The sequence below is a fragment of the Sminthopsis crassicaudata genome, chromosome 1 (assembly GCF_048593235.1).
Source record: "Sminthopsis crassicaudata isolate SCR6 chromosome 1, ASM4859323v1, whole genome shotgun sequence".
NCBI classification, from domain to species: Eukaryota; Metazoa; Chordata; class Mammalia; order Dasyuromorphia; family Dasyuridae; genus Sminthopsis; species Sminthopsis crassicaudata.
In genome coordinates, this window is record NC_133617.1 from 191,561,763 (window position 1) to 191,616,542 (window position 54,780).

Sequence of the window (54,780 nt, forward strand, 5' to 3'; positions counted from 1 at the left end):
TCTCAGTTTCAAGGAGCTTATAATCTTTCAGGGAACACAAGAACTATACACATGAAGCTTGGACAGTAATTATTAGACAATATATAAGGAAGGCAGAGTAAGATCATGTTATAAAAACTTCCTGGAAAATTAAAGATAAAGGAAAGATGACTGTGGAATGTAGTTATCCTGGGAAGGTTTCATGGGGTACATTTTCATGTAGAACCTTGATGAAAGTGTGTGATTTGGCTTAATAGAGAGAAAGGAGGATCTTAATTAGAAAAGCATAGCATTAATGAAGGTACATACACAGAAATGAGCAGGGTATTCTTGGGTTACTGGAAAGATATCAGCTTGATTACAGTGTGAGGCTCAGGTCAAGAAAATAGAGGTAGAATAGTTCAGATGTTATCCAACAAGCAATAGGGATCCATCAAGTCTGAGCTGACATGATTAACATGGTGTTTTATAAAAACTATTTTTGGTAGCCATATATTGAGTGGATCAAAATGGGGCAAAATTAGCCAAGAGCTAAATTATTTTTGCAGTAATATAGGTTAGAAATATTTGTGGATCTAGATTATGATCAATGCCAAATGTGAGAGAAGTAGAAGATTTAGACAATGGTTGGTTATAGGCATTTGAGTCAAAGAAAAAGACATTGTTGCAAACACAGAAGAGCAGGGAAATGTTGGCACCATGGATACAATTAGTTGAATTAAGAGGTGAAACCTATGTGGCAAGTTCAGTTTTAAACAAATTAAGTTGGAGGTAATAACATATCACTTGAATAGAGATAAAAATTGATGTTTACATCACATTTTAAATTTCTACTTTCTTTACAATAATCTTATAAGATAGGTAGGTAGGTAGGTAAAGGGAGTACCTTCTCCTTTTCCTACTTTATTCCAGATTTGTGGCTCTATTAATGGAGGGAACTCCTAGATTAAAAATCTGTATGTTCTAAAATGTTTATAGCAGCTCACTTTGTGGTGGCAAAGAACTAAAATTTTTTGTTTGTTTGTTTGTTTTTTTAATTTTATAATTATAACTCTTTTTTTGACAGTACATATGCATGGGTAATTTTTTACAACATTATCCCTTGCACTTACTTCTGTTCAGATTTTTTCCCTTCCTCCCCCAACCCCCTTCCCCAGATGGCAGGCAGTCTTATACGTGTTAAATATATTACAATATATTCTAGATACAATATATGTGTGTAGAACCGAATTTCTTGTTGCACAGGAAGAATTGGATTCAGAAGGTAAAAATAACAGTTTACACTCATTTCCCAGTGTTCCTTTTTTGGATGTGCTGATTCTGTCCATCATTAATCAATTGGAATTGGATTAGCTCTTCTCTATGTTGAAGATATCCACTTCCATCAGCATACATCCTCGTACAGTATCATTGTTGAAGTGTATAATGATCTTCTGGTTCTGCTCATTTCACTCAGCATCAGTTGATGTAAGTCTCTCCAAGCCTCTCTGTATTCATCCTATTGGGTCATTTCTTACAGAACAATAATATTCCATAACATTCATATACCATAATTTACCCAACCATTCTCCAATTGATGGACATCCATTCATCTTCCAGCTTCTAGCCACTATGAAAAGGGCTGCCACAAACATTTTGGCACATACAGGTCCCTTTCCCTTCTTTAGTATTTCCTTGGGATATAAGCCCAGTAGTAGTATGGCTGGGTCAAAGGGTATGTACATTTTGATAACTTTTTGGGCATAATTCCAGATTGCTCTCCAGAATGGTTGGATTCTTTCACAACTCCACCAACAATGCAACAGTGTCCCAGTTTTCCCACAGCCCCTCCAACATTCATCGCAAAGAAATAAAAGTTGCAGGGATGCCCATCAATTGGAAAATGGATGAACAAGTTGTGGTTATATGATTGTGATGGAATACTACTGTGCTATAAAAAATGATGAGCTCAATAATTTTAGAAAAACATTTAGAAAAAAGACTTTTATGAAATAATGAAAAGTGAAAATGGTAGGACCAAGAGAACATTGTATACAGTAATAGCAATGTTGTTTTTTAAGAAAAACTTATAAATACCCAAATTAATTATAAAGGACAAGTGAAGAATTCAGAGAAAGAACTGATAAATAGAAGCATATAAAGAATAATTTGCACACACACACTCATACATATTTACATACATATGTCTAATGTTAACTATCTCTAGGGCAGGAGAGGGGAAAATGATAAGTAATACTATGCTTATGATCATGGAAAATGAAAAATTTAAACAAATGTAAAAATTTAAAGAGATTAAAAATTTTAAAGATAAAATGAAATAATACTTAATTTTAGAAAGAATGGGGAGCTATTAGAGTTTATTGAGTGGGGATTGGGATAATAAGATCACATCTATGTTTTTAGGAAACTCATTTTAACAACTACATGGAGGATAGAATAGAGACAGCCTTGATACATGAAGTTCAATTAAGAGATTATTTGCAATAGTTTAAATTAGACTTGGCAGTGGCTCTATGAGGAGAGAGTAAAGACTTGCTGTGAGATGAAGTTCAAAGGTAGAAAAAAAAAAGATTTTTCAACTGATTATGTGTATAGAGTGAGGGAAAGTGAGAACTTATCAAAACTGAAAACCTGTGAGACTGAAAGGATGGTGTTACTTGTAACAGAAATAGAGAAACTTAAAAGAGAAATGTGCTTTAGGAAAATGAAATGTAATCATAGCCCCTCTATATCTATTCATTATGTGCTACTTGCTTTTTGCCTTCAAAAAATGAAGATGTATATGGTGGGGAATTGACTCGGTGGCCAGTGCTCTAGAGAAGAGAGCCTGTCAGAGTTGGTGGATGCCTGATACATCAAAAGTTACCATACTCTGATAATATACTGACTAGATGCATTTCCAGATGGAGACTGGACCCCAGGAAGCTAAGTGCCATTGTATTCTTGCTATATTTAGACAAAATAAAATTTGTTCTATGATTCACAAGTGACTCATTTCTTTCCAACATAAGGACACTGTACTTTGCTCTGATTACATCTGAAGTATTGTATTAAAATTCTGGGTACCATATTTTAGGAAAGATATAATAAAGGAGAATATCCTAAAGTAGGAAATCAAAAGTTAATTAGAATAATGGACAAGTTTGTTCTTGGAGGACAAAATGAGGCAGGACAGAAACTAATAGAGTTTTGTCAAGATAACTCACTGTTTATAGAAAATCCTCTTTTTCAACAGCCCAAAAAGTAATTTTATACATGGACATCCCCAAATGGTCAATATAGAAATCAGAATAATTATATACTTTGCAGCCAAAGATGGATAAGCTCTATAAAGTTCATTAGAACAAAACTTGGAGTTGACTATGAATCAGATCATGAGCTTCTTCTTCTTCTTCTTCTTCTTCTTCTTCTTCTTATTATTATTATTATTATTATTATTATTATTATTATTATCATTATTATTATTATTATTTTTGCAAAATTCAGACTTAAATTGAAGAAGGGAAAATCATCACATCACATAACCCTACTAACATCTCTTATGAATATGAAATGAAAATAATGGTTAGAGTTAAGGGATTAGATCTAGTAAATAGATCACCTGAAAAACTACGGACAGAGCTTTGTGATATTGTACAGAAAGCAATAATAAAAACCATACCAAACAAAAAGATCATTGAAAAACTGCTTGTTCATATCCTTTGACCATTTATCAATTGGGGAATGACCTGTGTACTTATACATTTGACAAAGTTATATATTTGAGATAGGAGAACTTTATCTAAGAAACTGTCTATAAAATTTTTCTCCCAATTTTCTGTTTTATTTGGCTATGTTGATTTTATTTGTACAAAAAAATCCCCTTTTGAGTAAAATATCCATTTTACACTTCACAAATGTTCTGTCTCTTAATTATTCATAAATTGTTCTCCTATCAATAAGTCTGATATATAGTATGTTGCATGTTTTTCTATTTTTTCTTCTATCTCCCTAAATATCTTGGTCATGTATCCATTTTGACTATATCTTGGGAAATGGTGTAATATATTGGTCTATATCCAATTTCTGCCAGACTGCCTTACTACTTTCCCAACAATTTTTTAAACCAAATAATGAATTTCTATCCTCAAAGCTTAAATCTTTACATTTCAAACACAAGATTACTATAAGCATTTGCTACTGTGTATTATATGTTTACTCTCTTCTGCTGATCTTTCTATTTTTAGTTGGTACTATGTAGTTTTGATAATTGTGGCCTTATAGTATAGTTTAAGACCTGATATTGTTAAGCCTCCTTTCTTTACATTTTTTATTAATTTCTTTGATATTCTTTATCTTTTATTTTTCCAAATAAATTTTGCTAATTTTTTTTACTAGCAAGTAAAATAATTTTGGGGTAATTTGTATTCAATAAATAGATTAGGTAACATTGAAATTTTTCTAATGAGTTCCATCTTTTTATTATTGATCAAAGTATTCTAAGCTTCAAGTTCAATATTTGACCTTCCAATGAATAATATCAATTAATAATTTCTGTTAATTCTGTATCAGTATTGACTGATTTGACTTCCTTATAATCCAAAAGACTCTCAAAAGTTTTCTCTGGGACCATAATTCTCTGGTGTTCATCTTTCCTTATAGTCCAACTCTTACAGTCATATATAGCTACTGGAAAAACCATATCTTTGACTTTTGTCAGCAAGCTGATGCCTCTACTTTTTAGTATGCTATCCAGATTTGCCAAATTTTTCCTTCCAAGGGGAAAATATCTTTTGATTTCACATTTATACTTAGCATCTACAGTGATCTCTGAACCCGAGAATATAAAATCTGACATTGCTTCCATTTTTCCTCCTATTTTCCAGGAGCCAAGTTTTCAAGAACTTAATTTTTTGATGTTAAATTTCAAGCCAGCTTTTATATTCTCCTCTCTCACCTTCATCAAAAGGCTTCTTAATTCCTCTTCACTTCCTGCCATTAGAATGGTATCATATGCATATTTGAGATTCTTGATATTTCTTCTATCAATTTTAATTTCTGGCTTTTGATTGATTCAACCCAATATTTCACAAGATGTACTTTTTATATAAGTTAAATAAATACAGTGACAATATGCAGCCTTTTCATACTACTTTTTCAATTTTAAGCCAATCGGTTGTCCCATGTTCAGTTCTATTTGTTGCTTCTTGGCCTGCATGTAGGTTCCTTAGGAGGAAAATAAGCTAGTTTGGTAGATTTGCTACAAAACCTTTGAGTTTTGGTGTAGTCAATCTTGCAGAAGTCTATGTTGCTCTGGAACTCCTTTGCTTTCTCAATAATCCTGTGAATGTTGGCAATTTGGTATTTAGTTCCTCTGCCTCTTTGAAAATCAGCTTGGTTTTCTGATAATTGTTGGTTCATATCACTAAAACCTAACTTGGAAGGCATATGAAATTAATACAATTTGTTCAGTAATTTGGACATTCCTTGGCATTGCCCTTCTTTAAGAGTGGGATGCAAACTGTACTTAAGCAATTCAGCAGCTATTTTGTTGTTTTCCAATTTTATTACATATTAAATGCAGAACTTTAACAGTATCATCTTTTAGGGTTTTAAATAACTCACTGAAATTCTACCTCTTAAATTAATTTTATTGTTAGTAGTGCTTCCTAAGACCCAAGAATTTCATTCTCCAGGATATCTGGTTCTAGGTCCAGACCATTGTGTTAGTTATCAGTGATATTAAGATTTTTCTTTTATAATTCTTTTGGGTGTTCTTGCTATCTCTTCTGAATCTCTTCTTCTTCTTTTGAATTCCTACCATTTTTGTCTTTTATGATGCCCAATTTTATGTGAAAGCTTTCCTTAATATATCTAATTTTCTTGAAGACATCTCATCTTTTTTATACTATTGTTTTCTCTATTTCTTTGCCTTGTCATTTAAGAAAACCTTCTTATCTCTCCTTGATATTTTCTAGAATTCTGTATTCAGTTGGTTTTATATTTCCCTTTCTCCTTTTCCTTTTACTTTCTTTTCTTTCTAAGCTATTTTGAAATCCTCAACAGACAACCATTTTACTTTTTTGATCTTCTTTTTCTTTGGAATGTTTTTTATTCTTTCCTCCTGTACAATATCGCAAACTTCTCTCTATAGTTCTTCAGGTATTTTATTTACCAGATCTAATGCCTGAAATCTAAACATCATTTTCATTTCATATTCATGAGGGATGTTAGTAGGAGATATCTACGTGGTCTAATGATTTTTCCTCCTTTCTTCAGTTTAAGTCTGAATTTTGCAAAAAAAAAAAAAGTTACCATTTTCTCAAAGCAAAAGCAAAAATAGACCTAATTAAAAGATAAAATCAGGGAAACTATAGTGTGTTAAATGAAGTAATATTTTTAAAATTTACAGCAAAATTTTTTTACAAAGTCCTCAAATATATACTGAATTTAGAAGTGTCAAATTAAAAAAAAAGAATCATTCCATAATTGATAAATGGACAAGGATATAAATCCACAGTTTTCAGAAGAATAAACCAAAGCTATTTGTAGTCATATAAAAATGCTCTAAGTTACTATTGATTAGAAAAGTACAAATTAGAATGACTCTGAAGTACTACCTCAAACCATAAGAAATGAGAAATGCTGGAGAGGATGAGGGAAAAATAGGTACACTAATAAACTGCTGATAGAGTAGTGAAGTGGTCCAATCCTTCTAGAGAACAATTTGGAACTATGCCCAAATGGCTATAAAACTGTCCATACCCTATGACCCAGTAACATCACAACTGTACTGCATCTGTTTTCCAAAGAGATCAAAGAAAAAAAAAAGGAAAAGAACCCATATGTACAATTTATGTCAGCCCCTTTTGTGGTGGCAAAGAATTAGAAATCAAGAAGATGCTACTAATTAGGAAATGGCTGATGGTATATGCCTGCAATGGAGTATTATTGGGTTTTAAGAAATGAAAAGGGGGGTGGTTTCAGAAAAACATGGCTAGAACTGAATGAACTGATAAAGAATGAAATGAGAAGAACCAGATCATGGTTCACAGTAATAGCAATGTTGTAATGATCAACTATAATCAAGACTTGGCTACTTTGATCAATACAATGATCCAAGACATTTTCAAAAAACTCATAATGAAAAAATGCTGTTTACCTCCAGAGAGAGAACTAATGAACTCTGAGTGCAAATTGAAATACAATTTTCTTACTTTCTTTATTTTTCTTTCTGTTTTTGGAAATTTGGCTAATGTGGGAATATGCTTTACATGATTTCACATGCATAATTGATATCATATTGCTTTCCTTCTTAGTCGGTTGAGAGGGAGTAAGAGAGGGAGAAAATTTGGAACTCAAAATTTAAAAAGAAAAGAATGTTGAAAATAAATAATCAAGTAAAAGTTAAAATAAATCTGTCCTTTAGTCATAGCTGAAAAAGTCCCTGGTCTATTTCTTTTACCATTTTAAAGAAATGATCTGACCTTTAATATTCAAGTGAATTTTGAATTTATTATGGTATGAGGTGTAAAATATTTGTCTAAACCTAATTTCTACCAGACTCCTTTTCAGTATTCCCAGAAATTCTTTTCAAATAACGAGTTCTTCCCCATAGTACCTATTTTAATGGTGTGATGAATTGCTTCTTACGTTGAGACCTAAGAGGGAGAACATTAATTTTTGGATATTCTATTCTCATGTTAGTCACTGTATTGTCTTGTAGGTTGGTACTTTCCACCATTATCTTTCATTCAACTCAATGAATATTATTTATAAAAATTTTGGAAAGGTTTCTTATTCTCATTGGTAAACAATCACTCAAAGGAACAAGCAAAATGAATAATGGTAATTCACTTCTAACCTTAGGATAGAAGCTCAAAATTAAGAGAAGTAACAGACAATGATTTGTCAAGGCTTTGTAAGGGAGAAACTTGCCATGTTCTTTGATTTCCTATAGCCCACTCAAGAGTTAAACAAATTCAACAAGCTCTTGTTAAAGACCTATTGACTGTAGGGCTCTGTATTATGACCCATGAATACAAAAGTGAAAAAGCCAGTCCTTAGTCTTAAAGGCTTTGTAATCTAGTGTGTGTATGTGTGTGTGTGTGTGTGTGTGTGTGTGTGTGTGCACAGCAGTTATTTATTTAGTTGCCATAATATAAAATAAAATATAAAATGCACCAAAGAGTTTTAGGCAAAGTACAATAAGTAATTTGAGGTAAAGGAATATTGGTTGGGCTAGATGACTCTCGCAAGGACTTTTCCAATTTTAAGGTTCTATTTATGGATGTTTCTTTGGAAATATGGTAACTGAGCTGAACCTTGAAGAAAGTGAAGAATTCCAACAGGTGGAAATGGTTTATAAATCTATTCAAACATGCAGTTGACTGTAAGCAAAGGAGGAAAGTAACACTTAAAAGAAAGCTAAAAAAAAAAGGATGAGGGAGATAAAGGTACATGGTAGAGGAACCCTAAAGTACAGCCTGGAAAGGGATCAGATATGACTATATGGCTATGGTGGGCACCCTCCTTAAATGGAAATTCTGAGAGGACCTATCCAATCAGAGAGAGAGGCTGCAAGGGCACAGAATACTTCCAATGTGAAAATTCCAGAATTAGAATCAGGCTTTATAATGAAGAGTTATGGCAAGGTAGAAGATGTTCCGAATTTAGTTTCCAGAGAAATTGGAGATATCAACAGCAGAGAGCTGATAAATAAGGCCATAGATGTAGATTAAATAGCTAAGGAAGATAGTATAAACATGTGTGTGTGAATATACATATACATACATAAATATATATAAATACAATACATATATGCATATATGTATGCATATGAAAGGAGCATGTAGGACAGAACTTTAGAAGATATTATCATTTATGAAGTTGACAAACATGGAGGGGAATCATTAAAGTACAGTATTGTGAAAGCTAGAGGAATCTCTCTTACTGCACAAATAAAAGTGATTCTTTTTGTTCTTTCTAGAGAGAAACATCTACTTATCTTCTCATTGGAAATTAAAGTATTATTAACAAATCTCTATAAATTTATAGATCTTCCATTTAAAAATTTTTATTTATTTATTTATTTTTTTGCTGAGGCAATTTGGGTTAAGTGACTTGCTCGGATCACACAGCTGGGAAGTATTAAGTGTCTGAGATAAGATTTGAACTCAGGTCCTCCTGACTTCATGGCTGGTGCTCTATCCACGGTGCCACTTAGATGCCCCTCTTTAAAAAGATTAGGGATAAGAATAAAAGACAACTGAAAAAAATGACTGAGACCTGTCCCCTACCTCTACTTTTCCAGCTACCCACAGTTCTCTCTAAAACTGTCCAGTTTACAGCTGAAAGTAATTCTTCTACAAAAACATGCTACTGCATTTCTTTCCCGTTAGGCTGTCTATATCAGGTAAGAAGTTCAAACTCAGCCTTCCACAGGTTAATCAAAGGGCATTGGGAATAAACTGAAAAAAAGTAATTCCTAAGTCAGTAGAACAGATATTGACTGTTGCTACTGGTAATAATAATTAAAATTATTTCCTTAAACTTTGCATGTGCTATTTTTCAAATCTATTTTTAATTCCAGATAATGTTTATCTGTTGCTGTCCCTGGTGCCAGTCAGTATTTGTATAGTAAGTATAAACTAGCTTCCTGTTTTCTGAGGTTCAAATGGTATTTGAATGAAATATGAGATTTCCATGTTCAAAGTTAAGATGTCATATTCTAAAGGGCAGGTGGACTAAATTTTTTGTTTTCTGACAACTTGAATATTGTCATTTACCATAAAGTACCTTGCAATAATTGATGTAATAATAATGGTACCCAGCCTTTATTATAGTGTTTTAAGTCTTGCAAAACACTTTACTTGTGTTATCTCATTTCATTCTCACAATGGGGTTGGTATTCCCATTTTACAGATGAAGAAATTGATAGAGATTAAATGACTTGCCCACAGTCACATATTTAATAGATGTCTAAAGGCACTAGGCCTTTATTTAACCCACTAGGCTGCCTAGATAGCCACCTCTGATACCAAAATCTATCTCAAAATCAAGGTCCATAGACATTTAATTAGATTACCAATTGGGTCAAATAGTTCAAGGAGCAGACCAGAATGAAAGATACCATATAGTCTTGGCCTTGATCTTTTTAAGTTGGCTATGAAGAGGCACACCTGCACTGATCTGGAAGGAAGAATGTAAAATGTCTTTGACTGGAGCTTGAAAAATGTATAATAATTCTTGCCAATGTAACCATTCAATCTCTCGTTCTCCCCCTCTCCACCAGCTGCCAGTTTTAGTGGTATCTTCCAAGTGCCTGTCAAAGCACACAAAGCAATTTACTCAATTTTTTTATTTCAGTAAAATTAAAGTGACATTATGGACCAACTTCAGAGAATACTTACTGAAATGAACAGAGAATTCCTTGAATATTCATGTTGGAAATGCATGTTTTAAGTAAGAGTTAGAATAGATAACACTTCAAGTTCTATCTATTACTTGCAGTCTGATTCATTGGTGTAACTGACGTTCTTGTATTCCCTTTTTTCCCCAGTTTCAATGGCATAGTCATATAGGCCCAATAGGCCTGGTAATGGTATCTTCTTCCAGACTACTGGTCCTGCTTCCAGCCTAATGCCTGAAGCTGTACTGAGGGAAGAAATAATTGTGTTGAAGGAATCAACTTTCCTCATCATCATAAGCAACAACTGATGGCCAACTGCTGCCAATAGTCAAATAGAGGAGCGTTTAGACCACCAATCCTTCTTCTAGTCCAACAATCACAGCCATAATTTAGGTAGGCAACTCCTGTTGAAAGGAGTCCAATTATCTTCACCAACTGCCAACTGACTGCCATACACAGGGAAGGCAAACCAACTTACCCGAAGTGCAAGGCGCCATGAGGCAGAGAGACGGGGAAGCAGGTTCAAGGCACATCAGACTAACACCCTAGTGTTGATCACCATCTTTCCTCATATCTTAATGAAGAAAACTCAAGACCGGGAACCCAAGAACTTTGGAAATAATGATGTTTCCAGTTTCAGTCAATTCTCCTTAGCCACTATCCTGGACAGCAACACCTGTGAAGATAGAGTTCAAGTGCTCCTGAGATAAACAGCAGTTCTTTCTGTTTTAGCTGGGAACTCTGAGGGTCTTTACCTTGCAGGTTAATTAATTAATTTAATTTTTTTTTTTTACTAGGTAATAGAGGAGATTCTTTTGCCTCCAATTGCTATCTAGCCTTAATCATTGAGTGAGTGCAGCCTCAGTCAAATTCAGGTCTGTTGAAGACTTTCACTTAAAAAGACCAAGTTTTTTTCCTATTTCTTCCAGGGCCATCTCCAGTAATCTTGATCTATATCTGGCCACTGGACCCAGATGGCTCTAGCAGGTAAAGTGAGGCAGGTGACTTTGCACAGACTTCTTTCACTTAAATCAAATTCACTTGCATATTATGACATCCTCCCTGATGTCATGGTCCTTTTTGAGAACAAAGGATAAACAGCAACTCCAGCTGTATATATTGAAGATCCATAAAAAAAAGTTGTTGACATCAAAGTCATTGGCACAGTCAAATGATTCAATATCAGAATCTGATATAATTTTGTCAGTAGGAATTATATTAAAGAAGAGACATTGTTGTCTGGTTTGTCATTGTAGCTAAGAATCATGGGATTTTTCCAAAGATTTTAAACTAGGGTTTTTATTTTGATATTTTCTCAAGTTTTCAGTAGCATGCCTAATTTGTTGCTTTTTTCTTTCTTCCCTTTATTGATATAAGAATTTAGAGAGATAAATTTTCCCATAAAATTTTCTTTGGTTATATTCCACACATTTTAATATAGTTTTTATTGTCATTATCTTTAATTAAATTATTGATTATTTTTGGAATTTGTTTTTTGACCCACTCACTTTTTAGGATTCGAATATTTATTTTCCAATTAGTTTTTAATATATACTTCAATGGCCCCTTATTGACATTATGACATTATGATCCCAAAAAGATGCTCTTAATATTACCTATTTTCTGCATTTGTTTGTAAGGTTTTTATGCCCTTATATATGGTCAATTTTTGTGAAGGTGCGTATATAGCTGAGAATAGATACATTCTTTTCTATTCCCATTCAATATTCTCTAGAGTAGAGCTTCTTAAATTTTTTTCCACTCATGACCCATTTTTGCCTGAAAAATTTTTATGTGACCCCCAAGTATATAGGTATATATAAGAGGTATACAAATCAAACATTTACTGATAATATAATTATAATTTTTATGACCCCACACTCAGTTATGGATGCCATATGAGGTTGCAATTCATATTTAAAAAGCTGGGCTCTAGGAGTTTATCATATTTAACTTTTCCAAAATTCTTTTCATCTCTTCTTTCTTGCTTATTTTATGGTTAGCTTTATCTTGGTCTGAGAAGAGTAAATTGAGTTCCTCATTAGCATAATTTTATTAATCTTTTCTTTCTATAACTAATTTAACTTTTCCTTCAAGAATCTGGATGATATATTTAACATGTATTGGACTCCCTGCCATTTAGGGGAGGGGGTTGGAGGGAAAAGGGGAAAATTTGGAATATAAGGTTTTGGAAGAATCAATGTTAAAAAATTACTCATGCATATGTTTTGTAAATGAAAAGCTTTAATTTCCCACCCCCCCACCCCCCGACTTGCAATGGTGATACTGTGGAGTTTTCTTTTTCATCTTACTTTTTTGTATTGTCTTACAACTAGATTGTAAGTTCCTTGAGGGTAGGAGCTTAGTAAGCACTTTAAATATGTTTATTAGCTATTGCTGCAGTGGTCCTCAGACTTTTAAAATAGGAGCCAGTTCACTGTCCCTCAGACTGTTGGAGAGCCGGACTACAGTAAAAACAAAAGCTCACACTCTGTCTCTGCCCTCAGCCCATTTGCCATAACCCAGCAGGGCACATAAACGTCCTCAGTGGGCCGCATCTGGCCCATGGGCTGTAGTTTGAGAACCTCTGGAGCCTTACTGACTATTGAAAATTAATGATAAGTATGAGTTGTCAGGTATCTTATAATTCAATATTGTTAATGAATATTAAATAGAGTTGAATGCAACGGAAATGACTGAACAATAACAGTATTCAGATAAGATCAAGGGACTTGAGTTACATAAAATCCAAAGTTGTTTGTCCTTTGTTTTTGAAGACCAATGGTATCATGGAATGATGTTATACTTATGCATGACCTAGATTTAAGTGAGGCAAAGTTGAGCAGTTTCCAGCCTCATTCTCTTTTTCAGAATCATCTAAGTCCAGTGGTATGACCAAAGCCAAGAAGACCAGCACTGGCCCAAGAAGTAGGGAATGACTTTGCTTCAATGTCTGATCAAGCTCTAAGTACCCCACAATGCTTGCTTTGGCTTTCATTAATATTTTTCAGGGGGAAGTCTTTACATTCTGGGAATAGACATCTCTCTGACTCATCAATGAGTTTGAAACCTTTAAATACCTCCATCTGAGTTAGCCATGATGACTTTACTGAGATGTGAGTGCCAGTCATGCTACAGGTATTTGAAGCCACTGGTAAGAGTTGGGTGATAAGTAAATCCCAAAGGTAGATAAGCAGACCTGACAAGAGCTCAGCAGTCCTCACACCAGAGGTACTAGTCTTCTCTGAACAACCCACAAAGGGGAGTGTGTCATCATTATGACTAGTACTCATCTGTACATATCTGGTTGCTGTATTTTATTGAGGTTATACAAAATGTTATTACTTAGTCTATTTGTACATTTGAAGTATGATCCTTTGAAAGGCTCATAGATTCCAAAGAACATTACCCCTGCAACTGAATAATCTGCTCCTTCTTCAATTAAATGAAATTAAAATTTTAAAAGTTTTCCCTAGGGTGAAAACAAGTGCAAAATATTAAATTAGGTGATAGAGATGCAGAAGCATAAAATAAGGTAATTTAGGTAGCTAAAAGACTGAGTGCAAAGTTAGGAAGATCAGTTCAAATCTAGCCTCAGACAGCTGAGTAATTTTGCACTAAGCTGCTTTAGTTTCCTTATCTGTAAAATGGGGAGAGTATCAGCACTTTTTTCTAGGATAGTTGTGAGAATTAAAGAATTAATATTTATAAAGCACTTAGCAGAGTACCTGGCACAGAGTAGGTGCTTAATAAATGCATATTCCTTTCCCTTTAATCTTTGATGGGGTAAAGAAGATTTTCATATATGCTCAATTCTAAGGCAGGGCTTCATGAAACAGACATCTTTTTGACTACATTCCCTGGAGTATGGGAACCTATTGTGAAATCCTATTGGTCTACATTTGCTGTCAGGAAAAGCTAATCTGTAAGGGTTTAGGAAAATCTCGCAGAACAAGTTTATTTGTTTTATTTTGTTTTGGTTTTTTTTATGAGGCTTGAGTCACAGACTTTTGTTTAAGGCAAAATAACACAATATTACAACTACTTGAGAACAGATGAGAATAAAATGGAGAAATCAATAAAAGAAACAATAATCCATCTTTACCCATCATTGATTTTTAAGTATTCTGCTGATCTTCCTACATTTATGACCAGAACAAAGAAATAGCCATATAAAGGGTACAATCTCACTAATTAAAAGATCATGTTGCTTCCTTTCAGACCCTGATGAAGAAAACTTGAAATGCCTTGTTCCTTTGTCCCCTTTACCTCTCCCTCCTAGATCACCAGACTTATTTCTAGACTCAACTCCCCACTTCTGTAGGAAGCCTGTCCTTGTCCCTCAATTGTTGGTGCCTTCCATAGTGAAAATGTCTTTTATTACATATCTATTGTATTTATATCTAGTTAATTACATGTTACATCCCCTTAAAAATATAGGTTATGGAGTAAAGAATTGTTTTTATCCTATCATAATGAAGAGAAAAGAGGCAGCATATACCAGCCAAATGAAACCATAACTACTTGAACAACCATCTTTTCTTTACCTTGGATGGAAATAGCCTAGGACTTTGAGCCCATTAGTACAAGAAGTGACTATACTACACTCCTCTCCTTTATCAAAAAAAGATAACCCAACACAAATCTATTTTTCCTATTTTATAACTTGGTCTCCAAAGCTATTGTCTAAAGGAAATAGGTCCTGTGGAGAATAGGTCCACTATCTTCACTACTAACTGCTGACCAAGAGTGACCCATGGGGTGGTCTATCCAGCCTAGCTGATGCATCAAGGCACAATGAAAAAGAGACAGGGCATGTGCCAGGGAACTCAAACCATCATCGTTTCAACTTCCACGTCTTCTCAGATCTGGATAGACATCCCAAGACACTGAGCCCAAGAGACTTGGGCAAAAGGGTGCTCCTAGAACAATCTGCCTCTTATTCAGGTTGGATCCTATAGTTATCCAGAATTCATGCTCGATAGAGATGTGACTTGGTGACTTTCTCTATAAGTCCTAGAATCTTTTGTCTCTCCAGCAGCCTCAACAACTTAACGCCTTTTGGAAAAAGTCCTTGGCATTGTCAATTTGTTGATTATAATAGAGATATGCTTCTGATCATAGGAAATATTTTATAGCACATAAGAAAAAATGTAATTAAATGTATTTTAGTTACATTTTAAGTTCCAAATTGTCTCCCTCCCTATCTTCCTCCACACTAGAGAAAGCCATTTTACACACACACACACACACACACACACACACACACAATCATAGTATGTATACTTCTAATTAACAGTTTTCTCTGGCATCTTCCTTTGTAAGTCATTTATAGATGATTTGTATATATATTATACTCAGAATAACTCAACCAATTCACAGTTATTCTTCAAACAATATTGCTGTTTCTATATACAATGTTCTCTTGTTCTGCTTATCTACTCTTGATCATTTCATGCAAGTCTTTCTATGTTTTTTTAAAATTAACCTATTCGTTTCTTATAGCATAGTAGTATTCCATCATAATCGTTTAACACAAATTATTTATCCATTCCCCAATTTGTGGATGTCCCTTCAATTTCTAGTTCTTTGCCACCACAAAGAGAGCTTCTAGAAGTATTTTAGAATATATAAATTCTTTTCCTTTCCCCTTGATCACCTTGGGAAACAGAACCAAGAGTCAAAGGCTATACACAGCTTTACAGCTCTTTGGGCATAATTCCAGATTGCTGTCTAAAATAGTGATAGATCTGTTCATAATTCCACCAAAAGTGTATTAGTGTCCCAGTTTTTCCATATCCTCTCCACCATTTCTCATTTTCCTCTTCTATAATTTTAGCTAATATGATAAATATGAGATAATATCACAAAACTGTTTTAATGTGCATTTCTCTAATTAATAATGATTTAGATTATTTTTAATATAACTGACTATAAATAGCTTTGATTTCTTCATTGAAAAACTGCCTATTCATATTTTTTGACTATCAATTGGATAATGAGTTATATTCTTATAATTTTGACGAAGTTCTCTACATATTTGAGATACGAAACCTCTATCTGAGAAACTCCCCTAATTTTTTGTTTTCTTTCTGATTTTGACTACATTGATTTTATTTCTATAGAATCTTTTAAATTTAACATAATCAAAACCATCCATTTTATATTTCATAATGCTTTCTATCATTTGTTTATTCACAATTTGTTCTCCTAAACATAATTTGATAAGCAATATTTCATGTTTTACTTTTTTACTTATCTTCTTTTATGTCTGTTTTGCACACATTTTGACCTTATTTTGTTAAATGGTATAAGATAGTGGTCTATGCCCAATTTCTGCCAGACAGTTTTCTAGTTTTTCCAACAATTTTAACAAAATGCTGAATTTTTATCCTACAAGCTTAAATCTTTACATTTATCAAACACAAGGTGTAATGTTCTTCTGTTCTCTAAATTAAAATCTTTCTCTTGGGGGCAGGATTTTTGGGGAGCTTCTGGAGGCAGCCTTCCTTTCAGTTCAATAATCCCAAAATGCATCCAGGAGTTAAAGTCCAGATCCTCTATTGTGTCCTTCAAAATCCTGAATCTTTTCCTGGGGCCCAGTTGGCTTTAGTAGAGGCCTATCTCTCTCCTTGATTCCCCGATGAGCTCTTGTCAGAATGTCTCCAGCCAGCTTCAGTCTCTAGCTCCCTCTGAATCCAAAGCCTCCAGCTAGCATGAAGGTCTAAGTGGGAATGAAATGTTGACTCTGGATCTCCTAGAGTTTGAGAATCAGAGTGGGCTTGTGGGTACTCCCTGGGCTTGTGGGAGCTCCTTAAAAGTATGCTCTCTTAAAGGGTGTGAAAGGTGTGAACTCTGAACTAGAGAATTGTTAAGTACCATGCTAAATTAGATAATTATATCCATTCCAGTGACTTAACACCTTGTAAGAATCCTAACAACAATGTAACTAAAATTATTTGCTACTGTGTATTATATGTAGACTCTGTTCTGATCTACCTTTCTATTTCTTAGTTGATACCCAATGATAAATATTGCTATATAGTATAGTTTAAGACAAGCTACAGCTAATCTTCCTTCTTTCACATTTTTCTCATTAATTTCTTTGATGTTCTTGACCTTTTGTTTTTCCAAATGAGTTTTATTATTATTTTTCTAACTCAAGAAATAATTTTTTGGCAATTTAATATAGATGGCTTCAAATAAGTAGATCAGTTTAAGTAGAGTTGTTATTTTATAATATTGGCTAAGCCCATCCACAAATAATTACTATTTTCCAATTATTTGAATTTAACTTGATTTGCTTAAAAAATATTTTATAATCATATTCATGTAGTTCTTGAGTTTGTCTTGGGAGATATACTACCAGGTATTTTATGTTGCCTGTAGTTGTTTTAAATGGGGTGTCTCTTATTAATTCTTCTTACAAGGTTTTATTAATATATTTAGAAATGTTTATGCTTTATGAGGTTTATTTTATACTACCTTGATAAAATTAGTATCTTAACTAATTTTTAATTGAATCCTGAGGGTTTTCTGAGGAGAGAGAGGATTAATTCTTGTTCTGTGGTCCTCAGCAGACCCATAGGGCTTTTTCATCTGACTTGTCAATGATACCTTCCATATATATATATATATATATATATATATATATATATATATATATATATATATATATATAATCCTTTTCTTTTAGAGTTTCAGTTTCCTGGGAGCCATGACTGTCTTGTTTTTCATTTTGTATCACTGGTTCTTTGCAAGTAACAAGCTCTTGCTATATATGCTTTTTATCCACTCATTCATTCACATCTCATAAAGAAAGAAATGAATGGGTGTTGGGAGGTGCTTAGATAAAATGACAGTGGTCTTTATTCCCTATGAACTCCTATTGTTTGTATCTCCTTTGCCTTTGCAAAACTATAATCATCCATGATTCCTTAGGTGAAGTTTGCCCAGAGCAGATTTCATAGCAATATAATGGGACTGCCAAGTTATCTGATAATCATTTAACAAAATTTTGAAGCCAGGCAGCAATAGGATGCTCACAGCATTTGCCTCTATTGGTGTTTCTATGCATATGATGGGGATGAAGTGACAGTGCTCTAGTTGGGAGACTAAAACAGAGAATCCAAGATGAGAATAGGGTCATGAAACTTGGAGTTCCATGTAGATAGAACCAGGAGGAAGTTGGAATACAGTTATGAATAAGGAAGGTCTAAGACTCATTACTAAGGAAGTATGCTGAAATTTAGTTCAGGGAGAAATCAGCAACAAGGAGAAATAACATGCAAGGGGAGCTTGCTATGGCCAGTGTGCAGGAAATCGTTTTCTCGCTAGGATCTATATAGACAGAAGGCAGCTCTTTTACTTTTTGAGCCCATCTATATTTTTTGAATTACACACACAAACACACACACACACATGTTGTAACACTACAATCTTTATATCATGATACTGACTATGGACCCTCCCTGGCCTTAAGAAGCAGAATTTATTCATATGTTAAAGTTGAAAAGTAACTGGAGTAGGAGTATTGAGGTGGTAGGCAAATCCTTCAGAGTATTTGTTGAATTTATTGTACTCCCAATTTACTAATTACCACAGATGGTCCTACTATTGCTGGCAATTTAGAACTTCCTTGAATACAAATTCTTCCTGTCTGTCTTTTATAGTTAGAGGTGATTAGAGGCCTGGAGAGTAGAGGTCTGGATCCCTAAGGGTCTTTCTGAGCAATGACTGTTAGAAAACCAAATGGAACTATAAGGGATTGAGGAATTTCCAGTCATAAGTCTACCAGAGGCTTACTCTTTGCTTTTAAAAATAGAAACATCCATTATTCTATATCAGGTTGGAAGGGAAAAAGGGTAGGATGGAATATGGTAGTTGAAATCTCCAGTCCCATCTACCTTTGGGTGCCTCTTTCTTCTAGGCCTTAATAAGGACAAAATTTGGGGGACCCACTCCTGAAGGGAGAAATGCATCAAGTTATCGATTATATTTTTGCTCAGGGTTGATGATGTTCAAAATCTAGGCATCTCTTGTGAGATAGGAGTTTTCTATTCTTCCTTTTTCTTCCTCCTCATTCTTCTTACTGATCCTAATTCATCTATGCTTGTGGAGTTATCCTCTCATATTAGGTCCTCCCTCTCTCTCACCTTCTCTTTCTCCCTAATCCTTCCTTCCTTCCCTCCCTCCATCCCTCTCTCCCTCCCTCCTTTCTTTCTTTCTTCTCTCCCTCCCTCCTTCTTTCCCTCTCTCCCTCCCTCCCTCCCTCCCTCCCTCCTTCCTTCCTTTCTTTCTTCCTTCCTTCCTTCCTTCCTTCCTTCCTTCCTTCCTTCCTTCCTTCCTTCCCTCCTTCTTCCTTCCTTCCCTCCCTCCTTCCTTCCTTTCTTCTCCTCCTTCTTCAACTTATTTGTTCTACCCCCTTCCCATTGGAGAGGCTGTTTTCTTCTACACTTTATAAGCCCTCTTCTCCTCTTCCCATTGCTATTTCTATCATCTGCACTCATCTTGGACATCCTCTAAGTCATAATCTTAGCCCATTGGTTTTCCCTTCTCTTTCCCCTTTTCCCCTTTTATCCTGTGGTCCTCATCCTGGTCCTTCAGCTGTCACTACTACATGATGCTGATTCAGTACCTTGTTCCTTCTTTCCCATGTTCCTTCTGTCTCCTCCAATGTAAACATTCCTTCTGAGTCAAATGGGTTAAGTTGTACCACTTGTGTCCAGAGTAGGTTTCAAAGGCCTCATCTGTGCCCCTGGTTTAAAAAAAAATATATATATATATATATATATATGGAAGGAAGGAAAAAATATGTTTTTATGAAGTATCTACTATATAGCAGGCACCATCTTAAACACTTTACAAATCTTATCTGATTTGATTCAACAATCTTGGGAGGTAAATACTAATATGACCGTCCCCCCATTTACAGTAGAGGAAACTATGGGTCTTTCAGATTTTAGATCCAATTCTCTATCAACTTGGGTCCACCTCAGAGGAGGTCTTTTGAGTCACAGCACTTTTTCTAAACCCTTGAACCTCCTGAATGTTTTGCCAATGATTTTGAATAGCCAGGGCTCATTATCAGCTTTAAATACCATGAGGATGAGGTCATATTTAGTATTGACTCATTCCAAAACTTCTGATCAGACTCCCTGCCAGCATGAGACCCCTTCATCAACCCTTCTTCCAGATAAAGTTTCTTGTTGCTCAGGTCCCATTTCATCTTGGCGTGGAGCCAGCTGGTGAAATTGATTTTGTCAGCTCTGTTGAAAGCATGATGTTATACTTAAGGGTGCTCTTGGGGACCTTAACAACATATGCAGTCACAGTCTAGCTTCTGGTACCCAGGGACATCCTAGTCAGAATTGGAGCAGTGCTGGGGGTTGGATAAAGAGAGGAGTGACTCATAACTTTGCATTGCCAACACAGCTCCACTCCCGCTCCCTTGTTCCTCTTCTCTGGTTATAGTTCCTCTCCACTAACACCACAGAATGTAGCTGAGATTGTCTTTGTTGTTAAATTCTGACCAACTCTTTGGGGCCTCATTTGGGTTTTTCTTGTCAAGATCCTGGAGTGGTTTGTCATTTACTTCTACAGCTCATATTACAAAAGAGGAAACTGAGACAAATAGGGATAAATGACTTGCCCAGGGTTACACAGCTATTAAGTGTCTGAGACCAGATTTGAGTTCAGGAAAATGAATTTTCCTAAATCTAAGCCCAGTGCTCTATATACACCTAGCTACTGTAAAATAGTCTTACCATTTGTTTTACCAGTAGTAACTTTATCCCCAAGAAAGTTAGGGACTTGATGTCCAAATTCAGGCAAGCACATGTCCTTGCTGCCCTATGCTCAAAGGTACCATAACTACTAGTAGGGAAGAGAAAAAGAGCTCATCCGTCCTTGCTGGTTAGAAGTCTGAAAGAGCTCAAGACTCCCTGAACTCTCAGCAGATTGGAAGAGAGAATATGAGAGAGTAAAGTCACTCTTTTAAAATCACATTTCATTTTAAGTAGTGGCCAATCTTCTTTGGCACAGATCCTTCATCACAGGACCTAAGCTCCACACAAAGATCTCTCTTCGCAGATGCCTTTCAACAAAAGGCTTATATCCCATTAGAAGTTACTAGATCATAAGGCTACCAGAAGAAACTAGTGTCCCTTTACCTTTGTTACATATATGCAAAAGTTTATACTGCTTTAAATGATGCTAAGATTCCCCTTAAAGCAAAGGCCCATTTCAGGGGAAGGATAATTTTCCATTAGCCCTTCTGCTTGGTTTTAAACTCCAGGAACATCATGGCACCCCTAGGAGAAACTTATCATTTGAAATCTCCTTAATGTGGAGACTAATTTAATTTTATACTCAATACCTGGCTGCCTTTTATTCTTTGTGTTCTTTCTCTTAGCATAGATGACTAAAAATGTGCATTTCTATAACCTTAGTTATAGTAAGTTCAGAAGATCAGGAGGTTCTGAACTGAGAGTCAGGTTCTAGTTCAGTGGAAAGGTAATCTACATAACAAGGTTTTTTTTAATATTTAATTTTTTTCCAATTACATGTAAAAATATTTTTACATTTTTAAAAAATTAAGTTCCAAATTTTCTCCCTCCTTTCCTCTCTTCTCCCTCCTAGAGAAAGCAAGCAATATGATACAGGTTATATGTGTAAAATCATGCAAGACATTTTAATATTAGTCATGTTGTGAAAGAAAACAGGCAAAAAAAAAAGCAAGCAAGCAAGCAAGGAAGAAATCAAAACCCAAGAAAAATAAAGCTTAACAAAAGTGTCCTTCCATTTGTATTCAGACTCTATCAAGTTTTTCTCTGGAAATGGAAAGCATTTTTCAACTTAAGTCCTTCAGCATTATTTTAGTCCATTGTATTCCTAAGAAGACCTAAGTCATTTTTAGCTGATCATTGTACAATATTGCTGTTACTATGTACAATGCTCTCCTGGTTCTGCATATCAGTTCATACAAGTATTTCTGGGTTTTTCTGTAAGCATCCTTCTAGAAATTTTCTTCATAGACATTTCCCAATTGATAGGCATCCCCTCAATTTCCCACTATAAAAAGAGCTGCTGTAAATATTTTTGTATAAATGGGTTGTTTTCCTTTTCCACAACAACTTCTTGAAAGAGATGGTCACCTCTAGGAGCATAAACTCAAACCGTGTCCAGACTTGCCAAAAGATAATGGGCCTTGATTGAGTTACATGAACAGAAGTGAAGGCTTCTAGTGAAATGCTTGTTTTACAAAGCATTTTAAATTCTCAAGTATCAATCTCATAAGAGTATACAACAGGAATAATGAATTATTGCTTCATATTTTAAGTATTTGTCGATGTAAACTTATGAATCTTTTGTGTTTTAAACAATTTGGGAGGAGGGGAGGGAGGAAATAAATAGCTATACTAGATTTTATTTACTTTGCATATCAAATACTTTTCCAGAAAGGATCTCATCAATCCCTTTCCAGAAGATTGAAGACATTAGCCAAACCTAAGCTTTTAAGAGATTTTCCCTAAGACTCTGTGATTGGGACATAAATGATCCACAAGTATAGGAAGAACCTGACTCTTCTTCATGGGTCCAGTCTATATCTGTATGGTCTATATCAAAACTTTCTTTTGTTGTTACATACTTTGAGCCCTCCCTGATGCTCTGCTGGGCACATGCCAATTTCTCTTTTATTTTGTATTCCTTTTCTGTTTTTCCTTATTCTCTTTTTAAAAATAAAATCAATTAAAAAACCAAAACTTTCTGTGGGTTATAACATGTGGGATCAAGATCTTAACAGTATGTGAGGATTATGAAATTATGATGTATTATCAATAAATGTTTAATTTGCATACCTATTTTATATATTTATACATCTAGGATCATATAAAAATTGTTCAGGTTAAAAGATGTCACAAGTGGAAAAAATTTAAGCAGCCCTGGTCTATATAATCTTAGAACTGGAGCCCCTTTGTGCACTCTGGATCATATAGGTCATTATAAAAACTATTAATTCTACTCTTCTATTTTATTCTGTATTCAGTTCATTTATCTTTCTGCAGAATCTGTTCAGTATGCTTGCATCAATAAACTATTAGTTGTCTATGTGATTGCATATCTATAATTTAGACAATAAGCATTATTTATCCAACTGGTTTTTCCTAGGGGGATAGTTTCACCAAACTCTTTTGAATGGTTATAGATATCACTTAGGAAGACTTGCAATATTCCAAAGCTTTTTGTAATTACCTTAGTATCAGTTGTCAAAAGGAGCATATGAAAGATCTAACCACCTATAGCAGAGGTTCTTAACCACTTTTTATTTCATCAATCCCTTTGGAAGTCTGATGAAGCCTATGGACCTCTTCTCAGAATAATTCTTAAAACAAATAAAAAACATAAAATCTTAATGATCATAAAAGCATAAATCTGAAATAGTTATTAAAATATTTTTTAAAGTTCAAGGATCTTAGGTTAAAGTCCTTGAACTATAAGAACTCTTCCATTTGAATTTGTGCTGAATAATCTCCATGGTGATGTTTAACTCAAGCATAATTCTTTCTGTTTTATATTTCACTTTAGAGGGTCAATGTTATCTTAATTGCTATATCTTTTAAAGAGTCCTACATAAGCACAACATATTACATAGAAAACACTTCATTAGAATGTAATCTTGAAATTAACTTTTTTTCTTTGCAAATCAAATATCTTTCCAAATGCAAATTCTTTTTTTTTTTTTTTTGTTTGTTTGTTTGTTTTCTGAGGCTGGGGTGAAGTGACTTGCCCAGGGTCACACAGCTAGGAAGTGTTAAGTGTCTGAGACCAGATTTGAACTCGGGTCCTCCTGAATTCAAGGCCAGTGCTCTATCCACTGAGCCACCTAGCTGCCCCCCAAATGCAAATTCTTTTAAAAAATATTTATAAGCAATAAGCACAGAGGGGTCTTGCATCTTTCAGTCAATCTTGTGACTATAAAGATGTGATTGGTTCCTGAATACCATTTGTATTCCTGTTCCATTTTCTACTTCTATCTAGCACCTTTGTGCTTATTCTATGAAAATTTTATAGAGATGAGAAAATAGGCATACAGGTTAGTAATTTTTGATATTTTATTAATGCTTTTTTGCTTGTATTATTATAGAATTTCCTAAACTTTTATAAATTTCTTCAGCATTGTGTAATATAAAAAGATGGTTGAGTGTTGATACAGAGATAACAAAATTCTTGTTATATAGGAATAAAACCAGAGGCCATCCTCAATTAGTTATCTCCATTTTAAAAGTGAAAAATCAAAGGCTTAGAGAAGTTAATTGAAGTGCCCAGTATTACACAGCAAGTATTAGAGCCAGGACTGCTGATTCCCAGAATGTTCTTTTCTTTATACCATGCTACTAAATATACGTTTGTTCCCAAATAGTTGCCTTTGGTATCTAGGCTTTGTTTCTTTGCCTAGCCAATAGAGAAGGACCACTGGGCTGTATTTGTGAAGGCTTGCTTCCCTAAGCTTATTAGCACACAATGACAATTATTAGATAGAGACAACATCACAGCAATAGAAAGGAAAACAAAACAAAACCCACCTACACAGATTTCTCACAGTGGTTGTGGCAGTGACTCATTTGAGATGTATTAAACATGGTGGGCGGGTCCTTTACTTTGTATGTGTTCAATTGTTCAAAATGTTTTTTGGTTGTTTTTGGGGGGGGTAAGGGGATTCTCTTTAATACTATGTTAGTTTTTTGACATAATCACAGAAAAACTCCTGGGTTCCAATCAAGAAATGCAGCTGTGTTACTTCACCTACCTTAGGTTCTTATAGCTCTGAAAGACGTCTGGAATCTATCTGGTTGGGGGAGGAAAAACTTGAGGATATAAAAGGGATGATGGAGAAAGACTGCGGTCCAGCTGTTTTTCAAACAACCACAGGAATGAGAAAACAGAAAGATATAAGCAACATTTCTTGGGTTTAGCTACCAGAGAAGCCTGACAGCATAGGTATTTGGGAATGCAGATATGGTTGTATAGAACCATAATTCTAGAAGGAATTATCAGGAAGTTATCTACTCTCCCTTCACCCAATTTTATAGATAAGGAAATTGAGAACAAGAAAATTAAAATCATGGGATTGTAAATTTAGAATTGGGACATAGAAGCCACTAATCCAATCTCCTTATTTTATAGATGAGACCACTCAGAGAGCCAAAGTTTCATGTCTAAGATTAGTCAATCAATCAACAGATATTTATTAAGTACCTACTATGTGCACTTTGGCTGAATTGGATATATAGGTACAAAGAATGAGATAATCCCCATATGCAGTGAGTTTATATCCTAAAGGTCACATAGTAAATGGCAGAGCCACAATGCAAACCTAAATCCTCTGCTTTTGACTTTTTTTAAGGGCACAAAGCAAGTTAGTAGACGGACCAATACTACCACTCAGAACTTCTAGCCCACAATAACACACTTTTCCTGCTTGCCCCATAGATCATTTTTTAAAGCTCTGGCCCAAATTTCTCTCCAACTGTAAATATGTACTTTGTATGCAAATGTAAGCTGTCAAATGCACTTCCCTGAAACTCTGCAGCCAACTACACTTTTAAAGTAGGATTAAATCAGGGACTCAGAGGTGGGTGTAAGAGAAAATATTCTAATATTTCAAGTAAGCCTTCTAAGGCATAAAGCAGCAGTATGAAGTGGTGACAGGGTCTGCAGAAGAAGAGGACTGGAAACCCAGACAGAGACATTGATTTGTTAGATGTTTTTGTGAGGCGCACAGCTCAACCTTCCAAAGTCAATGAAATAAACTAGCTTGTATTTCTGCTATCCCAATCCTCACCAACCCATAAACAATTTCTTTCCTCAGATACTCAGCATCTTCAGCATCCTGCTTCCAGGGACTAGGAAGTCCAAGGTACTTTTGGTAATCCTTGACATTTCAATGATGATGCTATTCTATGATCAGACAGTAGGATTTGGCAGATAAATTAAGGTAACAGGATGTGAGGCAATGTAGTGTGTCACCATAGGGATACATGACACAGATATCTGGAACTGAAGGAGTCTTGCTTTAAAAGGAATGTAAGAGAAAGGGGAGAGGGAAAGGAGAGAGAGGAAAAGAGAGAGAGAAAATGGCAGAGGAAAGAGGAGAAGAGGAGAAGGAGGGAAGGGAGAGAGGAGAAGAGAGAAGAGAGAGGGGGGGAAAAAAGAGAGGAAATAACTTCATATCTAGATTTGGCATTCCAGCCATCGACTTTAACTTTGCTTTCAGGGTCACTGGGGATTAGAGAAGGTTATAGAAACACTTCAAAATCTTATTTAGATAGAGCCTCCTGTCTCCTCTGAAAATACATACTAAGGCTGCCTTACAGAACCCAGAAAACTTTTTTAATGTGGAGGGTGGGGAGGTACTTATTTCAGTACTACTTTTTTGTCATCTTAGACATTAGTACTGATTCATATTAAACTATAGAAAAATTGTGAATAGGAGAGAGGACCCTTCTTGAAAGTGTTTAACTTTGCTATTAACAGAAAAGACCAAGAATTGATCTTCAATTTATGGTTTTAGAAAGTTGCTTGGGATTGAACTGAGAGAGATTAAAGGACTTGTCCAGGGTCACACAGTCAGTATATGCTTTAACACAGGTTTTCTTGACTCCAAGGACAGTTAACTCTCTGCTACCTTGAAAACATAAAATGTCAAATTTTTCTTATCACTTCTCTTCAAGGGAGTGATCTTGAGCCCTAGGAATAAGATATATATATATATATATATATATATATATATATATATATATATATATATATATATATATATATATACATATTTGTGTTGGGTACTGGGATCTAACTGGAAACTATAGTAATAGCAGTCTGAGTAAACTGACTTTCACTGATGACATGAAAGGGTCATTCAAAGTGGGCTTAGGACACTTTGGGGATTGCTGCATCTCTTAGGAAGTTTCTCAGATGTTTTGCAGGAATAAGGTGCTAGGAAAATAGTGTATAATTCCAAAATCCTAAATATCAGATCAGGAAAAAACCAATATTCTAACTTCAAGTCTTTTTATATGAAGGATGTTTAAATTTTCAGCAAAATTATGTCATTTATAATTTACTATGTCATCTACATTTATTAAAAATTAATACCATAGCTATTCTTCTACTCAGAGAACTTGTAAATGTATCATTTGTCTCTCTTTTTAAATTGAGGCCATCTGTCTGAGTTGTCTCTGCTTCCTTCCTATACTAACCTTCTGTTCACAGCCCCAGTTTACACACTGATGTCCCAATCCTCATCATCATGTAATCGGCAAAATCCTTTCATTCTTTTGTCTTTAGCCCAACCAAAGCCATCTTCAAATTCATCTTTTTTAAAAAACCATTTTCTCCTTCAAGCCCTTTTTCCCCTTCTAACTTCTCTCTTGAGATTCTCTTAATTTTTAACAATGTGCTGAATTTATCCCAGGTATTGCTTATGGCTTGGTAACTATTAATTTTTTTAAATCATCATCTCAAAAAGTCTCCTCAAAAGTTCTCCTGAAAGTCTAGTACCTTTTACCTGTGTAATACTTTCTCAGAGTAGACCTCTCTCCCTTTATTTTTTTTGGGGGGGGAATGAGTAGGGGGAAGGGTAGTAGTAGTGGTAGTGGTAAATGGTGTATATGATGAAAACTTATGAAATCCCTGGGATTTTTAAAAGCAGATTTGGCAGTCTTTGGTGTTTACTTGGATTGTAAGCTATAAATCCAATTTAGAGTTCTCTCTTAAAGAAGAAGGTATTTGTTATCTGACTAAGTATGTGTCAGTGGATTTGAGACAGATAAGATGAGTTTGGGGAGGTTTGATTTTCAGTGAGCTAATCATGGTGGGTTGTTTTTTGTTGTGTGTGTGTGAGTGTGTGTGTGTGTGTGTATTTTGTTTTGTTTTTTCACTTCAGTTTGAATTCAGAATTGAACTCATAGTTAGTTGACTTAATGTTTTTGATGTACAGAGTCATAATTAGAAAAGGCCTCTGAATAGGACTAAATTGTGTACCACCAAATACAATTCTAAAGTAAAAAAAAAAAAAAAAAAACCAAAACCAAAAAAACAAACAAACAAACAAACAAAAACCATTTCTGAATACCTCTTAAATCCTAAGCAAGTATGTAAAGGTTTGGTGATTTAGTCAGAATAGGGAATTCCTTCTACCAACCCTTTTTCTGGGTTTTTACCTGGTGTAAAAAAAAAAAAAAGTCTGGGATTCCCCTGTCTCAGTGAGGATGGGATTTTGCCCAGGATCACACATCTGGCAAATATCAGAATCTGAACTCAGGGCTTATTAATTCCAAGTTCAATATTTTCTTCACCAAGTCATTCAGAGCTTTCTTTGATAATTTGATTATTGAAACTGAAAATCAAAATATTATAAATTAAGAGTGTTTCTAATCATTTAGAATTCTCCTAAAATGAAAACCTTTCTGCTCAATTTAGGAGTACGATTTAGAACTTGTACCCCAAATAAATACATCATTTCTACCTAACCTCTTAATGTTAGCATTACACAAAAACATCATTATGAGCTGCAGACTACATGTGAAAGAATATGTTATGTGTCTAGCAACCTAATTGCTATAAATATGCATGCAGTTCCATTTTTTTTTGAAAATGCTTTCTTTAAAAATTATATTTCTGAAAGGCAGCCAAACTCTCATTAACTGTAAGGGTCAATCCTTGTCCAAGAAAACAGATAGGAAAAGTCAATTCCTTCTCTCTAGGAAAGTGGGAAACAAAGGGTGTAGAATGTTACATACACCGTCAAACAATTGTGTCAGTTGGTTTTGCTTAACTTTCTTTGTTACAAAAAAAGTTTAATATTAAGGTCATATTGGAAAAGGGCTGTGTTGTAAAAACAAAAAAGGATCAATAAAACTTAAAGAAAATATACCAAAGACTTGTCTTTTCCAATACCAGTACATCTAGCATGCAAGGGACCTGCTCTGATTCAGGCTATTAGAAAAAAAGTTCTGTTGACAAGAAGAAATAATTTATTTCAGTAAAAAAGCTAGAGGGGGATCCTGTTGGGATTACTAGGTGAGAACTGAGGTTGTCTGGATGGTGACAAGGTGAGAATTCAGGTTTTCTGGACAATTACAAGGTGAGAACTCAGGTTGACTTGATAGAAGGAGCAAGCCCATTGGCTGGGGTGGTTCTTCCCAGAAGCCCTTGCATTATCCCACGCCCATTCTCTGGGAGAATAAAAGAGAGGACTCTCAGAGAAAGAAGAAGACTCTGCATTACATCAGCCCTGACGGGGCTCTCTGCAGGAAGGGAAGTCACTTCTAAGGACAAGAGTTAACAGCAACTGTCTGGAGACAACGGTTCACTACAGGAAGAAGAATCTGTCCGAGAGATTTGAGTAGACACAGCAGATCTCTTCCCAGAGAGCGATCCGGCAGCTTCTGGAGACGACAGCACGCTACAATTGGCGCCCAACGTGGGGCAAGGACTTTTGCTTATCCTGACAAGAGGAGCTAGACCAGACCTTCGCAATTTGGCGCCCGAACAGGGACAGACACAGTCCTGATTCCAGTGGAAAAGCTTCCGATCTAGATCTCAGTCTCTCTGACCCAGAACCGTGAGTAACGAGGAAACTTTGTTAAAGATTAAGTGAGCATGCTAATAGATAAATAAGGAACTTAACTTGTTAAGGGCTAAACCAGGAATCTCTTATAGCTGAAATGGGGCAGATGTTAGCTATATTCAATCCCTGGACCTCAGCCGACTCAACCCCAGCCCCAGAAGCAACCTCAGCTCCACCCCCATTCAGGAGTGGTACTATAGAGAGTATAATCAAGATAATTGAGGAGCAGAGTTTACTTGTAACCTGGGTACAGATTGCTAAACTCTTGGCTGCATTAAGATGCACATCCCCTTGGTTCTTAGAGGAAGAAAAGATAGATGTAGATAAATGGAAGCTAGTGGGATATGAAATGAAAGAATTTCAAGCAAAAAATGGGCCTCGTTCAATTTCTGCAGAAGTATTTTATATCTACAACATAGTTCAATTAGCCTTAAACTATCAAGCAAGTTGTAGGAGAAGGAAAAGTTCTAAAAATGAACAGAGGAGGAAGTGTGAGGAAAAAAGGAAAGATCAAGATCTTTCCCTAGAGCAAGAGGATTTAAATGAGGAATTATGGTATGATTCTCTTGAAGAAGCTTCAACCCTGCCTAGAGAACAGATTATTGACAGGCCCACATCAACCCCACCTTCAGAGATGGAGGAAGAAAGAGGGGAAGAGGCAGAAACACAAACAGAATTGCCTGTGAAGCAGCCTAAGCCTATGACAAGATTAGAAAAAGCATTGGTTAAAGCTAAGAGAGAAGGACAGGATATAAGTGATTTTATACATGCATATCCTGTGATTGAAGAGATTGACTCTGTAGGTAAAAAAAGGAGAAGATATGCACCTTTAGATTTGAATAAAATTAAGGATTTGAAAAAAGGTTGTACCCTTTATGGGGCTACATCAGCTTATGTCAAAATGTTACTAGATGGTTTGTCTTATGAAGTCCTAACCCCGAATGATTGGAAATCCATAGCAAGGACATGTCTGGAACCTGGAGAAAATTTATTATGGCTTGCGGAATTTCATGAATTATGTAAAATTCAAGTCAGATGCAATTTGGAAATAGGAGTTAACACACAATTCACTTTTGAGCACTTGGCTGGTGAAGGTCGGTATGGAGAGAATTCGGAACAGATTAATTATACCATGACAATATATGAGCAAATTGCTAAGGCTGCAATAAAAGCTTGGGGTGTCCTTCCTGGACAGAAAGATCGTGGAGAGGCTTTCACTAAAATACAGCAAGGTCCCAATGAACCTTTTGCAGATTTTGTGGGACGTTTGCAAACTGCTGTCAAAAGAACTATTGGAGAAAATTCAGCTACAGAAATAATGACCAGACATCTGGCTAAGGAAAATGCCAATGAGATTTGCAAAAGAATTATATGGGGATTAGATAAAGATGCTCCTTTAGAGGAGATCATAAGACGCTGTGCTACAGTGGGAACAAATGCTTTTTACACCCGGACAATGATGAATGTGGAAAGACAGGGTCCCTCCTGGCAAGGGACTTCTAGAGAAACTCGGCGATGTTTTCAATGTGGAAAAATTGGACATCTAAGAGCTCAGTGTAGGTATGGAGATACAGTGAGAAGACAGGGTGAAAGAAGACCTAAAACCCCATGTCCAAAATGCAACAGAGGATTCCATTGGGCATCAGAGTGTAGAATAATTCAGGGAAATGGGATGAGGGGCCCAGGTCCAGGGCCCCAGGCAAAAAAGACTTGCGGCATGATGGCAGCTGATGTTATACCCAAAGAGTCTTTAGAAGGTCAGGACTCTGATTTGATCAACCAGCAGAGAAGCAATCACATGGCAGAAAGGGATTACCCAATCAGTCAACCAAAAGGCAATCAGATTGCAAAAATGGATTACACTTGGGGAGAATACAGGCCTTTTAAACCAACAGGGCTGTGTCCAGTGCAAACAATTCCAATGTAATTGCCAGATGATGAGAAGAGATTTAGAAAGTGGTAAATAGAATGTAATTAGATAGGTTAACTGCCTGGGAGAGAGGGTTTGCTTGTATTTCTTCAGCAGGAGAAGGAATCAGATGGGTGCCAACAAGTCATATTTGGCTTGTCCATCAGAGAGAGACAGAAAAAGAGAAAGACCTCAAAATAAAGGAGAAGATCTAAGAAACATCTGACACTGAAAGAGCATGGATAATAAGAAGACTGTTAAAGAACTTAAAAACCAGCAGGAATCATTGGACTTCCTCACACAAGATGAGAATAATGGACAATGGACTTATGGACATTTATAAATTTTCAATTTATGATTATGATTATGTTATATACTTCTAGCATGTGTTATGTTACTATGTTACTATGTGCTTATGTAATTTATGTAATTATCTGCAATACTTCCCATATTGATGGATTTATGTTTCAAGGTCATGACTGTCCTATGTTCTAAATCAAAAGAAAGGGGGAGATGTTGGGATTACTAGGTGAGAACTGAGGTTGTCTGGATGGTGACAAGGTGAGAATTCAGGTTTTCTGGACAATTACAAGGTGAGAACTCAGGTTGACTTGATAGAAGGAGCAAGCCCATTGGCTGGGGTGGTTCTTCCCAGAAGCCCTTGCATTATCCCACGCCCATTCTCTGGGAGAATAAAAGAGAGGACTCTCAGAGAAAGAAGAAGACTCTGCATTACATCAGCCCTGACGGGGCTCTCTGCAGGAAGGGAAGTCACTTCTAAGGACAAGAGTTAACAGCAACTGTCTGGAGACAACGGTTCACTACAGGAAGAAGAATCTGTCCGAGAGATTTGAGTAGACACAGCAGATCTCTTCCCAGAGAGCGATCCGGCAGCTTCTGGAGACGACAGCACGCTACAGGATCCCTTTTCAAACCTACTTAAAATGAGTTGAGCAATTGACAATTATAGCTATTGTAAGTTATTGTAAGCCTATTTAATAATCTTTATTCTTTGTATTTATGTATCTAAAACTAATTGTGGAAAATAATGCTTTTTCTTTGAAACATCTAAAAGTATTTGAACTTTGTTATTGCAGAGTGTCTCTTATGATGTAATCATTGTTATAATTAGAAAGAATATCATTGTTATGCTCCTTCTACAATGAAAATGCTCCACAAATTGTATTTTGTCACATAATTGATGAGTTCTCAACATTAATTAGATAATGAATGGTAAGTTTCTCTTGGGAATTCTGGGGGACCTAAGGGTCTCAGTACTAATGTCCATATCTCTTGGAAAGAAGGATTTTTAGAGTAAATTTTTTACATATAAGATGCCTTTTATGGAGGTCTCAAATATCCTTGGCAAAAGGGAAATGAGTTTTCTATAAATGAAATAGGAAACGTTTTATAACCTTCCCCCCCCCACACACACATCTTTTAGTCAGTAGCATTCTTTAGATATAATTCATAGTCTAGAAACTGACTATATGGATTAAATGAAGAATAATTTAAGCCCACCAAGAAACAACAGGGCAAATTTAATATAAACAGGAGTGCCCTATGTAGTAACTTGACCTCAAAGTACATATGCTGAGTGAAAATGTGGAAGAAGTATGATGTAGATGTAACAAGGGACCACACATCCCAAACTCTCCTAAACAGCAAATCAATCATATTTATTGAGTACTATTGATGTTTCCAGGACTGTGCTTGGTACTTCTGGGAATACTAAAGAAGGAGACAGGGCCCTGGATTGTAAATTCCTTATGATGCAATTAGAAGACATAGAAAAGACATGAGAAAACAGTTAACAAATACATGACAACATATGAACAAGTGATAGGGTATATAGTTCAAATGGCAAGAACTATAAAAATCTGGATATATTATTGTGAGGTGGGCTTAGTTGGAGACGATGCAGAAGAACATTGGAAGTTGAACTAGGCCTTAATGAAATGACGGGATTACTAGATGGGAGTGAGAAAATTTTATTTTCCCCCAATTGAATATATAAGTTCCTTGCAGGACAAGGCTTATTTTACTTTTGTCTTTCTATAACTAACAATCAACACAGTGCCTGGAATAAATTAGATATTAAATGAATGCTTATTGAATTTTTTAAAATTCAATTTAGTACAACTGCTAGAGAGTTTTAAGAATGAAATTCAGATCCCATGTTAAAACAAAGAAAAACAACTCATGAGTCTCTCATTCATGCATATACTGTTCCTTATCTCTCTTCCTTCTATCATGACATTAGAACTGTTTCTGGCTGAGAGAGCTTTCCTTTTTGGGGAAAACTTAAGGAGTATTTTCTCTCTCTTATTTTAATACTGACTCCCCAGAAGATTCTAGGATGTCAGATTCGTTTTGACACTATCTATGTGACCTTGGCCAAGATGTTCCCATTTCTTGGCTTAATTTCTTTCACCTATAAAAAGAGGGAAATAACAGTTGATGATGTTTAAATTTCTTTTCATCTGTAATTTTATGACCCAGGAATCAAATGATTGCACCTCATGCCAGTTCAGTCCTTGTCTAATAACATTCTATTTTCTTATATTATTTTATCTATATGTACAAAGAGTGAAAAAACTTTAGGCAACTGTCTAGTAAATTTCATTCATTCATACATGCAATACATATTTATATGCCTATCATATACTGGATATTGTTTGAGGCAAAGAATTTGATTAGTGCAGACAGTCAATCTATATTGTTCAGATTTCCCAGTTAATTTCTTGGACAAAATTATACAGATTGTAGCCTGTTTTATCCCATTAATCATCTTAATACTCAGGATTTAGACTTACTGGGCCCTTTACATTGGGGCACTCTATTGTTATATCTTGGAACTCATTCTTTGTACCTCTGGGCAGGACACCAGTTAGGAAGTGTTTCAGGCATTCTGTAAGCTGTTTGTTTGTATTGGTTTCCAGTGGGTTTTTAGATTCCTTTTGACAGCCATGGTTCATTATCAGATACTACTTACAGCTTGTACTTTCCTCATTGGGAAGCTTAGTAGATTTTTGTAATGTCTTCCATTTGGTATGACAACCTCGACGGAAGAAAAGACCTGCAAACAGAATTTAAAATAATAATAGTATGAGCAATGCTTCATCCATTAGACAGAAAAAGACATCAGTCAACCCTCAATTTTGAGTTGCTTAAAGTATCAAACTCTTTGCTCTTCCTGTTTACTTCAGATTTAGAGTGTGCCATTTACTTGACCTTAAGTATACTCCTTAGGGTGCTCTGTTGTGAGGGAGTCCAAACAGGACCAAAATAAGCACACTTGACTTTAATGAGAGTTCTGCATCATCCACAAGGGAAACACCTCCAGTCTCCAGGGCCTGCATTGTGCTTCCCCTTAAAGGCAGTTTCAATGGAAGTCCTTACAGGTTTTAACTCTTTTCTTCCTGCTGAAACTTATGCAGTATGACCTGGGCAAAACTAGGGCCAGGTTCAGAAAAGCTTATTCAGAAGCAAGGAATTGAGACGCACTGTGGAAGTATAGAAAATGAGCTGGGTTTTCTGAGTCCGTGTGTGAGTTCTGCCACTTCCTAGCTGTATGTCATTTTTCCCTTTCTGAGTCTTCAGTGTCTTCAACTGGGAACTGAGGGATTGGGCAGAGTCAGAACAAGAAAGGACCTTAGAGATCATCTAGTCAAACCCTATCAGATGCACAACTGACCCAAGAGCCATTTGCACAAAGTTATCCAGGTGGCAAGTAACAGAGCCAGGATTTAACCAAGGATCTCTGAGTCTAAACCCAACAAGTTCCACCATTCTTTGATTTTACCTGTTAATTTGGAGTTTATTCATGAGGAGTGGTAGGTAATCATTATTATCTAGTTAATACATGGTGCTTCTAAAGTAGATCTCTTGCCTCTTTCCCCATCCCCAAACAGTGAAAGAAGAGGAATGAGAACAATCCAATTCAATAAGAAGCTATCTTCTAGACAGGAGACCTGAAATTTGAATTATATTCATAGTTTGTTTGCTCTTGCTTTTTACTCTAATATAGATCTATATTGGGTAAAGGGGGTGTCATAGGATAAAAAGAATAAGAAAAAAAGAAAAGAAATGAAGTAAAGTTTTTATATTATTTGGAAGATGAAAAAATAACAATGTAGAAACTCAGGAAAAGTGATATAGTCTGAACAGAAGACAATTTTTTTCAACAATCCTTACATAAAAAGGTTAAGTTGATAAGGAATAGAAATAAAAGCTAAAAAAAGGTAAAGGGAGATAGGGAGGAGGATTGGAATCTTAGGTCAAATGTTTATCAGCAAATCATTCAGAAGTATAATTAATATCTATCCACATATATGTACTTGAGTTGGGTCATGAACAATATTGAATTACAAAAAATTTGTTGGGCATGAAAATGAAGAGAAGGAATCATAAAGTAGTAAGAGACTTCAGTGGCTATGTAGTTCAACCCTTTCATTTTATAGATGAGGAAATTAAGCCATAGGAAGATGAAATCACACAGGACCTAAGTTTAAAACCCAACTATACCACTTACTACCTATATTTTTGGGCAAGTCAAATGCATCTTTGTAGGCCTCCATTTCTTTATCTGTAAAATGAAAGGTTTAGATTGCTCACTAGTTATTCTTTAACAATCCTTCTAGCTCTAAATCTTGGGAAAGAAAAAATAGGTCATGACAAAGAAGAAAATACAAGTTTACAAGCTAAGGATAATAAGGGTGTTGATTAAGAAAGGGAGGAAAAACTGCTATTCTGCCTTTTTAAGTGAAATAGCTACAAACCACCTGCATATTTCTAGCAAGTATTAATCACTGACTTAAAACACACACACACACACACACACACACACACAACCACAACAGAACTCCAGATACTGGTTTTTTAAAAAAGTAAGTGGATTCCTATTATTTTAAATTATATTGGTATAGGAGTAAGAAGTCATTTCTTTCTCTTTAAAAAATAAATATTTTATTCTTTCCTCATTGGCTCTCAAACTATTTAATGTAACTTTTCCAGGGACCACAGAGCTGTTTCCTATCCAGAGAGCTTAGTGGGGCCTTCTTTATCACAGGATTCTGCCTCTGAAAAGACGTTGTCCTAATGGCTCCACAGATGAAATCTTTAGGTAATGGGGCCTTAGAGTTCATATTTCAAGGAGACTCTTGAAAAAGAGAGACTGATTGATGTATCTAGCTTCCCTATCTCAGACCCCCCAAACCAAGTGGGACAGATTCCCAAATGGGAAAGTGCAAATAAAGTACATGATTGCCAATGAAATTCTTTCCTTGATTTCCACTTGACAGGGAACTTTGGACAAGACTGATCATTATCATCAGCGGAAGGATAGATTGTGGTAATGCCTTCGACTTGCTGAATGCCTGATAAACACAGAGGTTAAGAAGGAAGCTATTAGCTCATGCTCCATAAGGAGAGAGAGGGAAGAGGGAGCTCTCCTAGGAGACCTGCTGACCTTTTGACCACAGAGCCCCAGAGACTGGCCTTTGTCTGCAATGCTAATAATCCAGATGTGTAGGCCTCCTGATTGTAAGGGAGGCTAGCTTCATTCTGTTTCACTAAACCTAATGCTAGTAAGAACTGGCAGAGAGAATAGAATGATGGTTCCAAGGTCTTGCTAGGCAGTCCTAGGCCAGAGAGGTTTATCTGGCACCAGAGAGAGAAGGACTAATAGGTAAATTCAAAGGCAGTAATTGTTTGCCGTTGTGTTCTGAGGATACCTGGCTGCAGGATCATTCCTCAGAGGTTTGAGAGGTGGGGTGGGAAACAGCACCCTGGGCCAAATCCTACTGTATGGGCAATGTTATGACTCTCCCAGAATTTTTATCTAGACAAAATCAAGTTAAAATCTTAATGCAAGGCAGATTCATAGAGAAAAAAAATGAGGTGGGGAAGGGGCAGCTAGGTGGTGCAGTGGATAGAGCACTAGCCTTGAATTCAGGAGGACCGGAGTTCAAATGTGGTCTCAGACACTTAACACTTCCTAGCTGTGTGACCCTGGGCAAGTCACTTAACCCCAGCCTCAGGAAAAAAAAAAAAAAAAAGAAAAGAATGAGGTGGGGAAAGGGGGATAATTTTATTTAGGGCAGCCAAGTAGTGTGCTCTTTGGTAGGAGTCAAGAAGACCTGAGTTCAAATCTTGCCTCAGACACTCTGTGTGATCCTGGGCAAGTCATGTAATCTCAATTTCCTTATCTACAAAATAAGGATAACAATAATGCCTACCTCATAGGGTTCATATGTATAAAAGGCTAGATAAATGTTAATTATATTTATTGTTATCTGCTTTGCTCTCACAAGGGTGATGGAAATGGCGTTAAGGAAAGATCATATGTAATAATGGAAATTTATTCAGTGTTTTAATATTAGAAAAATGTTTTACATATATTATTTTATTTGAATTTCACACAACTCTTCAAGAAACTTACTGCAAGTATTATTTCATTTGATAGAAGGGGAAAGTGAGATTGACAAAGCTTATTATTTGCCAATGGATATAGGATTTGTTAACATCAGAGACAGGACTTGAATCCAGGTCTTCTAATTAGAAGTTGAATATCCCTTTTGCTGTCCTAAGTTGCATCACCAAGAAGAATCTCAGTTCAATTTTAGCACCACCTGGTAGCATGGAAGTACCTCTTCACCTGAATGCCTACTTCCCTGAGTCAGAATCCAGCAGGAGCCAACCTATGATTGACACAATTTCTTGTGCCTCTAGGGATGGCTCTGGTTAAATAACCCTCATCGTCTAGAGTGATTGTAATGCTAGGACTAACAGTTCTAGAGAGCTTTGAGGTCTACAAAATATTTCCTCACAATAACCTAGTGAAGTATTTAGGTAATTTATGATGTTAGTAACAACCCATTTTATATATTAATAAACTGAGGCACAGGAAACTTAAGTGATTTGTCCAGGAGCACATAGCTAGAAAATCCTCTTTTCTGTATATAACTCACAGACTGGGGACTCCACTAGGAGGAAACAAGAGACCAAGAAAAAATACACTGGTGATAATAAATTAGTGTGTTCTTGACAAAGGGATAGTGCAGTTAAGTCAAAAAAATACTAGGTTTGGGATTTATACAATATGTGTTTACAGGATACAATGTTTATTAAATACTTGCTAACAGACAGTGTGCTGTGGACTGGAAAACAAAAAGACAGTCCCTATTTTTAAGGAGCTCTCAATCAAATGGGAGAAGACAAAACAGAAAAGGAAACCCAAAAGGGGATGGTCCAGAGATTATTCTGGGGTGAGGACAAGATGATGATGGTAGTGGATTTAAAAATAAGCAGAACAACTGGTGGCAAAATGAAGAAATGGCTGGGATTTGGAGTCCTCTATCAATGGAGGCTATCAGAGAAGTTGTTTTTTGTTTGTTTGTTTGTTTTTTGCAAATTAGATACTTAAAAGCAACTGAAAGTACTGATAAGATATTAGTATCAAGTTTGAATCAATTTGCATGATAATGAGTTTTCTGGTGATAAATTTATCCTGGGGATGAGGGTGAAGAGAAAGATGATTATGGAGTCAAAACTCAGCAAAACTGCTGATAGCAAATGAAGAGATGGCTGGGATTTGGAGTACTCTGAAAAAGGGAGGCTATTGCAGAATTATTTTTGCTCCAATTTTTAGTCCACAAATTACACAGGTAGAAGCAACTGAAAGTATTGATGAGGTGTGAGTACCAAAGTGGAAGTAATCATTATGAAAATAAATTTCTTGATGATGAACTTTTAGGAAAGGAGAGGGAGAAAAAATGAGGATGATGATGATGATGATGATGATGATGATGATGATGATGATGGAATCAAAATGAACTGAGTAGTTGATGACAAGAGAAATGATTTGAATCACAGTACTATTATTTACTACCTATATAGTCTTGAGCAAATCATTTCATTTCTCATCTGTAAATTTAAGAAGATATCTAATGGCTCTTCCAGTTCTGAGTCCTCCACTATTCTAAAATACTTGAATCTGCTTTCTGAAATCATCATACAGCTTAATAACAGCAAAAAAGATCTGAATTTAGAATCAAATGTTCCCTTTATCCATAACCCATGGAATCTTGTCTGAACCTCATCTGTAAAATCCGGAGAATAGACCAGATAACTTTCAAATTTTCTTTCAACCCAAGAACTACATATGGTCAGAGCCACACTTCAATTTATATTTCGACTCAAATGTGTTTTGTAACTCTTTTCTCTTAGAAGCCTCACCATTAATTTATCTTTTTTTTTTTTAATGCTGACACCATGACACTGTATTTTTTTCCCCACAATGCTTAATTAATATGTTCTCTGGGCTCCAGGTAGATGCTATATGAATACTTGATGATAGATTTCAGCAGACTAAGGCAGCAAACAGCATCCTATACAAAAGCAAGCAGTTTCAGGATTTGGCCCTCTGGCCACAGTTTGCTGACCCCTAGATTAAAGTCTTAAAACAAGTTAGTAAGAACCTTTGCAGATGCTGGTAAAATTTCATTATCATATTTAATTTTTGTTGGGAGGAGAAAGATGAATTAGATTAGATTCTCACCACTCTATTAGACTTAAATTATTCAGTTTTGTCTGCCATTTGGAAAAGATCAATTGATTTAATTTTTTTCCCCTTTACAAGAGAGAGTATGGTTAAGAGTTTCCTTTCTTGACATGCTCTTTCTGGCAATTCGATTTCACTCCAGGGAGACTACAGGGTCTTGGGTCACTATTTTAGTTTGTTTTCCAGAAAGGGAAGAAGCAAACCTTTAGTAGTTCCTCAGGCCCAGAGTAGACAGGCAGGTGAACTGTGAATAAAATTTCCAGGAAACCTAGCCCAGGAGCAATGAAGCCCATGTAGTGGATGTTGGGCTCTGAGAGATCAGCCATGAGCCAAGCAATTCAATATTGTGACATGCAGAGATGGAGGTATAATTATACTTTTAATCACAAAATGGAGTTTAATTCATGCTATAAATCACATGGCACAAAATGCAAAACTTATTTTGTTTTCTTAGAGTAATTTCATAGAAGTGACTTTGAGGTGAAGAATACTTCTCTGTTGGTGAATGCTTAGAGAAAGATTAATATATTATTTGTTACCATTGTAATAAATGCATTGTATACAAACACAGCAATCACCTCTGAGCCATTCATTTTTCTGTAGCTAATTGCCACAGGTTCTATTATGGAATGAAGTGCCATATATAATAACAACCATATTTATTAAAATATAATTACTTTAATGAAATTGTTTTGAATTATTGTATTTCCACTAAATAAGGCACTGTTAAACAACAACAAAAAAATTCCTTCACTAGTGTTGATTTTTCTAGCCAATTATGGGAATGAATACAAAACCAGTTTTAAATTAGGAGACTTTCTCCTTGTAAATTCATTTCAGAGTACCCCCTCCCCCCTCCATTTTCAGGCCTATGTTGGTAGGTTTACTCCTTCTACCCCTTTCAGCTAGGTAGAGTTATGGTCTGAACTGCAAAAAGGAACTTGGGTGGGGTGAGGTTGCCTGAGATGTTTTAAGTTGAGTAGAAATGAGTAGATAGCAATGGTGGAAGGTAGGCAAATCAAAAGGATTGTACCCTCTTTTGTGGTCTCTACTGGACACTTTCCTTAAGCCAAAAGAACCTCTTCCTCCCCCTAACAGACCCTCCCTGCCACCCAAAACTGAATTGAGTGCTTCATAGGCTTCCTGATCCCATGAAGTGGGCACATTTGGGAGAAGCAGTAAACTCCTGGTCAAACTTGAGTCATTGCTTCCAGATGTGCTAATATATTGCTAAGAATAAAGAAGTCAGAAAAAGAATTTTCTTGGTGCACAATATTACTTTTTTTTTTTCAAATGTATTTTGAATAGGGTAATAGGATGATTCAATGACTAGCCTCCTCTCCCCCCCCAAATCCCCTCTCCCAAATGCTGTTCACACCATGTTGCCTCTCCAACAGTATGCCCCCAATGGTATAAATTTCAAGCTGCCTTATTATGCTATTCTTGTGCAATTAATCCACATTGAGTTCACACATGACTGGGGGTCATCCTCTTAATCTTAGGACATTAAATGGATACCAGTGAAGCATGTAGGCCTTCAATGTCTATCACCTAGTTTAGTTACTAAAGGATTTTTGAAGTTTGGCCAAAAGTGCAAATCCATTTCTCCTCCCCCCTCTTTTCACTTTGACAGTGATTTCCATTCTATTTTTTTAAACTAACTTTTCAATTTTTTTTAATTAAAATTTTTAATTAACAAAAAAATCAATGTTGTCTTATTACCAATCCCTCCCCAACACTAAAAAATAAAATAAAATAAAATAAAAATCTTTGTATCAAATGTGCATACTCAAATAAAACAAATTTTTTCATTGGATATATATCTAATGAGGATTCAGCACTCTAACTTAATCATTTTTTTTTTTTTTGTCAGAAGGTAAGTAGCAAGTCACGGCCATTCTTCCTAGCTTTATAAAGGAAAAGCCAAGTTGATTACATTTCTTTTAAATTAGTTTCCTAGCCTTTTAGGACTGTGGTTTGGTTTCCTTTAGGGTCACTCATATTTTCTGAGGCCAAAAGCAACTAAATGCATTTTAATTTATACCACTAACAGAAGGATCAGTGCCTTTAACAGATGCTCAGCTTACAAAGGCAGCAACAGACACAATACAAAAGGTAAAGAAATCCAAGCTGGCAGAGATCACCAACCATAAATTGGTCCAAACTACAGCAGAGCAGTGAGATCATTCCAGAGTGCTCTGGAGAGATTTTGAACAGCTGTCTACACAGTGTTCTCTTTTTCCCAGCCAAATAAAGTGGAGAAAGCTTTGTTCTTAAAAAAAGATTTGCCTTGCCTCACCCACAGAAGGAAGAGACTTGACAGTCTTTGCCAAAGATAGCCCTAACTCCCAGATGGTTTTTACCCTGTTGTAGAGGTCAATGGTCAAATCATACCAGGACCCTGCATAACCTTAGGACTTTACTGCTGGTCAGAGCTTTTTGTTTATGGTTGCAAATTTGCTATCTCCTAACAAAAAAAAATTCTATTTCTTCCAAATGAAAGGCAGATGGTTCAAAGCTCCTTAAATATATCTTCTAACAGAAGAGGTTGAAATCTATGCATGAGAGAATCCTCACTTGGATACTTTAAGTATTGGTGATTTCATCCATGTTGGCACCCCCTCTGTTGACACAGATTTCATCCTTTCATGCCTTGATAGAAAGATTCATGAGTTGCTGAGGTTTGGGGGAAAAAAAAGCAAAGCAACTCCATTACCTGGAAAGTAGCTTTCCTAGCATCATAGAGCTACAAAAACTTAGAACTTAACTAATTCAATACCTTGTAGGGGCTTTTATGGATGAGGAAAGGGAGGCCTGGAGAAAGACTTGCCCAAAGTAATCCTGGCAGTAATGGTGGAGTGGAGATGGAATGCAAGTCCTTTTATTCCAAATCCAGTTAATTTCCCAAAAACTCAAGTTGCTTCTGGAGAGGATCTTCTTTGGCCAACGAGGCTGGTCTTTAGACAATAGATATTCCCAGCTTAGAAGATTCTAGCAGCCATCTTGTTAGTTAATAAATATTCATTAAGCTACAAATTATATGGCCAGGAACTATGTTAAAGATGGGGACATGAATAAGGGTTAAAAAAAAAAGTTTCTGGTTTCAAGAAGCATACATTCTAATGAGGCACACAAAAGTTATGCAGAGTAGATGAGAGGTTATTTGAAAAGGGAAGTCATTGTTGTTTATCCTCCATTATGAATAGGACCACTAATAACACAGGATGATATCTTGAATTGGGTGTGAATTGGATTTAAGTGGGACAATCATACAAAGTCATCAACCTCATTCTTTCTTCCAGTCATTAAAATCTATTGGCAAGACAAAAATCAACATGATTGGTGATGGCTTGGGAACATCTTGAGATTGAGAGACCTGTTAAAAGGATGTAGGAAGCAGCTAGATGTCCCAATGGATAGAATATCAGCCCTGGAGTCAGGAGAACCTGAGTTCAAATCCACCCTCAGACACTACACACTTATTAGCTATATGATCCTGGACAAATCACCCCAATTTCCTCTCAAAGAAAAGGAAAAGAAAAAAAAAGACCTTTAAGGGCCAAGCCTCACCACAATGAGAGATTGGAGAAGGACACCAGTAGAACCTTGAGAAAATACTAGCTTTCCCTATGCCTAAAATTCACTTCACTTCACTCTAAGAATCTATTTCCTTGTTCAGTTTAAGTGTCACATTTCAGAAACTTTTTCTTGATTTCCCAGGAATAGGATAGCTACTATTATATTCCTTCCCCAAAATACCATGTTTTTTGTTTTTTTAAATTTATCTTACAAATATATCTATTTACATGCATATTTTCTCTCATGTTATAATATAAACTCCCTAAGGACAGAGGTGGTTCACTTTTATCCTTGTATCCTCAGCACTCACTACAATGTCTGTCAATATAAAAGATGTTTAATAAATTATTGTATATATTTACATCTTCATAGTTTCATTATTTCTAGGAATGAATCTCTTTTTGTTAAAAAAATTAAGCAAAAATATTTCATCCAAGGTATGTTTATGAGGTTATGTCTTAGTATATTCCCCTCATTTCTCCACCATGAAGAAGGTGATATATTTCATCATCAGTTCTCTGAGGCCTTTATTGATTTTCAATGACTCAGAATTAGACTATTCATTTACTTTATGGTATTGGGCATTTGTGGTACATTGGACACATTCTTTTGGCTCTGTTTTATTCATTTTCTACAGGCTAGTCAAACAGATACTATCCATAGGCTATTGCCTTACCTTACTGGGCGCTGAAAAGTCTCATTGGATGAGTATAAATTCCTAACACATTGAGTCAAATCAGACCTAAAGGTAGGTCTTAAGTTATTGTTGCTTTCTCTTTGTGAACTTTGCTATTGGAACCAAGAGCTGCTGTGTTTTTGTTGATCAAACATTGCATGGAGGAGCTGAGAAGAGGAGGCAATTTTGAAGATAGCTGGAAGAGCACCCATAAGCTAGATCCTGGCTTCAGTGCTTTCTGGAGAATCTTGCTCACATGATATTCAACCATTTCAGCATTAGCATTGAAGGATGGAAAAAGAAATATAAACATAGGCTTTTAAGTTACAAGTGATTTGAACTTACGATGGAAGTTAGCACTGATCTCCAGATCAGACCACTGACCTAAAATAATTTTAATAAACTATATTTCTCAGTTTAGAAATCAATAATTTAAATTGCAAAATATCTTTCAGGAGTAACACTTTTTTCTAGTGAAAGAGAACAGAATTGGTGAGCTGCCTTTGAAATTTTTAAAGAAATCAAGAAAGATCATTTCAAGGAGGTTAAACTTAAGCTGATATTTGAAAGCAATTAGATTGTCTAAGAGGGGAATGTAAGGGCCCTTTAAATGGGCGGACACAGTGCATCGGGATTGAGGCCCAGAAGTAATTTCTGTGGATATTAGGACTGCCCTTGGGCGGGATCCTGGCCATATTGAGATAGTTTTGTAATGGGTGACTCTCTCGCTGATTGGCTGTGTGTGTGACCTCACAGGCCCTATATAAGCCCACTGCAGGCAGCAACCGCCCTCTTTAACCTCCTGCTGTTCACCCTGGCTCCCCAGCTGGGTGGCCAAGCCAAGATGGGTAGCCAAAAGAGGTAAGGGTTTTGGTAGTGAACACATGGGTCTTCTGACCAGGTGTTCACTAGGGAACCAACAAGTCAGGGCATCAGTCAGGGCATTATGTGAGTAGGTATAATAAAGGCTTTTAAGATTACACGTGGTTGTTCTTGAGTGCGCTACCGGTTACTAAGCTATAGATTCAAGAGATTGTGGCCAGAGACCTTAGAAGGCCTCAGAGGAGGCGAGCCGGGTAGAGCTCACACTGCAAAGGACAGTGGTCAAAGGTACTCTGGTGGGTCCAGGACAGACTAGTAATTGTAACTGCCAGGAGAGCACGTTACAGGGGAAGGTGATGGAGGAGCTCTATCTCTTATGGACAGGAGTATTGGACTTGTAGTCAAAAAAGACTCAAGTTCAAATCATGCCTTAGCATGCAATAGTTATGTGACCCTAGACAAATCTTTTAAAACCCTTTGCAGCCCAGTTTTCCTCATTTATAAAATGTGGATAATGCTAACACCTTAAATGGTTTTGTGGATATAAAGTGGGATAATATACATACAGCACTTTGTAAAACTTAAAATATTATTGCCCATTGTTGTTGTTATTAAAAAGTGAACAGAGCAGTAATATGTAATATTCTTGTCAAGGTAGACTGAAGCCATCATGTGAAAGGCTTTAAATGTCCTTTGTTGCATTGCACTAAAGCTTCTTGAATAGCAAGAAAAAAAGCAAGCTAGGACTGTGCTTAAGGGATATCAATTTTAGCAACTTTGTGGAAGATGGCAGCAGAGAAGGGAAAGATTGATTGAAACAATTCAGTCTAAAGGTGATGAGGTGATTGACTAAGGTGGTTGCAGTATGAATAGGGAAAGAGGGAATAAATGCACAATATATGAGGGCAGAGGAAGGGGTATATCAACTGACTAGTTTTGGCAATCAATTATACAAAAGAGGTTGGGGGAGATTGCAGAATGATGTATGACTTCTAAGTTATGAACCTGGGTGACCATAATAATGATAATCCCAAAATAAATTAAGGAGTAGGGGTGGGTTTTGGAGGAAAGATGTCTAATTCTGTTTTAGACATACTGAAATGGAGAAGACTAGGGGAAACTGATATGGACATGTTCAACAAGCAGATTGAAATCCTGGATTGTAGCACAGGATATATATAAAAGCTGGATATTTGGATCTGGGAGTCTTCTTATAGGAGCAATTCAATTTACAGGATTTGATGTGATTAAATAGAGTGTAGAAGGAAAAAAAAGAGAAAAGATGGAGATCAGAGTCTTAATATACAGCCACATATTCAGTCAGTCAACAAGCATTTATGAAAGACCTACTATGAATCTGGAAGAAAGACAAAAGATAATCCTTGTTAGATCCCTACAATGCATCCACCATTAGTGAGTGTGATCTGGGTGAAGGTCCAGTTACGGAGACTGAAAAGGAGTCAGACAGGAAAGTAACCAAAATGGAAAATTTAGACAGAAAAAAGTATCAAGGAAAGATACTGCAGAGAGATGATGCAATAGGAAAGATTAGGTTGTCCTGTGAATGTGCCTTTTGATGAGTTTTACTAAATTGGCTCTTTCTCCAGAAATTTTCTCTTTTCTTTTTTTAAATGTTCATTTTAATTATGAACTTAACAACAATCAACAAATGTGAACATTTTACTACACAAAGAACAGAATAAAGGATTGTTTATACAACTGTTAACTAGACTCTACTTTTTATTTAACTGTTTATTAAATTTAACAAGGTTATAATAAAATGCTCTTTCTTTATGCCACCTTTTCAATGCCTTTTTTATTTTTTGTGTATATAAAATTTTATTGATGCTTTCTTTTTTAATATTGATAGTATTAGCCATTAACCTCTCTCCTCCAAATAAGAGTTGTCTTTTCTAATAAATATGATGAAATAAAATAAATCAATAGTTTGACCACATCCACAAATGTGAGTTTTATTCTGTACCTCTCTAACCTATCAAAAGGATTTTCCTTTATATTAATAAAGTGGTCATAATGTAACTGTTTCTACTTATTTTATTTTTTGTCAGTTCATACAAGTCTTTCTAAATTTCTGTAAATTATCCATACTTATCATTTCTTATAAGAAAATGACATTCTATTATATTCCTATACTGCAGTTTTTTTTCAACCATTTTCCAAATGATCAATACCTAATTTATTCCAGCTCTTGGCTGTGACTAAAAAAAGAATCCTACTGTGAATAGTTTTTAGATATGTGGTATTTTTCCCTTTGTCTTTGATAATTCTTTCCCCTTTTAAATTTATTTAATGTTTAAAAATATTTTCCAATTACATGTAAAAATAATTTAACATTCTTTTTTTAATTTTATGTTTCAAATTCTCTCCTTCCCTTACTTTTCTCCCCCCTTCCTGAGATAGAAGCAACTTGATATATTATACATGTCAAGTCATGTTTAACTTATTTCCAAATAAGCCATGTTGTGAAAGAAAACACAGACCAAAAAAACCCCAAGGGGGAAAAAGTGTGCTTCAATCTGCATTTAAATTCCATTAATTCTTTCTCTGGAGATGGATAGCCTCTTTCATAATGAATCTTTCAAAATTATCTTGGATCTTGTATTGCTGAGAATAGTTAAGTCATTTACAGTTGATCATCATACAGTATTGTTACTGTGTACAATGTTCTCCTGATTCTGCTCATTTCACTTTGCATCAGTTCATATAAGTCTTTCCAAGTTTTCCTCAATCATCCAGTTTGTCATTTCTTGTAGCATATTATTCCATCACAATCATATACTATAACTTGTTCAGCTATTCCCTTACTAATGAGCATACCCTTGATTTGGGGATCAGTTCTCTGGCAGAGAGAGGGGGGAGGGAGAGAGAGAGAGAGAAGGAGAACAGAGGAGAAGAGAGAAGAGGAAAACAAAGGAGAGGAGAGGAGAGGAGAGGGAAGAAGAGGAGAGGAGAGGAGAGGGCAAATGGAACTGAGGGGGAAGGAGAGAAGAAGGAAGGGAGGGAGGAAGGAAGAAAAAGAGAGAGAGCTGCTATAAATAATTGTGTATGTATAAGTATAGTTCCTTTTTAAAAATCTCTTTGGATATAGATCTAGTAGTGGTATTGCTGGGTCAAAGAATATACCTAGTTTAACAACATTTTGGGTTTGATTCCAAATTGCTCTACAGAATGATTGGATCAGTTCACAATTCCACCAACAGTGATTTAGTGTACAAATCTTTCCATGTCCCCACCAACATCTGTCTTTTTCTTTTTTCTGTCACTGTAACCAATATGGTACCTCAGAGTTGTTTTAATATGCATTTCTCTAATCAATAATGATTTAGAGTATTTTCATATGACTATAAATAGCTTTGATTTCTTAGTCTGAAAACTAGTCATATCCTGTGATCAAATTTATCAATTGGGGAACAATTTGTAGTCTTATAAATTTGACTCAGTTCTTTATATATTTAAGAAATTAGGTCTTTATCAGAGAAACTTATTGTGCAAATTTTCATAATTTTGATTATTGTGTATCTCTTCTTCTAGTTTTCCCTATTTATCTTTTTTCTTTCTCATTTATCCCCTTACTTTTTTTTTTTACAAGTGTTTTACTTTTGATCACTGCTTCTCCCAATTTCCCCTTCCTTCTACTAGTGCCCCCCCTCCACTTTTCTTCTCTTTCCTGTTTCCTCCTATTTCTCTGTAAGGTAAGGTAATGTAGATTTCTATAGTTAATTGAGTGTATACATTATTCCCTCTTTCAGCCAATTCTAATGAGAGTAAGGTTCAAGCATTGCCTGTCACTCCCTCACTCCAAGCTTCCCCAGCTTTGTAAATGCTCTTTTATATGAAATGACTCCTATATTTAAACCTTCCTTTGCCCCTTCTCCCAGTGCTTCCTTTTTTTCTCACCCCTTAATTTTATTTTTTATATCATCCCATATCATGGTCAAATCATACATGTGCCATCTGATTATGCACACTCCTTCTAACTGCCTAATAGTGATAAAGTGCTTAGGAGTTACAAGTATCATCTTCCCCTATAGGACTTTATACAGTTTAATTTTATGGAATTTTTTGATTTCTCTTTCCTGTTTACTTTTTAATACTTCTCTTGAGTCTTGTATTTGAATGTGAAATTTTCTACTCAGCTCTTTTCATCAGGAATTCTTGGAACCCTTCTATTTCATTAAATAGTCACTTTCCCCCTTGAAGGATTATATTAAGTTTTGCTGAGTAGGTAATTCCTATTTGTAATCCTAGCCCCTTAGCCCTCTGGAATATCACTCCAAAACCATTAGATTCTTTAACATAGAAGCTACTAAATTTTGTATTATCCCTGATTGTGTCTCCTTGATATTTGAATTGTTTCTATCTGGTTGCTTGCACTATTTTCTCTTAATCTAGAAGATCTGGAATTTGGTTATAATATTTCTGGGAGTTTTCATTTTAGGATCTCTTTCATGAGATGATTGGTAGATTCTTTCAATTTTTATTATATCTTCTTGTTCTAGCATATAGGCAGTTTTCTTTGATAATTTATGGAAACATGATGTCTAAGTTTTTTTCTTGATCATGACTTTTAGGTAGTCCAATAATTTTTAAATTATCTCTCCTAGATCTATTTTTCTGGTCAGTTGTTTTTCCAATAAGCTATTTCACATTTAAAAATTTTTTTTTCATTCTTTTGATTTTTATTCTTCCTGATGACTCATGGAGTCATAGCTTTCACTTGCCCAAGTCTAATTTTTAAGGAATTACTTTTCTAGCTTTTGTATCTCCTTTTCTATTTGGCCAATTTTACTGTATATGGAGTTCTTTTTTTTAGTGAATTTGTGGACATCATTTTCTGTAAAGGACTAGAACTGAGCAAATGCACTTGGATGACTGAGCACATGAGACTAATTGCCAATTGGAAGATTCCCTATTAACTTGTTTGAAGGTTGACTCTCCCCAGCTATTCTGTGCTGACTTGATTGGTGGGACAAAGAGGGGGAAGTGACTTGTGTGTGAGGGGTAGGAGAAGGAAGAGGAAATTGAGACTCTCACTCGTGGCTTTTGAGGGAGGAAGGTATGTGTGATATTGCTAGATCTAATCCCCTGAGCTTGACTGTAAAAGATCAAGAATAAAGACGTTTAGTGATCCTGACTCCAGCTGATTTCTGGGAAGACAGAGTTCCAGCATTCTGGTGCCCAATGTGGGGCGCCATTTGTAACATGCCCTCCTAAAAGTTACTATTACCAGTCTGTCCTAGGCCCAACAGAATACCTTTGACCACTGACCTTTGCAGTGTTAACTCTATCTGGCTCGCCTCCTCTGAGGCCTTCAAAGGTCTCTGGCCACAATTTCTTGAATCTATAGTTTAATAACCAATAGTATGCTCAAGAACAGCCACGTGTAATCTTAAAAGCCTTTATTATACCTACTCACATAATGCCCTGACTTAATGCCCCGACTTATTAACTCCCTAGTGAACACCTGGTCTGAAGATCCACATGTTCACTACCAAATTCCTTACCTCTCTTGGTTATCCATCAGCTTGGCTTGGCTACTCCAGGCTAGGGAGCCAAGTTAAAGAGAGAGACCTTCTGCAAGCAGTGTGCTTATAAAGGACCTGTGAGGTCACACACACACAGCCAACCAGCGAGAGAACTATCACCCATTATGAAGCTATCTTATTATGGCCAGGATCCCACCCTCAGGGCAGTCCTATATCCACAGAGATTACTTCTGGGCCACTCAATCTCCTGTTGCGCTGTGACCGCCCATTTAAAGGACCCTTACAATTTTCCATTTGGCCAATTCTGTTTTTTAAGTTCTCCTTGTATTTCACCTTTTGACCTATTCTATTTTATAGGATTTTATTTTATTCAGTAGTTTTTGTGTCTCCTTTACCAAACTATTGATTCTTTTTTGGATGGTTTTCTTACATTACTTTCATTTCTTTTTCCAACTTTTCCTCTACTTCTCTTATTTGATTGTTGAAATCATTTTTGAGCTCTTTCAAGAATTTCTTTTTAGGCTTGAAGCAAATTCACATTTGGTGTGGAGAGTGGGAACAGGGGCAGAGTTTAATGTAATATACTTGTTTTGACTTTAGTGTCTTCTCAGAGTTTGTGTTTTGATCTTCCCTTTCTATGATCAGGTTTTTAGGGTTTTTTTTGCTGATGTTCTTTGCTCATTTTTTTCATCTTATTTCTTCTTTTATCTTGATGTTAAGGTAGGAGGAGGGAGCATGTCTCAAGATGCAGGGTTTTCACAAAACTATTTTCAGAGCTCCTTGATAACAGTTGTCCAATGTCCTTACCATCTATGAGCTGAGAACTCTGGAAAACATCACTGCTTATTCAGTTGTCACCAAGGCCTACAATTGCCTGCTGGGTACAGCCTACACTGGCATAGCCTAAGCTATACTGTGTTCCACTCTCACTCTGGTGAGATAGACTTTTTCTGCTAACTTTTTAAGTTATCTTGGACTGGAAAAGTTTCTGTTCTGTTCTGGAAATTTGTCTTCTGTTAGTTCTGCTACTCCTCTGCTACTTTTGAGGAATCATTTTCAAGATATTTGGAGGGGCATTTGGGAGAGCTCAGGAAAGTCCCTGCCTTTTCTCCTCCATTTTTTTCTGTGTTCTCTTCCCCCCTCCATTCTTAAAGCAAAAATTTGAGCATAACATTTCCCTGCTCAAGAAGCTTGCCTTTAAAGGATTAATATTATTAGCTAACATTCACAAAATGCTTTAAGATGTGAAAAGTACTTTACAAATATTATCTCAATTTGATCATCATAACAACTCCGGGAGGTAGGTACTATCATTATTCCTCTTTGACAGTCAGAGTTCGTCCATCTTAATCATACAACTGTCTGAATCTAGCATCAAGTGTTCCTGACTCCAGAGCTAACACTTTAGTTTTCAAAGTATTTCACAATTTGGTTTCAATCTAGATTTTCTAGGCTTATTTACATTACCCTCCTCTAAATAGTCTGCATTTCAACTAACTGACTTATTTATTCCCTCACATCTATTCATGACATTCCACGTGCCTTCTCTCTTCCTTTGGGTTGGTGTAAACCATCATGTCTGGAATAGGGCCCTTCTTTGCCTCTGCCTTGCTCCTTCAAAACAGCTCAGATATTACCTCCTTCAGGTAGCTTCCTAGGTTAGTTTTTTCCTTTAAGTGTTGTTCCTACAAAACAGAATGCAAGCTCCTTAAAGACAAGGACCATTTTGTCATTGTTGCCCCAAAGCCCAGCTCAGTGCCTGATACATTGCAGATGTTTAATAAATGCTTGCTTAAATGATAAGACTGAAAATGTTCTTCCTAGCAGACATCTCATTCCAATGGGGGTTAAATTCTTTTGCTAATAGGAGAGATTTTTTTTTATTATGGCTTTTTATTTACCAGATATTTGCATGGGTAATTTTACAGCATTGACAATTGCCAAACCTTTTGTTCCAATTTTTCTCCTCTTTCCCCACACCTCCCCTCCCTCAGATGGCAGATTGACCAATACATGTTAAATATGTTAAAGTATAAATTAAATACAATATACGTATATATGTCCAAATAGTTATTTTGCTGTACAAAAAGAATCGGACTTTGAAATAGTGTACAATTAGCCTGTGAAGGAAATCAAAAATGCAGGTGGACAAAAAAAGAAGGATTGGGAATTCTTTATAGTGGTTCACAGTCATCTCCCAGAGTTCTTTCGCTGGGTGTAGCTGGTTCAGGTCATTACTACTCTATTGGAACTGATTTGTTTCATCTCAGTGTTGAAGAGGGCCTTGTCCATCAGAATTGATCATCATATAGTATTGTTGTTGAAGTATATAATGATTCTCCTGGTCCTGCTCATTTCACTCAGCATCAGTTCATGTAAGTCTCTCCAGGCCTTTTTGAAATCATCCTCCTGGTCATTTCTTACAGAACAATAATATTCCACAACATTCATATACCACATTTTATTCAGCCATTCTCCAATTGATGGGCATCCATTCAGTTTCCGGTTTCTGGCCACTACGAAGAGGGCTGCCACAAACATTCTTGCACATACAGGTCCCTTTCGCTTCTTTAAAATCATAGGAGAGATTTTTTTAAAGCTGATTTTCAGTAATCAGAACATTAAGGAGAGATTATTGCAGGATGGAGGAGAATCTTTGCTGATACCCATGATTCCTTGGATATCACAGGTGACCCCCCAAATATAGCTACCAAATTGGGTTTATATATTTTACATCACTTGTTCCAAAAAAGTATAACTGCTTGACATAGTCATATTTGGTACATGTTAACCTTTGGGCTCAATCAACTCTATTCATTCATTTATTTATTTATTTACTCACTTATTTATCTATCTATCTATCTATCTATTTTTTCATCCACTTATTTATTTATTTATTTATCTATATCTATTTATTTATTTATTTATTTATTCATTTATTCATTCATCTATTTATTTATTTATTTATCTATCTACCTATCCATCCATTAATTTATTTATTTATCTATCTATTCATTCATTCACTTATGTATTTATTTATTTATTTATTCATTCATTCATTATCTATCTATCTATCTATCTATCTATCTATCTATCTATCTATCTATTTATACAGGTAATAGGGCAGCTAGCTGGTGAAATAGATAAAATATTGGGACTGGAGTCAGGAAGACTATTTCCTGAGTTCAATTCTCAGATACTTATACAGATCACCGTGTGATGCTGAGCAAATCTTTTAACCCTGTTTGCCTCAGTTTCTTCATCTGAAAAGTGAGCTAGAAAAGGAAATGGCAAATCACTCCATTGTCTCTGCCAAGAAAACCTCAAAAAAGGTCATACAGAGTCAGACAAGACAGAAAACAACTAAACAATAACACAGAGACAAAGGTATTGAATGGTGGTAATAATTAGAATAATTCAGATCAAAATAAAACTTACTATATACAGTATATTGATTCAAGGTGCTGAATATATAGAAATCTTTCAGAGGCATAGCCTAAAATGCTATAGATAGGACTATGTATTTAGAGTATAAAAGGAATCCAGACGTTTAATCTAAATCCTTCATTTTGAAGGTGAGAAAATTGAGGCTCAGAAAGATTTAGTAACATCTGGATATATACTGGTAGTAAATAGCAGAACAAAGTTTGAAACCAGATTCTCTGACTCAAAATCCAGTATTTGCTCCCTTATAACATATTGCTAGAGGATAATGAGTAGAGAAT

General features: G+C 35.7%; 1 long non-coding RNA gene across 1 annotated transcript; it reads right to left on the minus strand.

Annotated features, from left to right (window-relative positions):
* Positions 1–10,883: 10,883 nt before the first annotated feature.
* LOC141553522 (uncharacterized) lies at positions 10,884–34,987 on the minus strand. The gene is made up of 3 exons (XR_012485495.1): positions 34,904–34,987; positions 20,007–20,126; positions 10,884–11,045 (listed from the first exon to the last, which is right to left on the minus strand). It is a non-coding gene; the product is annotated as an uncharacterized LOC141553522 (long non-coding RNA).
* Positions 34,988–54,780: the final 19,793 nt, after the last annotated feature.